The 70,309-nt window shown below is 32.8% G+C and overlaps 9 protein-coding genes and 1 long non-coding RNA gene across 19 annotated transcripts in view; 3 read left to right on the top strand and 7 right to left on the bottom strand.

Annotated features, from left to right (window-relative positions):
* The window catches only part of LOC123207777 (probable beta-1,4-xylosyltransferase IRX9H), a 3,412-nt gene extending 1,692 nt beyond the window's left edge, over window positions 1-1,720 (top strand). The window contains exons 2-4 of one of the 2 annotated variants that reach the window (XM_044625247.1): window positions 493-742; window positions 859-1,069; window positions 1,384-1,720. In XM_044625247.1, the coding sequence (XP_044481182.1) occupies window positions 493-742; window positions 859-1,029 (421 nt within the window). In that variant the 3' untranslated portion in view covers window positions 1,030-1,069; window positions 1,384-1,720. Of the gene's footprint in view, window positions 1-492; window positions 743-858; window positions 1,070-1,357 lie in introns of both variants that reach the window. The other variant, XM_044625246.1, reaches the window with a different exon arrangement.
* Window positions 1,721-1,926: 206 nt separating this feature from the next.
* LOC123207780 lies at window positions 1,927-4,592 on the bottom strand. 5 transcript variants are annotated; one of them, XR_006500507.1, is made up of 4 exons: window positions 3,734-4,025; window positions 3,169-3,256; window positions 2,410-2,502; window positions 1,927-2,210 (listed from the first exon to the last, which is right to left on the bottom strand). XR_006500507.1 is itself a non-coding variant. In XM_044625251.1 (4 exons), exons 1-4 carry the CDS (start codon window positions 4,530-4,532, stop codon window positions 2,151-2,153), a joined length of 309 nt encoding a protein of 102 aa, XP_044481186.1. In that variant the 5' UTR covers window positions 4,533-4,592; the 3' UTR covers window positions 1,927-2,150. The 5 variants fall into 5 exon arrangements, 2 of the variants coding, with proteins under 2 accessions (XP_044481186.1, XP_044481185.1); XR_006500508.1 differs by having other exon boundaries at window positions 3,807-4,025; XR_006500506.1 differs by having other exon boundaries at window positions 3,867-4,017.
* Window positions 4,593-5,847: 1,255 nt separating this feature from the next.
* On the bottom strand, window positions 5,848-6,558 carry LOC123207783 (putative disease resistance protein RGA1). The gene has a single exon (XM_044625253.1). The coding sequence runs from the start codon at window positions 6,556-6,558 to the stop codon at window positions 5,848-5,850; it is 711 nt and encodes a 236-aa protein (XP_044481188.1).
* A 129-nt stretch (window positions 6,559-6,687) lies between these two features.
* On the bottom strand, window positions 6,688-9,339 carry LOC123207778 (putative disease resistance protein RGA3). The gene has a single exon (XM_044625248.1). The coding sequence runs from the start codon at window positions 9,337-9,339 to the stop codon at window positions 6,688-6,690; it is 2,652 nt and encodes an 883-aa protein (XP_044481183.1).
* A 4,151-nt stretch (window positions 9,340-13,490) lies between these two features.
* On the top strand, window positions 13,491-17,762 carry LOC123207788 (glutamyl-tRNA reductase 1, chloroplastic-like). Of its 5 annotated transcripts, none has more exons than XR_006500511.1 (5): window positions 13,491-13,839; window positions 14,590-14,831; window positions 15,086-16,228; window positions 16,662-17,071; window positions 17,167-17,762. XR_006500511.1 is itself a non-coding variant. In XM_044625264.1 (4 exons), the coding sequence occupies exons 1-3, from the start codon at window positions 13,590-13,592 to the stop codon at window positions 16,214-16,216; spliced, it is 1,623 nt and encodes a 540-aa protein (XP_044481199.1). In that variant the 5' UTR covers window positions 13,491-13,589; the 3' UTR covers window positions 16,217-16,228; window positions 16,655-17,762. The 5 variants fall into 5 exon arrangements, 2 of the variants coding, with proteins under 2 accessions (XP_044481199.1, XP_044481198.1); XR_006500510.1 differs by having other exon boundaries at window positions 16,655-16,967; XR_006500509.1 differs by having other exon boundaries at window positions 16,655-17,071.
* A 124-nt stretch (window positions 17,763-17,886) lies between these two features.
* LOC123207787 (E3 ubiquitin-protein ligase WAV3-like) lies at window positions 17,887-20,672 on the bottom strand. The gene is made up of 2 exons (XM_044625262.1): window positions 20,135-20,672; window positions 17,887-20,025 (listed from the first exon to the last, which is right to left on the bottom strand). The coding sequence occupies exons 1-2, from the start codon at window positions 20,507-20,509 to the stop codon at window positions 18,145-18,147; spliced, it is 2,256 nt and encodes a 751-aa protein (XP_044481197.1). The 5' UTR covers window positions 20,510-20,672; the 3' UTR covers window positions 17,887-18,144.
* Window positions 20,673-30,994: 10,322 nt separating this feature from the next.
* Window positions 30,995-36,311, bottom strand: LOC123207790 (auxin-responsive protein IAA8-like). Its single transcript, XM_044625265.1, has 7 exons — window positions 36,110-36,311; window positions 34,421-34,925; window positions 34,115-34,332; window positions 33,808-34,034; window positions 33,524-33,665; window positions 32,371-32,432; window positions 30,995-31,477 (listed from the first exon to the last, which is right to left on the bottom strand). The coding sequence occupies exons 2-7, from the start codon at window positions 34,826-34,828 to the stop codon at window positions 31,440-31,442; spliced, it is 1,095 nt and encodes a 364-aa protein (XP_044481200.1). The 5' UTR covers window positions 34,829-34,925; window positions 36,110-36,311; the 3' UTR covers window positions 30,995-31,439.
* Window positions 36,312-44,478: 8,167 nt separating this feature from the next.
* Window positions 44,479-45,577, bottom strand: LOC123207776. The gene is made up of 3 exons (XR_006500505.1): window positions 45,139-45,577; window positions 44,831-44,886; window positions 44,479-44,697 (listed from the first exon to the last, which is right to left on the bottom strand). It is a non-coding gene; the product is annotated as an uncharacterized LOC123207776 (long non-coding RNA).
* Window positions 45,578-46,087: 510 nt separating this feature from the next.
* On the bottom strand, window positions 46,088-47,597 carry LOC123207782 (transcription factor bHLH93-like). The gene is made up of 4 exons (XM_044625252.1): window positions 46,982-47,597; window positions 46,706-46,873; window positions 46,427-46,594; window positions 46,088-46,331 (listed from the first exon to the last, which is right to left on the bottom strand). The coding sequence occupies exons 1-4, from the start codon at window positions 47,567-47,569 to the stop codon at window positions 46,245-46,247; spliced, it is 1,011 nt and encodes a 336-aa protein (XP_044481187.1). The 5' UTR covers window positions 47,570-47,597; the 3' UTR covers window positions 46,088-46,244.
* Window positions 47,598-56,978: 9,381 nt separating this feature from the next.
* On the top strand, window positions 56,979-61,148 carry LOC123207786 (phosphoglycerate mutase-like protein 1). The gene is made up of 10 exons (XM_044625261.1): window positions 56,979-57,289; window positions 57,555-57,635; window positions 57,727-57,834; window positions 58,160-58,239; window positions 58,336-58,498; window positions 59,260-59,334; window positions 59,486-59,574; window positions 60,148-60,267; window positions 60,648-60,692; window positions 60,798-61,148. Exons 2-10 carry the CDS (start codon window positions 57,576-57,578, stop codon window positions 60,898-60,900), a joined length of 843 nt encoding a protein of 280 aa, XP_044481196.1. The 5' UTR covers window positions 56,979-57,289; window positions 57,555-57,575; the 3' UTR covers window positions 60,901-61,148.
* Window positions 61,149-70,309: the final 9,161 nt, after the last annotated feature.

Raw genomic sequence — 70,309 nt, 5'->3', positions numbered from 1 at the left:
TTCAATAATTTATACATTGTGATTATTTGCGTTTCATGTTGCTCACAAGGATAACAATAGTGTAAATGGAACTTTCTCTGTATTGGTCTCTTACTGTTGTTATTGAAATGATATACTGTGTCATTGTGGTGTTGCTTTTTGTTCTTGATATTACCAAAATACTGGCCTTACTTTGGGTTTGCTTTTCCCATCCACCCTATACTGGTCTGCGTTTAGTTATGTGATCTTTAAGCATTCATATGACTTGTGACATGATTTGCTTGATTTGGGGTTTTAAAACATTGGCGTCTGTACTTAATTATATTAAACTAGTGGTTAGAGTATTTTGGGCACCTAGCAAGCCTTCTGAGGCTTGAATGGATTTGTTGCCTGGTTTATACAAGTTATATTCTTATAAGTCATAGGTCACCCACAATAACTTGAAAATCTGTAAATGCTGCAAATTAATTTGTATTTCTTCAACTTCCTCTTGATGTTTGCCCTTTGGTGCAGCCGATTTGGCACTTGGCCTGTTGGCATGCTTGCGCAAAGCAAAAACAAGGCAATTTTAGAAGGTCCTGTATGCAATGGAAACCAAGTTATTGGGTGGCACACAAATGAGAAGAGCAAAAGGCTTCGTAGGTTTCATGTTGATATGTCCGGATTTGCTTTTAACAGCACTATCTTGTGGGATCCTAAGAGATGGGAGCGCCCTTTTCGAAATCCCATTCGGCAGTTAGACACAGCGAAGGAGGGTTTCCAAGTATAAATCTTTTCATTCTAGTTTATCAAGATTTTTTTAACGGTCTAAATTCTAATTTGTTTAAATTATTACGAGCAATAGTTGAATTTTGTTCACCAACATTGTGTTTTCTACAGGAGACCACATTTATAGAACAAGTGGTGGAAGATGAACGCCAGATGGAAGGTACACCACCGGGTTGTTCAAAAATATTGAGCTGGCACCTTCATTTGAACACGCGCAATCTTGCTTATCCCAGAGGATGGCTGCTTCAGAAACACCTTGATACTGTTCTCCCCATTAATTGATGTGACTGCAATTCTGCAATTTTCATGCAGCCTCAGATGGGTAAGATTTTCTAAGTTGTCCCTCAGCAGCATTTAGAATTTTAACATTCACAAGTTTCAACATTGTCAGTCGGAAAATTTAGCTTCTGAATTTTTTTTTCCAAAAATAAAGCCATTTTGCCATTGTACCTGTTCATTCTCTTTATAGGGGGAGACAAGGAAAAAAAACTAGTAGGAAAAAAATTAGAATGTTTATTTTTTGATAAAAGGGTCATATCTCATACAGACAGGAGACTTTTCGAAAGGATTCTTTAGTCAATTGTTTCTAACTCGTGCCTTTTCATGACAGCCATTGTTTTTTGTTTCTGTGGCCAGTCCTCCTGAGCAATTGTTGCTTCATGTGTGCTACAAATGGGACACAGCCACTCAGCTAGGTAGTAATGACAAAGAAACAGAAATTTATGATTGTACATGTACAATTTTCATAGCTTGATATTCTTTCACAAGTGAGATTTTGTACTAGTCGAGAAGTGCTGGTGTTTAGTTTTGGGGCGTTTTAATTGCTCTATCTCACAAAACTAAACACTGCAACTCTAGAAAATTGAAGGTTTTCTCTCTGAGCAATGTCGTGAAATCAGCCTTTACTCTTAAGTTCAATCAAATCAGGAAAAGCCAACTTGCCGTGCAATTGAAAAAATTTCAGATTCTTACACTTTCTCATCACCAGGATTCTACCCGTTTTTTATCTTTTATTTTTTAAAAAGTGTATTCTATTATAGATATAATGCATAACTTTTTATATGAAAAATTAAGTTTTTGATATATAATACGATGTATAATTCAAACTACTATGATTAGACTATAATGGAAGCAAATCCTGCTCATGGACACGCACTAAGCCCATGATAAACGATCAAGTTAACAAAGAAGGATGATGATTGTATTGTAATGTAAAACTCAAAACTCTGTTCACTGGTAAACAGAAAAATTATGAGTTTAAGGTTCCTTTTCACAGATGATAACTAAACAATTTGACTTAGATGCCATCATATCATGATGTACCAATATTTCAACCTCTCTTTCTCAAGTGTCAGGTGTGAGATTGAAATCGTAATATAAACAGTGGAGTTTTTCTATACAAATCAACATTGGGCTGCTGAGGCTTGAGTTCCAAATGCAGTTTCATTTTCTGGGTCTTTCATCTGCTCAATTTTTCTCAAATAAAGTCCGGTTAGACAAGATAGCATCAAATCAAAAGAATAAAAATCGAGGCAGCAAAGATATTTTTAATCCGTCATAAACTCATCCGGATCTTAGTTTCTAAGGTCAAGATCAAGATTTCTAGATTCCATCATCTCTTGAAGAGGTCTTTCAACAGAAACCAAAAGAGAATGTCCATACCTCCAATGCAATTGAAAAGGCAGCATCCTTAAAGCTAACCGTCCACGTCCAAAGTTCTTCTAGCCACCGCTCTACTTTACGATGCCAATGAAACTATATTTACAAAATAAGCATTAAAATTACACATTTGCTATAAGAATCAAGCAATTTATAAACTACAACCAAAGTAACAGAGAGGAGAAAGATCAATCTATAATATATGAAGCCAAGGTTACTCGATATAGAGCGATAAGCAAAGATGAGTTTGAGGTAGAATTATCCAACCATAGTTTACAAGAAATTTTCAAAGAAGGCAACATATACTCATAATCTCCATCAATCATCCTTCGTGTATTCTACTTTCCCTTAATAACCACTGATATTTTATCAATCTTCCACTTGGTAACACATATATTGTAATACATAGAAAAAGCAGAAGAATTGTAGAAGCTCGATAAGATTGCTCTTCTCACACACACACACACACACACACACACACACACACACAGAGATTCATAGACAAAATGGCCATATAGGAGACCATTCACTTATTATTAAATAACATTTTATTCATTAAATTACTGAATGAAACCAAAATCGGTCCATTATCATTTGGAAATGAAACCCCAAATTATTCAAACTTCAACCATAAAAAATATAAAGAATGGAAAACTTTAATAACTACAATATTTGTTATTCAGAATTATTACAAAATATTTTTTTGTATAGCATGGAAAAAATTATGAAGATAATAACAAGTCTTGAGAAGCAGAGAGAAACCTGTAATGCTGTATCCTCTAGAAAACGGCAAAAGAAATTCGTGCCAGTAACAATAGATTGCTTTGCAACAATAGAGTCGCCACCATCCCTAAAAAATGCTAACAAAACAGGCGTTAGAATATAAGAAAGCTCCATTGCTTTCAACCCAACACCTTCAATTGTCCCGAAACCCATAATAAAGGAAAGCAAAGGACTCTTGAGTTACAAAGGCAAAAACAAGTGACACATAAAAAAGGCAAATAAGATAGTGCCGAAACCATGAAATTTGTCATGCCAATGCTGTATGCTTGCTGGTACACGAATCTACTACAAAGTATAACCCACAAAAATACTATAACAAACTCCATTACATGGGTGAGAAGCAGTCTGTGCAACTGAAAGTAATGCAGAAAATGAAGTTTGAATGTCATCAACAAATAACTCGTAAATTTTCCACTGAGTGAAAAAACTCGTAAATTTCGCAAAGATATTCTCAAAAGCCTCTCTAACCAAACAATTACAACTTGGAATGAACAATATAACCGGACTTTCAACAAATATAAGGTTAGAAACTGTCGAATAGTACGAATTAAGGTTTAGTTAACTCTCTCGATAAGACATTTTGGAACGAGAGTTTCAGGAGAAGATTGAAGCTCGACCAAGTAAGGAAAGAGTTCAGCCGCTAAAGACGGGTCAGCAGACGACAAAATACTTCTGACCTGCTTTAGAGAAGAGAGCTTGAAAGCCAGATCGCCGTGGTTGTTTGCGGCGGCAAGAAGTGAGAGTGCTTGGCGTCTAGAACGTACGGCAATCTTCAATTATGAGATTATTTGGCGGTTGGTGTGATTTAGGTGGGTTAAAAAAAATTGACCACAAAATGGAAAGGATCATTCTGGCCCCCAATCTTCACCATGCAAACTGTGGCGGGAAACTTCTAAAAACAGCAATTTTACCCCCACTTTGCTAATTCGCACGGTGGGAAAACTTTGAAAAATTCAAAACATGTCCCCATCTCCACGGCGTCACCATGTGGATTCGCAAGGTAAACAGTAATTTTACAATGTGACGTTGTTGATTATGTAAGGTGAGATTTCACCTTCCAAACTTTGTTTTTCGAATCCGATTTTATCACAAATCAACTTTATACATATTCTAATACAAAAATCTTAAGAAAATTGATTTAAAACATCGATAAATCAAATAATTTAATCAAATCTTTTAATTCGAAACTCTAACCCAAAAAACTAAAAAACTGCATTCAGTCATCTAAATCTTCACACTAAAATGATAAAACATAATAAGGATTTGTTTACTAACTTTTTGAACCATTTTGGTGGCTGAAAAAAAAGCAAAATCCGCTGAAAATTGCCGCGGTTGGGTTGCATTTTCGTGTGGCTGGGTTTACATAGATTTGGGTAAATTTTCAACTTTCACATCATTTTTACTAAAGGGTAGTTTGGTCTTTTTACATTCGAAGGGCACTTTTGCTTAATATTGATAAAATTGGACATTGTTGCTTTGTGTATTTACATTTCGGGCATTTAATTAATTTTCCAGAATTTAATTACACATTTTTTAATTATTTAAACAATTTAAAACAATTTTTTATATATTTTATGTATTGTAAGGATATAATTAAGAAAAATCATTTTTGTGAAAACACTCTTATATATAAAATCAATAAAATTACGTATATTCACCCCTAAATAATATTTGATATCATAATTATATATATTTTATATATTTATAAAAATATATATATACACATAGCGTTGATTATATAAAATTAGTACCTGGAGGCTTTTTCACTTCAAAGGTCTACCTCTCTTACTCACTCTTCAGCTTTTCAATGATTTCGGCTTTGAGATTTTGGTTTTTCTTCACTTTTTCAATCAAAATCATCTCCAAAATGAGTTTCCAGGTTAGTAATCAGTTTGGTTGTCTTTGTTTTTTCTCATTTTTGCCCTTGATTTCAGTTCGATTCAGATATGCATATTTCGATTTGAATCTACTGTGTTTGAGTTTGAAAATGGTCCTTAGTTTGTGGAAATACTTATTTGTTAGTTTAGGGTGTGATTTGAGAGTAGAAACTATAATTATTGCCAAAAAAAAAAAGGATTTTCTATCAGTGGGTTTAGATTTAGAATTTTGATTGGTGCATGGATGGGTTTTTAAAGATTAAATTGGTTGATAGGTGGAAATATTTTTTTCTGGTTAATTTTTTTGATGCAGAATTCCATGTCCACCTCCTGATGCAGAATTCCAATTAATGAATTAGTATCCCAAATACTTCTAACTACAATATCATGACCCTCTGTTCAACACCATCAATGCATTTCATTTATGTTTAGGCAAACAGAAACTTGACACAAATTTATTACAATTCAGAAAGTGTTCATCTTCATTCAGTAAGGTTACAAAAAGAACTTTCTGAGATGGAAATGTGCAAGAGCAGCAAAACTGTTCTGCTTTTACTATGGCATAATCAACATGGATCATGAGCAGTTTACTAATAAAAGCTTTCTTAGCCCAGAAAAAACTGCTGAGTTGCTCAATTTCAAATGCACATGAATTCATGAAGCTAATGCATCTCTTTCACAGTGTCAAATTCAAATTGTTGCCATGCCAAATAAAAGTAAAAGAAGCAATGAAACCAAAGGCATTTTGCTTACTTGAAAGCAATCAAAGATAGTTCAAGTTTCAATGAGATGAGCTACTGGCGAAGTTCGGTGATCCTATATATACATGTGAAATGTGATTTATTTTCAACCAATCTTCACCTGTATCCTTCTTGCAACGCTCCTCTAGAATTGGACATTCTCGGATAGATAGATGCTGAAGGGAACTTGCGTATTGCAGACCTCCCGGTAGAGAAGTTAGATTATCACAATCTGTTAATGTTAATGATCTGAGTGAGTTAAGGTTTGCTACACAGTCTGGAAAACCCTTCAGACCAGAACAGCCGCGAATTTCCAAATTCTGCAATGTTGTGACATATTTTAGCCCTCCTGGAAGAGATGCGACCCCTGGACAATTCAAAATGGATAAACTCTTGAGAGAGAACAGATGTTGCAAATCCTCCGGCAAAGAAGTCAATTTTGGACAATACATAATAGTTAGATGCTCAAGGGAGGTGAGAAATTGCAAATTATGTGGCAGCGATGTAAGGCTATTGCAGTTCTCAATTGACAAAGTTCGAAGAGAACTCAGAGTCTGTATATCCTCTGGCAGTGTAGCAAGGCTGTCACATTCAATTATTTCCAAAGAGTCCAGAGAGGTGAGGTTTTGCAATTCAGGCAAAGAAGTTAGTTCCTTACTCCATCGAATTGTCAATGATTTTAGATTGATGAGCTTTCCCAAACTGGGAGGTAGAGCACGAAGCTTTGGGCAAGAGCTAATTGTTACAGACATGAGAAGAGCATTATTTTGAAGCAAGTTCTCTAAAAGAGCCAACTCTTCTGTGAATCCATTGATGACAAGGTTGGTTACAGAAGTTAGCTTTGATGCAGACCGCAAGATCACATCGTTGCAATGGTGTAACTACAGATGCTGCAGATAAGGAAACGGAGGAATATTTCTCAACTTAAAACACTTGGTGATGTTCAACTTTAATAGAGAAGGGAATTCTTCTCTCCTGTTAGAACTCCACCAATATTCTAAATGAGGGAAATCCCTAAAGGTTAGCTCTTTTAATAATGGGAATGCTCTTTCTGTGCCCTGGCCATAGAACTCAGGACCAATATTCTTTACTGCATTCATTCCTTGCAGGTAAAGGACCTTGAGGAAGGGAAGTTTGCCCAACGTAGGGAGATACTCACATCTTCTGCAGTTTATCAATACAAGATCAGTTATATTTGGGAGTTTAATAGCGTCAATCCATCGTGGAAAGCACTTTCCTTGGTATCCTCTTATAGACAGCCTTTTTAGGTATCCATGTGGTTGGAGGTATTTGAGAACTTCCTCATGTGTGTCACTATTGTCAATGTTCCTGTTCGAACCATTATCACCATCTCCCCATGAGAGGCTCAATGACAGAAGGTTCCTTTTTCCTATTAAGTCAGCTTCCATTGCGTCTCTTGCAACCCTCACTTTTTCCAGATGACTGATATTAAGCTGACCACCAAGGTTTAGACTTTGCAGCTGGTTAAGCCCTTCATCTACTTCATTTCCCACGATAAACATTGACAGTGTTCGAAGAAATACAAGTTTCCCAATCGAAGGAGGCATTTTGGTTAGTCTACTGCAGCCATCTAGAATTAAATGCCTCAGTTTAGATATAATGGACATCTGATTGGGTAGCTTGATAAGATCAAAGCAATTAGAAAGGTCCATCACTTGTAATCTGCAAAGGCTGCAAACACTATCTGGCAATTCCTTAACTTCTGTGTTAGAGATGTCTAGGTATCTCAAAAATATAAAGGAAGAAATAGACTCGTGCAACCTTTTGATGCCACTACCACTCAGACCAAGGACCCGTAAGTATCTAAAACTTGAAAACGCAGCAGGAGGAACTTCTCCAAGATCACCTTTTGGAAACACTAAGATGAGGGTTCGTAACTTCTTTGCTTCATATAAATTTTCTGGAATTGTGTATAAACTGAAATTACAAATGATTGATGAGTGACGAATGTGGGAGAGATCTTGTTCTATATTACCATGTTCCAGCATAATGTACTCATCTCCCGCAACAGAACGTGCAAGATCATGAACGATATCATGCATTTTGCACTCGGTTATATTGCCATTGTCACTTCCGTATATGTCTTGAAAGAAAAACATCCATACTAAGTCATCAAAATACTCGTTTCCAATAAATTCTAGTGATTTTATTCCTTTCGGCGATTGAATTAAGCCTTCCGCAATCCACAGCTGGATTAATTTATCCTTCTTGATTATGTAGTTTTTAGGAAATATCGAGCAGTATGCAAAACATCGTTTCAAATGTGATGGCATATGACAATAACTCAACCTTAGGGCAGGTAAGATTCCATTTTCACTTTCAGATACATTCCAGAGATCACTCTCCTGGACAAGCAACCACTCTCTCTCATCTCTTTTGAAGCGCATTAGACTTCCCAAACTCTTTGCAGCTAAAGGAACCCCTCCGCACTTCTTGGCTATTTGTTTACCAATTGGGTACAGGTTTGTATGGTCTTCTTCAAGACGAGAGAAAGCACGTTGCTTGAGTAAATTCCAGCAATCTTCATCTGATAGACCTTCCAAATGATGGATGTATTTTGTGTCCATTACCGATGCAACTTTTTCACTCCGAGTGGTAACAATTATTGTGCTTCCCTCCCCACCATTTACCAGTAAAGTTCTTAACTTATCCCACTCTTGATCATCTTCATTCCACAGATCATCTAAAACTAGTAAATATCTCTTCCCAGACAACAACTCATAAAGTCGAAATTGCAGGACATCCATCCCAAACAAGTCACATTTATTCTTGGTTGCAGATTCTATGACTGATGCCATGATTTTTTCCACATCAAAATCATCATTTACACATGCCCATATCTTCATGTCAAAATGTTTTGTTACCCTCTCATCATTGAAAACTAATTGAGCAAGTGTTGTTTTGCCGAGACCACCCAAGCCAACAATGGAGATGACAGAGACTTCTCCACGAGCTTTATCATCTGTTGATAATAAAACCCCTATCACCCTCTCTTTATCTTCTTCTCTTCCAAAAATTTCTGATTCAATAATAAAAGCGCCCGTTCTTCTACTTCTGCTTCTACTTCTACTTGTACTTCCACTAGTATTTACAGCGCCCCCTCTCAAATTAAAATTAAACGTCTCTTCTGCCAACATTTCTAATGTCCCCTTGATTTGCTCTAGTTTAGTTAACATATCACCATATTGTACAACAGAAGGAACAAAAGCTAATACCTGTTGAGTAAACCCTTCACGAGTTCTAGAAAGCAAAACCTCGGGAGAGAAATCATCAAGCAAATCCTCCATCTCAAAAGCTACTTCCTTAAGCTCTTCCAACCAGATTCTCAAAGCTCTATCAGTTAACTGTCGCTCTTCTGCTTCTTCAAGAACAGCTTGGATTACACGTAAGGAACGTCCGACCTTCTTGACCTCCTTCTTCAGTCCGCTTCTTTTAGCGATTTCTTTCAATAAAGGATTTGCCAGCTTTTCTAGAACCACCTCTAAAAGAGGTGATAATACTATTTCTGCCATGTCCGCTAGCTACACTTTTCCTCCGAATCTGATTTTTCAGAGGAAAGTATCAAGGGATTTTGATCAAATCTGTAACCTTGCTAGCACGTGGCTTAGAAAAATGGAAAGCGGAAGACTATGAAATTTCTCCGGGTATTCCTAGCTACTTCCCACTTGGAAAGGCAAATAATAATAATATATTAACTTCTTGTAAAAATTTAGGATGTTACTGTCTCGTCAAATGTCAACATATATATTTTTTTTTTTGGTAACCGAGGTGTCCGGGTCAGCTTACGCGCACCTCGACTAATCCTCGGGGCTCATTGAATACCCGACTAACCCAATGAACCGGGTAAATTTCACCACTTTCGTGAGATCGGTGGCCCCAAGGCTCGAACTCAGGAAGTCAGTGAAGGGAGCACACCTTCCTGACCACCCTGCCAACGCTCGGGGTTTCAAATGTCAACATATTCATGCCAGAGATTTATCAATAAATCAACCTCTGGTCAAAGGACTTTGTCTACCTTTTCTATTATACTTAAAAGAATAAATTCTTTATTTTATTATTAAATTTTAAAATTTTTTATCTTTTTTTTTTAATTTAAAAAATTTATAATTTTTTTATATTAAATTTTAAAAAACAATATTTTCTCTCTTACAATTTTTTTTTTCATCTTCAACGATCGAATGCTCTTCTAATCATTAATCGATGTTTCCACCACCTTCTTTTCTAGCCATCGATATTCACACCGGACCAATTTCATCAAATAAAGACAAATCGTCTTTATCCGATGAAAATAATTCATCTTTATCTAACGAAATCGGTCTAATGAACGTCAATGACTAAAAAAAAAAATAGTGGAAAGGTTGACGATGATAGGAATGGCAATTGGTTACTAGAGATGGAAAACTTATCCCTAAGGAACATAATTTTTTAAAGTTTAATAATAGAGAAAATTGTTAATTTTTTAAATTAAAAAAGTAAATGATATAAATTTTTAGGATTTAGGGATAAAATAATAATTTTATCATATCTTTAATAAAAAAATCTAATAAAAATTAATTTATGAGTAAATATTTAAAATTTTTATTGATCTTAAATATATTTTTGAGATTAAAGATAAAATTTGACCTTTGAAGACTGATCACTGTTACATCTGAAATGAAGTAAATGCGATGAAAGAGTTGGAGTTTGTGGGCAGGTCAACTATATGTGTTCTATGTAAATTTGATTATTTTAAGTAGACTTCCATTTTCATTTTGTAATTTAATATTCGTAGCCAATGCGATGGGGAAAATTCATGGTGGAATGAGTTTAGGATTGTTTTTGTGGTTGCAACTTTGCTATCATAAATATGGAATCAGTAATATAATGTGTAATTATAACGAATACTGAATAGAGTATCAATAATAATAGTATATCATATGTAATTAAATAATTTTCAATAAAAAATAAATTTAATATCTAATTATATAATAATATATCATTATCGATATCTAATTGGATATTTATTATTATAAATATATATAACAATACTCATTTGGAAAATTTAAAAGTGGACTATATAAAAAAAAAAATGCAGAGATAACTTCATTATATCCTTGTATCTCTGTTACTATTCACACTTGATCTTTGATGAAATAATATATTTTTATTTTTGAAATTAAAAAAAAAATCATTTTTTCACTTATATGTTAAATTTATTAATAAAATTAGATAATTTTTCTATAAAGTTGATGAAAAAGCAAAAATTGTACAACAATGTTCACCGTTAACAAAATTTTTATTCACCATTGTTAATAAATATAAAAACAAAAAAATTATTAAAAAGTCGTTAGCAAAACTATTCCTCTCTTGTTGTTGCCAACCTTGTATTGCTACCAACCAAACTTTCAACTTCATACGACAGTGTAATTAGGCTCTCTTATTGTCTTCATATTTTCAACTGTGTGTACAACTTTCCAGTGTCACTTCTCTTGTTTGACGTTAACTTAATCTAGATCTACAAAATCTCACTTAAATTTATTGTTTTTCACCTAGATCTTTTGCTAACAAGCTTCGTTTTGGTTCGATCTTGTTATTTCCACCATCTATGAGTTGTCTTGTTGCATACATGAGTCCCAAGTATGTTCGGATCCATTGACTCCCTCTTGAGTGTTTCAATAATAAAAAATGAGAAAAGATCGAAAAGAAAAAGAAAACAAGAAGACATAGGAAAAGATAAAAATATAAAGTAGTTATAATAAAAATATAATTTAATTGTACCATTTGGAGTGTGAGATGTATTAACCCTATTATATATTGGGTAAAATAATAAAAATATTATTTGATTGTTAAAACATACGTCAAATTTTTAGTATTAGTGGAAAAAATAAATTTTTAAAATTTTAGAAATATCATTCATTAAAATTTGAGAGGAAAATAATCATTTGGCTATCATTATTCAATCCAACGTAACATAACTTTGTAAAATTTTCTTAATAGTCGTTTTTTTATTATTTTATAATTCTCTCTTTAATATGAAAGAAATGATATATCGTATATATTTACGTACATCATATAACTTGTCATATATCTTTCTATAAACTAATAAGCATAGTCAATTAGGATGTGAATACGAGAAAGGAGACACCTAGTATGCATCTATCAATTTAGAACAATTTGAGTTCGCAATGTTAATATTTTTGTCAAATTTACTTAGTAAGTTTAACTCTTAGGCCCTAATAAGCCATTCCAAACAGAAGCTCATTTACGGGGCCAATTCCCTTGTGTAAGACAATGGACTGACGTCGCCAAGTAACTCTGATTCATTGGTCCAATACCTTAGACCAAGTTATTGGGTCACTATGAGGCCTCTGATTGAAATGAATTTCTTATCCAAGTTTTAGTATAATTTTAAAAATATTTCTATAATATTTTATAAATTTAAATATTTATTTATAAATTAACTTTTTTTAGAATTTTCAATTAGAGATAAAAGTAAAATTATTATTTTATTATTAAATCTTAAAACTCTCACCTTTAATTGATATATGAAAAATGATATAAATTTTTTGGGTTTTAAGATTTAGTGATAAAATGATCATTTTATCATTATCTCTAATTAAAAATTTTAACATAAATTAACTTATGAATGAGTATTTAAATTTTTAAAAAACTACGAGTGTGTTTTTGAGACTCAAATTAAATTTGGGTGGGAAATCGTCCTATCCCCCACAAAATAATTATGTTTACCACACACAACGCTGGTGCATTCATAAATAAATATCAACTAGTTTGTCTGTTTTAGTCTGTAGTATTAGCAATAATAAAAAATTTTGCACGTTGCCAACTAGAACTGGTAGAGCACTTGTCTTGGAATGCACCCTAATTCATGTACAAAAAAAGAAAACGAAGCTCCTTTCAAGCCAAATCTTTCCCCAACAAGAACAAGTTTTGGACATGTGTTTCCTCGTAAAACCTAATGCAGACATGTAATTTATAAAAAAAAATGCAAGCATTCTTTGGCAATACATTACTCCAAATCTGAAACAACCAACTCTGCCACTTGCCTTGGCCTTATGTTTGCTTTTCTTGAGAAAGAAGATTAGAATATCTACAATTATTAGTATAATTTATAAAATTTTAACCGTAAATGAAGATCATCCAACCTAATTGTCACCCCCTTCGTCTCTTTTATTTGGTATTGTATATAAAAGAAGAACCGACTCAATATAAATAACCCATTAAATTTTTTTCACAAGTAATTTAGCGAATTATAGAGTGACGCGTTAGTTTTTTTTTTTTTATTACCAATATTAATTAATAAATTGGATGCAGTCAAATTCAAGGCTCATTAGGAACATGGGTAATTCGATACATATTTTTATTTTTGATGTTATCACTGCTAACATCATCTAGTCGGAAAGGAAGTAAAGTAGTGTAATTTATAATTTAAACTTAATTTATAATTATATAATAATAAATATATTTATGATATATTATTATTTTATGATTAAAAATAATTTTAATATTTAATTCAAATAGAAAAAAACTAAATGAATCTAACTAGAGCAGTCCACGTGGTGTGGGACCCAAGGAAGCTAGAATGGATAAAAGGTGAGTTCCACCCGCCAATCGGATTTCAGAAACCAATTTAAAGGGATGATGACAGCCTTCTCACACATTACAAAATTTTGATTAATTTACTAACCAAACGCTCTCATACAACAAAACCCTTTACAGCGTTTTTATTTTAAGGCCAGGGTTTTGTCTGAGCGTAAGAAGAATCATGGTCATGGCCTTCTCCACTGGGTTTTCCACCGCTTTCGCCGGTTTTAAGATGGAAGCTTTCTTGTTGAATTCCGGTTCTTCTTCTTCTTCGCCTTGTTCTTTTGTGAGGGGTCAACAATTACGTGCCCTTTGTAAACCCAGTCGCAATGAGGGAACATTTCAGAGTGGATTTCGATGCCAAGTTACTGCTTCATCTGATGCCTCCATCGTCTCCGCTCTTGAGCAGCTCAAGACCTCCGCGCCTGACCGTAAGTTTTCGATTTTTTTTTTTTGGTTCTTTTAGCCTTTTTCGAATTTTAGGTGTTAAATAAGTAATTTATCTTTAATTGCGCTATTTTGATGAATGCATTGCTTGAAGTTTATGGGTTTTGTGTTTTGATTCTGTAAGAGTTTGAATTAGGAGTAGTAACCATCTTTTTGCTTAATTTTTTTATCCTTGCGCTGTAAAAGGGGAGTCAATAATTTCTATTCTATTACCCTGCGGATAAGATTTTGTATTCTAGTTTTTTTCCTTTTCTTATTTATTTATTTTTCATTGCAATGTAAGCATTCAAAGGCTCAATTAATGTTGGTTTCCGCATAGAAATCTGAGGTATCAATTGCGATGATTTTGTCAGTTGAAACTGGGTAGAGGTTGCTGTTTGATTACAAATATTACCTTTTGAAATAACTATGAAATTGTGCCTCCTCTCATTGTAATTTGAACTATTAATTTGTGTTTGTCTCTTGTTATGAATGATTCATTACACTCCTTAGATTCAATGCTTTCAATGATGGGGAACAAAAATCTATTCCTCGTGTAAATAACAGTTTTTAGTGAGGTTTACCTTGTTGTTATGTTGGAGTCACTAGAATCTTGAGAGTTCTATCACCCTTGCTACAATTAAAGGATATTCAGAGTAGCAGTGATCACCATGAATTTTAGAGAGTTTTTTTATGCTTTTGGCAAGGTATGAAGGTGCTGATTTGCTGAGATTTTTATGTATGATCTCTCTTAGGATATACAAAGGAAAGGAGCAGCATTGTTGTTATTGGGCTTAGTGTTCACACTGCACCTGTTGAGATGCGTGAAAAACTTGCCATACCAGAAGCAGAATGGCCACGGGCCATTGGAGAGTTGTGTAATCTAAATCATATAGAAGAGGCTGCTGTTCTTAGCACCTGCAACCGCATGGAGATATATGTTCTAGCTCTTTCTCAACATCGTGGGGTTAAAGAAGTGACTGAATGGATGTCAAAGGTGAATATATTCTTCTCCTTTATGTTTACCTGTTTATTTGTCTTCCTTGAGAAAATCTTTCTCTTTACAAGTTGTAGATTAATATGATAGTAACCTGGCTCTAAAGGACCTTGATTTATGTGTAAAAAGTTAGTGACATCTTTCTGTATAAGTTAACATCATCTACTTTCTTAAAATTGGTATCCTCGGTTAATTTTATTAAGAGAATTTTCAAATTATTAAAGGTGTTTTACTAATATTGTATCCATTAACAGACAAGTGGTATCCCTGTCTCTGAGCTATGCCAGCACCGGTTTTTGCTGTATAACAATGATGCTACCCATCATCTGTTTGAAGTTTCAGCTGGACTTGACTCTCTTGTGCTAGGAGAAGGACAGATCCTTGCTCAAGTTAAACAAGTTGTCAAAGTTGGGCAAGGAGTTGTTGGATTTGGAAGGAACATCAGTGGACTGTTCAAGCATGCAATCACTGTTGGAAAGCGGGTTAGAGCAGAGACAAACATTGCTGCTGGGGCTGTTTCTGTCAGCTCAGCCGCAGTTGAACTGTCTTTAATGAAGCTTCCTGAATCTTCAAATGCCACTGCCCGCATGTTGGTTGTTGGAGCTGGCAAGATGGGGAAGCTTGTGATAAAACACTTGGTAGCAAAAGGATGCACTAAGATGGTGGTTGTAAACAGATCTGAGGAGAGAGTTGCAGCTATTCGTGAGGAGATGAAGGGTGTTGAGATAATTTACAAACCTCTCTCAGAAGTGCTAGTCTGTGCTGCTGAAGCTGATGTGGTCTTCACCAGCACAGCATCTGAAACTCCATTATTCTTGAAAGAGAATGTCAAGGACCTTCCACCTGTTGATCCTACAGTCGGGGGTTTGAGGCTCTTTATTGACATCTCTGTTCCTCGTAATGTTGGCTCATGTGTTGAAGATGTTGAAACTGCTAGAGTCTACAATGTTGATGACCTTAAGGAAGTTGTGGCTGCTAATAAAGAGGATAGACTCCGCAAAGCTATGGAAGCTCAAGCTATTATCGGTGAGGAATCAAAACAGTTTGAAGCTTGGAGGGATTCGTTGGAGACTGTTCCTACCATCAAGAAACTGAGGGCTTATGCAGAAAGAATCAGAATGGCAGAGCTAGAGAAATGCCTGTCAAAGATGGGTGATGATATCTCAAAGAAATCAAGGAGGGCAGTTGATGATCTAAGCCGCGTTATTGTGAATAAGCTTCTTCATGGTCCAATGCAGCACCTAAGATGTGATGGGAGCGACAGCCGGACTCTGGATGAAACCCTTGAAAATATGCATGCTCTTAACAGAATGTTTGGCCTTGAAACAGATACATCTCTGTTAGAGCAGAAGATCCGAGCCAAGATAGAACAAGCCCAGAAGTAGCTTCAATACAAGGTTTTTCATGACACTTCATTCACTTCCTTAAAATTGAATAAAAGGGAAATGTCCTCACTCTGAGTCTTTACAGTGCTGTAATCTTCATTTGAATTATGCAACGACTTAGATCCTGTCTGGGATCTTTTTAATTCGTTAATTTGTTTATGACAATATTTCCTGAGCGTCATTTGAGTTTGATTTGTGATCATTCAACTTTTTAGGATAGAAGTGAGTTTGATCCTTCTACCGTTTTCTTCTTTAGAATTTATGGTCTAAGGATACTATAAATCCATGTAATTAATCTGCACACTTAATAGACAAGATACTATAAATCCATGTAATTAATCTACACACTTAATAGACAAAGGATCTTTTGTTATAGATTTCTTTATTGAGATTAATTGGTCTATCCCAGAAAACTAACCCCTGTAGTATCATTGCTAGAATACAGTGTATCACCAGGCAGAAGACTGACAGCTACGTCATTAAATCAAACCCAGATTCAAAGATGTAACAGAGGTGTATTCTGGGTTTGCTTCAGCACCATTAATCATTGGGACGCAAGGAAGAAGACCACAATGAGATCATCAGTAAACTGGTCCCTAGTATATTATATTAAATTATATACCCGGGAATCCAAAGACAACAAGTACATAGTACTTTTTTGGGTCTTTGCAGACCACAGCTTGCCTTGTGTTGCGGACGAAATGTGATTATAAAGTAAAAAGAGTCATTGGGTCCGTGATGCCATGCTACGGTATGTTCCTCATTTTGTCCTCTGTTTATCATATCAACCAACTGTTCTGTCCTCGAGGGGGAGGGAGAAGCCTACTCCCCCTAATACAAAGTGATTTTTAGCATGTAAGGGCACTCTCTTCATGGTCAATTTCTCATCCTATTTCATACTTGCTACTAATAATCCAAGCTTTGTAACATGGGATCTCCCCATATTGTAGGACTATGAAGTATAGGAATCTCTTGGGACTAACATAATGACCTGAAACTGAGAATATCAACTTGAAGAAGAAGCGTGTTGCTAAAGTGATGCAAAGGAGAAGTGAGAAATCACAATGTGTGTGTGCATGTGTTGGTATACACCGAGGAGAGGATTGATGGGAATTGGGTGGTCCCTAATCATAATCCCTCACATGATCACATCTACGGTTGTGCAGTTATGTTTGATGCAATCCCCACCGTCGGTGAGTCTGCTCTTCATGGACCATGGACTCCGAGACATGGACCAGACAATGAACTGGTTTCAATTATACAATTCATGCGCGGGCAGTGGGAGAGATGTATGTGTTGTACCCTTACAAACAATTTGCTCAAACAATCTCTCATGCTTACAGCACCAACAAAAAGAGTAATGCAATATGTATAAATAATATACACAATTTTATCTACAAACAATGATATTTTAGTATGTAATTGGGTAATTTTAAATTAGAGATAAAATAACATCTAATTACATAATAATATGTCACTGCCTATGTATATTGTTTACCCCGATAATTTTATTGTTTTATAAAATAAGGGGCATCCTTATCTCAAATTTTCTTTTGGCACTTAGTCCCATCATTGCAGTCTTAAGAGTTGATAATTTTAGGATCAAAGGCAATATGATTCAATCATCATACTCATTCTGTCCCAAATGAAACCATAATTAACAAAAAAGATAAAAGGGCAAATTAAAAACTCCATTGCACTAGCATTTACAGCTCTTTCTAAGATGTTGATGATGATAATAAATCCCTACAAAGAAATGGAGTCTCTCAATACAAGAAACAAGCTTAATGCAACCACCCAATCAACGAAGAGTGGGCCTAATTTTCTCCTCCTAAGGCAGAAAGGCCCGCGCCGTCTGCTGCCAACTTGTCCCTACCGGCGCCAAGTCCAATTTTTTTTCTTTTTAATTTCTTAATAAAATATGATAATTAGAATCTAGCGTTTTCGAAGCCGTGCAAATCGCTGTCTCTATTCATCGACTTCTTCATCATGGCCACTTTAGCCAGCTTCTCAGCCGCTCTCCAAGCCGAAGTCGGAGTAAGCGGCTCTCCGTTTTCATCTGTCACAACCATCGCTTCCCTCTCGCCCGCTCTTCGACGTTGCATCATCATTTGTTGTTGCTCTAACAAATACTGTTTTCTCCGATGCAATTCTGCTAATTCTGCCTCCAATGCTTTCACATAATCGTCAGCTGATTCGGCGCTGGAGTGAATTAAAAGAGCTCGCGCCGACGCTAGCAAATGATGTGCGCTGGTAAAATCGTTGTGCTCAATTAATCTTCGTGACTCGGCTATGGCTCGGGTACTGATGAATAGATTTCTTAACCGTTCGATTTTCGGTGCTGATGATCTAACGGCGTGCGGGCATGGTACCAAAAACGCTTGATCTGCGCCGTACATGACTGCTTGAGTGGCGGGATCTTTGTAAAGACACTTCACTGACATCACGTGATGGGATCTAACCGCCGCCGTAGGGACTCTCAACTCCACCAGTAACTCCCTTTCTTCTTCGGCGTATAAATCTCCAAGCCGTGCCGAGACTGAGCTGAGGATAGTCGGCTTTCCATTGCATGAATAGACAGCTGCAATCTCAGCAGGTGCGGCGAAATTGAGCTGGATTCGTAAATCTTGTACAACTACACTTAATAACCCGCCAACGCATTTAGCAAAAGCGTCCGCGCCTGGCTCTTGGCTGTAGCCGCCGCTTTGGCCAAAACCAAATGAATGAACCGGGATCTCAATGTGAGCGAAGCGCGTGGAGGACGCGTGGCTTCCTCGTCGCCGTTGATTTGCGGCATTAACCTGTGTTCTCTCATCCTGACCGTCGGAAAATAACATGATACTTGCAACTGGATTTCTTTCTCTCCGATCTTCAAGCACTTTAGTGGCTTTCCTTAAAGCATCAGCCAAGCTATTACCTTGACTACACACAAGACGGTCAACAATGCGCAGAGCAGCGCGCTGACCCTGAGCCGTCATTCTCCTCAAAGGCAACAATCTCTTAGAACTTGCAGAAAAAGCCACAATAGAAAGCCGATCAGCCGAGCCGAAAGAGGAAATAACCAAACGCATGGCGCGTTTTAACATTTGCAACTTGGCTCCAGTCATGCTGCCACTAACATCAAGTACGGTCACCAAATCGATAGGCGCACGATGCGACGCCGTGTTGTTGCTTTTAACGACTGGTGACGGAGGCGGTGCTTTCACCCTCAATGCTACTGCATACGTCTCATAATTCCTACCAACAGATATAACAGCAGATTCTGGTAACAGTCTAATCTGAACATGCCGTGAATCTCCGTCGTAAAAATGAACTTGATCGGATTTGAGAGAAGATGAAGATTTTGAATTGACGAAAAAGCCTTGAAACTCTTCAACATCATCTTCCTCTTCTTCGACATTTTCATCTGCCTCAGGTATGGGAATGAAACGACCAGCTCCAGCAGTCGGAGATATCAATGGCTCGTCGTCATCGTAGGATCTTGATTCTGGCCTTGGTTCTTGTTTGAAGGATTTAACAAGTCTGGGGGAAGATTCAATCATCTTCCTTTCTTCTATTTTAGTCTTGATGATTTTGTTGTGTGAGTCGATGTGGTTTTGATGGGGGTTTTCCGCAGCGCCCATATTTTTGTGGACGGAGAGTAAAGGAACGTCTGTCCAGGTGGCGTTGCAGACGGGGCAGACGAGGCTGCGATGCTTGCTTACGTGGGAGGCTATGCAGTGGAAGTGAAAGGCGTGTGAGCATTCTGCTGTGTAGATGGCTGTGCCCTGACCTGTCTTCACGCTGTTCAAACAGATTCCGCAGCTACTCTGTAAACAATAACAAAGAAGTCAAACTTCAATATTATTAATCTATCCGATCTACGAACCTCACCACTAAGATTAAATGTCAAAGCTTTTTGTTGTTAAATTTACTTACTCTGAACTTGAAGCTGTTCTTGAAGAGAGATAACTTGAGAGGGGATCGAGGAGAGTTTGGGTTAGAACCCTGTAATGTTTTAGGACTCTTGGTTGATTTGGGTGTGCTTTTGCATTGGACTCTGCAACTCTCATTTGTGGAAGCTGTTTCGAGAGTTGTATTCCGGCAAGGCGAGCTGGGGCTTGAGACTGGTTGAGACTGCAAGCGAGGAGTAGAAGGATTGCTACTAGCCGTAAAAAACCCTAGCTTTGTGCAACTTCTGGGGCCTGGACTATTACTAGGACTAGCAAAGTGTTGTTGCTTATCTGAAGGTGTGGTGATTTCTGAATCTCGGGGTATCGTTGTGCAGAAGGCTCTTCTCCAACCAGTGCCCATATTCAAAAACCAGAAGATAATAACCAAAGCTTACTCTTCTCAATATGTATATATCCAAATACAACCCAAACTTAATTTGCTTTATCTTATGGTAGACATGATGACGATGAAGAAGATAAGGGGAAAAAAGAAAGAAAAAGAAGTTTTGTTTTGATCGTTCTAATACTCAAAGAATGAAATGAATTGAAATGCCGAAATACAACAGAGGATAATAATACAAATTGGAAAGAGTACATTACCATTTCATATTAGATTAATCAAATAAGGGAAGATAATCATACCACCACTAGATTAATCACTAAAAGGAACGTTTGATTTGAACAATGTTTTATTATTAAAATAGAAAGATTGCTTTGAAGATAGATTACTTAAAATATTACTAGGTATAAATGATTACTATGTTTGATAAAATTTGATAGGTATAAATAATTATTGTGTTTGGTTAAAGGTAATAAAAGATTACTAATAAATTATTTTACTTAAATGTTCTTGAATATAATTATTTTTAAATGTTTTTCATATTATTTGTTATATTAATTAAAAATAAATTTATTTTTGTCTTAAAAAATTAATAAATACTAATATAATTATAATAAAATCAAGATTACCTTGATAATCTTTAAATACCTAAGGTGAAGGTGGTAATCAGATTATCACTTATATTACCTGTCATATCAGTATAGGTAATAGAAGATTACTGTAATCTTTTATTACTGACAAACCAAACAAGAGAATAAAATATAGATTACCAAGATAATTTTTAAAACTCATAACCAAACAACCCCAAAGAGTTATGTTACTTTCACCCAAAATAAGTGTCAATTTAGGTATTATACATCATTATTGATATTTAAACTGACATTCATGATAAGAGTATACCATTTTATTATCACTTAAATTTAGATAATTATATCCATTTATTATCGTTTAAATTAAGACAATCATGTATCTCAATTATTAGCATGTTATAAAAAATTTTATTGTAAGCAATTTAAATGACATTTTGATTATTACAAAAAAAAATTTCAGTACTGGATTGATGAACAACACCCATATATCTTGAAGAAGCCATTGTTACCAGAGAGGTTTGGCCGTGACATTGACAAGGGTCTTATATTTTGCCTTTATGTTGGACAAGACACAATTGTTGAATCTTTATTTCACCAAGAGATAAGAGATGACCAATGAAAAAGCAATAACCAGTTGTAAATTGTTGATTTGCTAGATATCCTGTCTAGTCTGCATCACAACAACAAACGAGATCCAAAGGAGTATTAATTTAGCAATGCATGTAGGCCATGAAACATATATAGGCTTTTCGACATATAATAGAATTTGAAGTACAATAGCAAAGTGTATGGATCTTGTAGTAGAAAGAAATTGACTAACAATATGCATTGCAAAGCAATATTTGGGTGAGTTGTCAAATATACAAGATTCCTGATTAGAGTGTAATGAAATGTCAAGTCTAAAAGTAGAACATTATGAAAAACTAAGTTTCACATTTTATTCAAGAAGAGAGGAGACAATCTTACTATCAGTCAAATTTATCGAGGCAATGTTTAATACATTTTATTTGAAAAAGGTGAAGCCAATGTGAGTTTGTATGAACTTCTAAACCTAAAAATTAATGACATAGAGGATTAAGTAACTACATTTCAACCTGAGAATGAAGATAAGTTTGAAGCTTACAAATGCTTTTATAGAAATGTCAAGTGAGTTAACTTGCCTTGCTTGATTTTGGTGCGACTTATAATTTTGTCGATCATGCTAGACCCATGGGCTAGTGGGTTGTATTGGGGGCCTTAAGGTATAGCCCATGGGTGTGTCTACAAGCCCAACACAATCCACAACAAAATTAAAATATAAATAAATATATAATATAACGGGTTGATCTATTAAAGACCCACAAAAGGTCTTATCATGTTGTGGGTAAGCACAACCATTAAGACCCCACCATTTTGCAGGCCATAGCTTGTGGGCACAATAAGCCATGCCTAATACAGTCCCACACGACTTATTGTTGTGTTTAACCCTTAATATCATTATTAGTAACAATCATATCATCAATAAAAACTAGAAGAAGAGAAGTTATGACTAGTTGTTTAAGTAAAAAAGAGCAAAATCATATATATTAGATTTAAAATCAAGTTAACCAACGGTGGTGTTAAATTTTAAATATCATACATGAGGTGCTTGCTTTAGGCCATACAACACATGTTGATGCTAACAAACCATATATGATGATATCCAAAAGCCATGAAGAGGTTTAATGTAGACTTCTTTAGTAAGGCCACCATTGAGGAAATCATTTTTTACATTCATTTGGTAAATGAGCCAATTAACTACTATAAGAAAATAATGAATCAATTTGTAGTTGATGTCATTTTCTTCTATAAAATTGTGGGCAACAAGACAAGCTTTATAATTGATCCATGAATGAGTCTTAATCTTATAAATTCATTTACAATCAATGATAGGTCTTTTAGGAGTTTAGTCAACCAAATCTCAAGTGTAACTTTTCTCTAGAGTTTTAATTCTTTTTCTATGGCCTTTTTCCACAAAGAATCAAACTAAGCTTTATGAAAATTGTGAGGTTCATGTAATGTAGCCGAGGCATAATAAAAGCGGTAATTACAAAGTTGAGTATTAGATACACAAACACAATTAGACTCTTAGCCATGAGTGGCAAATAATGAGAAGGGGGAGGAAACAATGACAAAGAAGGCTCAAGAGGTGCAACAATTTCATTATTAGAACTCTCAATTGATGTCAAACGTTGTGAAGAGTCGTCAAATAGGTCATTGTTTGAGCTTGAAGGTCCTACAATGGCTTCTACAACAACAAGAAGCCACTATAAGATTCTTAGTGATAGAAACGTTATCAACAAGTTGGTCAAGACATTTCCTTTTCATATGATATATGGCTTGCAGTATAAGATGGTTTGGTTGTATATAATGAAAAGAACTCTTCTTGTTAATGCAGTGTTGATTAATTTTTGTGAAGTTGTTGCAACAAGAGAATCAATACGTTGAATCAGAGACATGATTATTCAAGTTTTTTCATACAAAAATTCTTCAAGAGCATTATCCATCGTAGGGAGAGGTTGGTGGCACAAGAGAGAAGAATTGAAATCACTTGTTGGGTCTCTATAAAAGTGTTATTGGATTTCTCTCACCTCAAAAATTAGTTCAAAGGATAAGACTTTTTTCTCACACTTATATACCCACAACCAACTTAATTCCCAGCTGAGATACTTCAACAATTCTTTTCTTATATAAGATTTTGAGTCATCAATCCAACATCAGTCATAACAAATCTTATATCAACAGGTCTCCGAGGATGAAATTTTACAAAATTGAAACTTGAATCATATAAACCGATATCTCTTAATAAAAAAATTGTTCTAAACCCTGGGCTTTGATATTGTAAAAATAATCGAAATATGAAATAAAAAATTCTACTTATGTATATTTTAGATATACAAAAGATATCATTTATATAAGCATAATAATACACAATACAATATAGAAAAGAATTACAAAATAGGAAGAAGCATAACAACATATCATTATTAGGTTGATCAACTAACATAAAATAATAATAATATCACAATTTGATTAATCATTGAAGGTAAGACGATCATTCAATAACAGCAAACAAAATGGTGAGATTGAGTTGAGCAACACGGGATCAAATGAAATAAAGCGAAGAGACAAAGACAAAGTAATATGATTATTAAGATAGAACTAAAACTTGAGACTCATGTCATCTTCTAGCTCTATGGCTCTCATTCCCTTTTTCTAATTATCACTTTGAATATTGCCCTGACAAGTCTACTTAGCCCCGAAAAGATCTCTAAAACCGAAACTCTTTTTGATCTACTGCTGCTCTGGCTTTATATTTATTTATATTTGTTGGTGAACTTAATTCAGAAATTGAACCGAGTCACCGGCACGCGTTGGTTTGTATGACTTTTACATCACCGGTCAAGGGCCGGGGCTCTGTCTGTATACATTCAGCAAAGCACGTTACGGCCACCGACCAATGGCGATGATCATTGGCACGTGTTCATCACCCTAATACGTTCCAACCGGATTCGGAGATAGCCTTGTTGGACTCCTCTGCTATTCATGCATGAGCAATCGTCCGATACAGCGCAACGTAAGATGCCTTCCTTGCTTAAGTTATAAACAGCCGTGGATTATGTTCAGTCACGGAAATAACGTTAAAATGGATCTAGATTTATGATTGGCAGGAACCTAGGACGCAGGGTATAAAAGTAGTACGTAGAAACATATTAAAAACCGGCCAGAGGACTATTTCCCATCTACGTTCTTTCAAGTCACACCTAAGTTATCATATGTTTACAAAATTATATTGATAAAATTTGATAATTTTAAAATTTTACCCACAAACCAATTATTATAAAAAAAATTTATTAGAGTTAAAAGTAAAATTTAATAATAATATTAAAAAATATATAAAATTTATTATTATTTTTTTAAAATTTTAAAAATAAATAATTTCATCTTTTCTTGAAGTTTTTTAATTTTAAAAAATTATATATTTTTTTTAAAACTAAAATTTTTTCTTCTCTCCTTTGGCAATCATCTCTAATGCCAATATCTTTAGCACGACGACCTCCTCTCTTCAGATCTCTTCATCGAGACAAAGAGATCTAAAAAGAGAAAGTTATCGTGTTTTCTAATTTGTTGATCAACTTTTTAAGGTAGAGAAAGGAGGTTGTCGATATTGAAGATGATGGTCGGAAGGATGAAAATAAATCTTCAAGTTTGAAAAAAAATTATAATTTTTTAAAGTTAAAAACTTTTAGATAATAATGAACTTGTTAATTTTTAAAACTTAAAAAAAAACATTTAATGAATTTTATATTTTTTTAATATTATTAATAAAATAATAATTTTATCTTTATTTTAAAAAAAATTAATAATAATTAATTCATAAACAAAATTTTAAGCGTTTTAAATTTTATAAGTGTGATTTTATGGGAATAAATCTTTTTGGCCTCAAAAACTTGATGTCAGGTTACAGCTTTGCATATCTTGGATATTAATTACCGTATCACTGTACACATTGAAAACTTTAATGTCTCGAACAAGGACACTCCCCCCCTCAGGCTCAGCTCATCCAGGCTCGGACACCCACAAACAAGTTGCCTCCCTCTAAAGGAGTGTCAGTAGATTGGAGACCGTTTTATACGCAATACATCGAAACTGCTTTCGCGTCTGGTGTATTTTGTCCTACCATTTGTGTTTTCCATCCACGTCAAAATCTCACCTTGGGTCCTTCTGCCACTTCCTTTTACATTATGTACGGCACATTTCATCAATTTTCACTACTCAAGTAAACAGGATTCAATTATTCACCTCCTGCACCAGCTACCTAAATCATTTCCTGTGGCATTACTGTGCTTTAATATGTTGCCCAGAAAGCCTCCAAAAATAAATATAAGTTATCAAAGTTAGCATAGTAAATTTGGTACCTTCCCGAAAAGAGAGGGCAAGTGACTCGACAGCCAAGAGGAGTTGACGTGTGGAAGTGGAAAGAAAACTATGAGGTAGGTTTCAACTTTTGAGATGGGCTAGAAGGTCAGGGTAAAGTACTTTGCTTATGTTTCTGGGGATAAAACTCAAACTCCTTAAACACTACAGCACCAACTGCTGTTTATGGTTGATTCTATGTACATTATTTATGTATGGATGTTATAACTTGAATTTATAATAGAAAAAAAAGATAATTTTTCATCTAAATTTTGTTGAAATAACAAAAATATATTTATAACAGATAAAAAATTTAAATATTTATCTAAAGTTTATTCTATTAGAACACACCTATATATTTTCTATTAGGATTAAGGGATAAATTCATCATTTTATCAATAATATTAAAATAATTAAAATTTTCTCTCATTGAATGACTCTTCATCGTCCAGATCTGGATGATCCTTGTCATCTAGAATGGATGAAGAACGTCATCCAGAGAATGGACAACACTCTATCGTTCAGTGAAGGATGACGAACGTCATCCAAATCTAGATATTGTTTGTGGTTTAACTTCTAATCACGTTGGTTATTGATGGCCGGAGGAGGAGTGAAGAAAAAATTAGGGATTTAAAGAGAAAAGTCATTTTTCAAAATTCAGATATCAGAGTTAAATGTTAATTTTTAAAATTTAAGAAAAAATAAGATAAAATGATATGTTTTCTAATATTATTGTCAAATAAGATTTTACTCTTATATTTAACAAAAAATTTAATATCAGTTTAAAAAAAATGAGATTGAACTAAAATTTAGCTGAAAAATAGTCCTTTGCCCTTAATAATATTTATTAGACACTTTTTGCATGCTTTTTGATAAATATTATTTCATGTTTATTTATTAGAAATATTTTTATTTTCACTAAATTAAAAAAAAAAAAAAACTTGTTTTAAAAAAATTAAGTGAACACGTTTCTTCATGAGAGTTAGGGCTAGATTCGAGCCGAGCCAAGCTCGGCTCGCAATCAGCTCGGGCTCGGCTCGGCTTTTTAATGGCCAACTCGAGCTCAACTCTAGTTCGGCTCATTTTCAGTTCGGCTCATTTTTTATATTAAAACGATACCGTTTTGTATATATATATAGATCAAAATGACATCGTTTTGTATAAAAATTTTTTTTAAAAAATATACCGAGTCAATCCGAGCCAGCTCAAGCTCGGCTCGAGCTCGATCGAGCCAAACTAAGTTTGGCTCATTTCAGACTCAAACCGAGCCAAGCCAAACTCGAGCTCAAACTGACTCGATTTGAATCCAACCCTAATGACAGTCGTCCCGAAGGCAATATGCATGTATTGGAAATGAGATAGCAACAGAGGTCTGATCAAAGCTTTAACTACATTAATTATTGCGTAGGTCAAGGGACCAAACGCAATTGGAGATTTTTGTCTTCTTAAATCACCGAATTTGACTGTTCCAAAATCTTGTGGACTAGAGCAATTAAAAAGTGGGCCAAAATGATGGCCTAAAAATTGGCATGGAGACAGCTAAGTCATGTCTGATTGAAGTATAATTTTCTTAAATGGCCAAAAGATTGTGTCCCACCCAAGGTATGTTTTATTTTAAATTCCCCTCGTTAACTTTGAAAATCCAATCCACCTACCCATAGATTGTTAAAAAAAATAGTTCAAGAACAAAAATATTATTTTATCTGTAATATTAAAAATAAACTTAAATTAAATGATATGGCTAACGGACTCAGTTAATTTTAACGATCTATAGGTGGGTAAATTAGATTTTCAAAATTAACCAAACGAATTTGAAAAAAAAGCATACCTTAGGTGGAAAATAGTCCTTTGGCCTTCTTAAATTATCCAATAGAAATCAGCATCCTAAAACAAAGATGCTTTTCAGCTAAATTCTTACTTTTGCTGGCATGCAACACAATCGAAATCTCTTCATATCACCAATTTTTCACTTAATTTATGCATCTTTTTCTTTTTCTTTCCATGTCTCTCTTCAATCTACTAACCAACTAGACACCTTCTTTGTTCACGTTCAAGACTTAAATTTGTCCAACGTAGGCTGCATCGACTGGAAAACCAAGTCATGTGGAATGTTTCAGTTGACTGATTAATTTGTATTTTAAAGAGACATTTTACTTCAGAGAGCTAGTGACGATGAAATGCAAGGCAGATTCATGTACTCAAGTCAGTTGGAGCAGTAAAAAGTAAGGTTGAGCTTATTTCTAGGTTCCTGCTGGCGAAGTTGTCAACCGGCCTTATGGTGGCCTTTGGCGCTATGCCTTGTATTATTAGGAGAAAGATACAGGTTACTATCGATGGAAAAGAGCATTAATTTTTTTCATATTATAATTAGGCCAAAAGACATATTCCCACCCAAGGTTTACTCCGTTTTCAAATCCCATCTCAAGGTTTCAAAAACCTAAATGTTTATCCATCATTCAACTTTTATTTAATTTTTTTGTTAGTTGTACAAATAAAATCGTCATTTTATCACTAATATTAAAATAAATAAAATTATCTCATTTTCTCCTCTAGTTTGAAAAAACAACAATTTCCCTTTATCTAAAAGTTTAAAAAGTTTTATTTTCCCCCTCACTAGAGTTTACTTTCTTTCTCTTCGTTCTCCAACAATAGATTCCAACTAAGACTGTTGTCGTCTCATCCTTCTCCCTCTACCACCGCCAACACTAGACGAAGACCAGTGAGTGAAGCCTGAAAATGAAGAGGCTTCATTGAATTGGCTCCAGCCAACAAGAATTTATCACGGTTTCTATTGATTTGGCTTTGAACAAAGACGAAAGCTTCATTTGGAGAAACACAATGGATCTGAAGAAGATGGCATCTTTGTCTTCCAACTTCATTGGATTTCTTCGTGTTAGGGCTTCATCCGTTGTCGTCAGTGATGGCAAAGAGAGAAGATGAGATAATGACAGTTTTAGTCAAACTGCGATCATTAGAGAATCAAGGGAAAAAATATAAACCCTAATAAGAAAAAAAATACAATTTTTCAAATTTTTTGATGAAAAAAATTATTATTTTTTAAATTGGAGGGTAAATAAAATATATTTTTATTTATTTTAATAATAGAATGACGATTTTAACTTTATTATAAATAAAAAAATTTAATAAAAATTAAATCATAGATGAATATATAGGTTTTCAAAACCTTGTAAACGAGATTTTGGACGTGGGGTAAACTTTGGATGGGGGAATAAGCCTTTTGGCCTTATAATAATGTCTTACTAGGTCAAAGCATCGAGGTAGTCAAGATTTAACAGTCTCGATTTGATCTGACCTAACATGGTTAAATAATAACTCCCAACCCTCTTCTAATTAATTTATTATATGATACCGAATTATTCACACTATCAATGTTTTTTAGTTGAGTACTTGTTGAAGTTCTGATACCAGTACTCCAGAGCTGAGAGATGAAATTTTCTATATATTCTTCTTGTTGACTTGCTCCCCAACACCAAATAAGGAAACTTTTTAACTTTCCCACACATTGCTTGCCATCTTCGTTGAAAGTAGCCAGAGGATTCATTATTCTCCTTTTACCGAGAATTCGTCAGAAGGAATGGGCACTGATTGGAGGCAGATCATGGGTTTTAATCCCTGTTGATATTTTTATAAAAACGGTGTCAGTAGGTCAGTTGTGCCATGTTAAGTTAATCCCGGTGTAGCCCACTTGGCTTATATGTCGAGACAGGCTGAGGCCTACTATTTTGTGGACCTTTGTGCAAAACCAGCTCGGCAAAAACCCAGACCCAATGCCCTTAGAGCCATATTCTATGGACGCTTTTGCACACCAACTCATGAAATTATCATTTTTTTTAATTTTAATTAAAAAATAATTAGTTTTTTAAATGTTTTTAACGAATTGTAACGGCCAGTTCACAAGTCTTACCTCTCGATCCAGGACAGGATCTTCCTTCTTCCAAACCAGGCCAACGCAGGCTGTGCCAAAATCATTGGCCCCCTTTCACACCTATTGGATGAAGATGCCAAAAGCACCTCAGCGCGTTCTGCTTTATCAATTTGATTCACAATAAAAGTGACTGAAGCAAGAGAATATGCATGTCATCATGATATGATTAAGATAAATATAAATAAAAGGCAAGCTTGATTACTCGGGTAAGAGCTGAGACTTAGTAGCAGTGCTAGTATAAACCTTAGTAACTTTACTGGTAAATCAGGTCAACGGAAAAAGAAAGTCAAAAGGATAGTAATATCCAATGATTGAAGTGAAACCCCAAAATGCCGCTTTATTTCGAAACATATATTATAATTTTGTTGGGTAAAACATATGGACAGAATTAATCCAAAATGACAGGCCAGATAAGAGTCTAAATCTTTGAAAATTCTTGGAAATTTTCACAGCATTCATAAAATTGCTCTGGCTTAGTGCCCCGAAGGTAACAGTCCTTTTTGAAGGATGCCATGGGATGGGTCCTAACAAATGAGATATATCATGCAGACAAGTTTCATTTGGCTTATTGCACATATAGCAGACATATTTTCTGCCTTTCTCCATTCCATCATTTTTAATCCTTCCAAAATTAAAGAGATCACTTTCTCTCTGATTCTGACGACTTCATACCAGCTAATAAATGGCTTAAAGCCTACATGTCATTTTCCTGTACAGAGTACAATTTGCCAGCTTCACCCTCTAAGGCTATAAGCTTAAAAATTTCCTGAGCCAGTGCATGACATGATGCAGCCTTACCCCCAAAGAATACGTAAATTATTCAGAGCAAAGCACATCAATAATGCAGCCTAAAATCTGTGGCATCACATGAATACTATCCGACAGCCATATCTAGACGGCTGGCAATATCTAAATATTTAACCCCTACTCTTCAAACCAACTACATTATTACACTCAATTATCTACAAGTTCACCTCATCTTTAGTTTTCTTTGCCAACATAAATTTTGCCAATTATGATTGCAGATCACCCATGTAATAACCAAACACATTCAATTATGTTTATTGACGAGATACAAAATTACATGCCCACATACAGAAAGTTAACATAGATGAGTTACAATAAATGTCATTCAGCATACAAACACACAAAATAGGAGTTCGACAACCAATGCAATTTACAAACTAAGGTACCTGTGTGATAGCAGGAACTTGTTCCATTAGGTACTGCCAAATACAAGGCCTAGGAGTTTTATAATTTTAATAGATTAGAAACATGACGTAGAGAACATAAATACCTCAGATCGAGAACATAAACATAGTGACATAATGAAGGAAGATGTTCATGATCCCCTACCCAGTCGAACATACTTCCATTCTCAAACCTCCAAGAGGAATTTGGTTCATGTGCTTTAATATCTTCTCCCGGAATCCATCACAAGGACAGCTGGATGGATAGTGAAAATGATGTCTAACACTGGCTAGTTTCTGTTTCTGCATTTCTCCATGGCCCTTGGTGCTACACAAAATATCCAAATAACCTCAACCAATTGAATGTCACAAAAAATGATCTGGTGCATACATAAAATTAACATGACGACTGTGCATTGCATTAACGTGGTTCAGAAAAAGATGATCTCTGACACTTGAGTACTTACTAATAGAGATATAGCATTATATCACTATAGAAGAATACCATATAAAAACTGAAATATAAATTATAACATCAATATGTTAATATCAATATTTGCATAATCCTACCATAAAATGTTAAAAAATACTCTGAGCAAAGAAGTAAGATTTTCACAAAGTAAAATAGAATAATCCATATGGGTCCATTTAGTGTGATAATCTCAATCGAAGCAACAAACCTGATAAAAAAAAACTGGATTGGTAACTGTTATATTCTCACCACTCAAACTAAAAACAAAAATTGCACTAACTTGACATTCAAAAGACACAAAGTCATAAGCAATACATGGATAGATGAATAACATTCAACCACATCAACCAGTTGTTATTATCGGCGGGAAAGAGTTTTAACAGCCAAGTAAAATGTGTTACTTCTGAGATGGATAGAGGGAGCAGTTATAATTGGAATATAATTCCATCTACCTGTGAGTTTTACTTTTCAGAGTAGTTAAATGTCAACTTAGACAATCTGCATGTTTAATGACTTGTACAAAAATGCTTAAGTGATGCCTTAGACATCCAATTTATGAAGTTGGGATATCCCATTAAGTTGTCCTTAGTGTGAGGATTCTCAAGAAGGGGTATGATTGAAAAGTTAATAATCTTACTTGTCATGCACGTTGAGGACATAAATAAAAGAGAGATTTCACTTTTGTTGCTTCGATTCTTCAATAGCTTTACGATGTGTTTTAGTGGATAACGACCATGTAACATACATACCTAGGCCAATGGCATCAGAGCTCTTCATGATCCTCAGTCTCTTGCATGTATTGATAAACATCCTGAAAAAAGTCCATAGATTGAATTAGACTACAGTGCAAGCTGAAAGATCATTCCAGCAAATCTATAATAATAAGTTCAAAACCATTAGTTTGAATACAATTATGCACGGCCACAAAAAAGGTGCATAAGTTAGAATGGCCTGTCAAACAAATATTAACTACAGTCTTTTCACCGTAAGTCAAAGCTATTTTATCATAAGTACAAAACCAATAGCTTCTAGCCAATACAGTAACTGTGTCTCCACTGATCCAGCTCATACTGCATTACATAAATGTAACAAATACAAAACATGCATCCATGTACAAGATCTCCAAAATATTGGAGTCCAAAATAGCATCTGAGGCAACTCGAGTTTGGTTTGTTTAATAGGAACTATGGTTATATTTGTGCTTCCTTCCTAATGCAAGTTGATGGTCTACATTGAATAACAGCTATAAAACTACAGGATGATCAGTTAAAATTATGTCAATCACCATACATAGAGCTTTTTACACATCTTAACCAAGGGTTAAACTATTAATGATCTACTTTCATCTCCCTGAACCTTGATTTGCAGGTCCTTAAAACAAGTTTTTCACTTTACAGACAACTAAAACAAACTGTATATTATGGCTGCAGTTGTGTGGTGTAGAAAATTTCATGCTTCTGCATCACCCAGGCATAATCCACTGCCAAGCTTGACACTCTTTTGGTGTATTCATATATTTAATTCATTGCAATTCTTCTATATGGTAGTATGAGTAGTGTTATATGCACAACTTTGAACACATACAATGACATGTCACTGTGTGATTGGGCAAATTTAAATTAGAGATAAAGTAATATCCGATCACATGAGGACATGTCATTGTTTCTGCACAAAGTTATGCACATAGTTTTATTAATGGTAGTATATGCCACTACTTTCAGCTTTACATTTACCATCAAACTTAAAACTCTCCCATACTACAATATCACCTTTGCTTAAATGCACCCAACATAATAACTACAGATCTCACATACAATCAATGTCAATTCCAAGTTGAATTATTCAATTAGCTGGGTAGAAGAAATCAAGGACAAACAAAACAATGAAGGAATTAGAACTTACTCCCATGGGACATCACCCACAAGCATCCAATCACCATCCTTGTCTTCATATGTAAGAACATATTCTGAGCCGTGGAGCAGATCCTTCAGCTTGCTCTCACTCAGCATCTCCCTACCAAGAGCTCCATGAGATCCATATTGGCCTAACATCGAACAAAAATAGCAGTAACTGGATCCGTGCAAACCAGAATATGCATCTTGACAGAAATATCAGCTTAGCATGTATTAACCTATATTATTCCCTTGATAAAAGTCCAATTGAGATAGAATGGCCCCAAAACTCACCAATGGTAAAACAGCTGAACATCTTCTCAAGGGCAGAAGACAATTCCTGGTATTTTGAGTAATTTTTCAAGTCTACTTTTCTCAAATAAGGAGCACCATCCATGCTGACTTTTACAAACAAAGTGCCAGGCCCTGCTTTCCCATCTACTTCATCAGTGTTCTTCGAAGGGGTAGCCAATGAGTTCTTCCTAAACGATCTAATTGGAGGCCAACCCACAACTTGTGCCCTGCCAAAGAACAGGATTGCAGATTGTTATTATGTCAAAATTAAGTCTCAACTAGTCAAAAAATTCTAGTTTTCACTTACTTGGGAGCAGGTGCGCTGCTATTATTGTTTGTAGAGCCATTATGGTTTATTCTAGTTTCACTGGCAACATGGAGTCTTTCCTGCGCTGCTTTCTGGGTTGCTATCTCTTTTGCTTTGGCTGGTTGAGCCCTAAGGTTCTCTGGTATAGAACCTGGCTTTAGTCCCAAGTTTTGAGCAGGCCTGGGTGACAATACCTCAGAATTAGAAAGATATTTCCCCTGCACCAAAGATTGAATAATTCTAAAGTCAGAAATCACAAGGAAAAACTTTGAATCCCTTCCTGAAAATGCTCGTTTTATTTTTTACCTCTGAGAACCCATCCATAGCATCAGAGAATCCTCTTTTGTTGCCAGAAACAACATTCTTCTGTGATGGATAGTGACTATCATTTGTAGGATGTAAAGGGAAAAGAGGCTTCTCATCAAGTTGTGTAGAACTTAATAGACAAAGTTCTGGATCTCTCTCTGGAGACTGAGACCCAGGAAGTCCAAGCCTCAGCTCTGTAGCCTTCAGATTCAGCCTCGTTTTGCTCTCATCAGAGAAACTAGAGACCACTGAGCTGTCCACTGAAGAACAATCTGATAATCCCATGTAATTACGCTCTTTCAATTTTGGGCCGTTCTGGCATATGCTTTCCATGGAGGCCGAAGAAGGTAGTAGAGTGACATTTCCTGGACCTCCCTCCTTGCCAACACCACGTAGTGGTGGAGACATCAAAGTTTGAAACCAGAAATGGCCAAATTTTTTGTAGCCTGTTTAATCTAAGAATAACAATGTTCTTCAGGAAACAAAAACCCCACCAAAATTCACCCTACACAGTTGCATAACTAAGGAAGTTATATCCAACAGGAAAAAGAGCTTAAATTGTACAACATAGAAATAAAGAGAAACACATTCCTTTCCTCTTTTGTTGATGGAAAAGACTTGAATCTAAAAGCAATACAATTCAATAACAGCAACCTATCCTTGTGAAGCAAACAATTTAACTGACATTAAATATACTAGAACATTCCTTAGATCACAAATTATGCTGTGTTGTTTCCAAAGAAAATGTCTAAAAGCAAAAAACTCAAAAGTGATACTATGTTGCAACGTTAATAGATCCGTGGATTCAAACAGTACCTCAAGTGTATCCTAAGTTAAAACTTTAACTATTTCTACTTTCTTTTAAAAACAAAAATTTTACAAAAAATAAATTTCTGTTTGTATAAAGGAAAAAAAGATAGTACTTAATTTTAGAAAGCTAATGAATCAGTTTGCAGTAATTGTACCAAAATAAAAGTAAGAAAATCATAAGATATTAATGCAAATATAGACTGTGAAGCTTTGCACGTCAAACAGTAGCTTAAAAATGGCGTCAAGGACAAAGTTAAGCAGCATACGTGCTTAGTGCTTACAATTCATGAAATCCAAATCCCTTTGCCTAATCAAATCTTTGCACAAATACTCATAAAATAACCCGAAATGAAAGTACAAAATAATTAATAAAGAATAAACAGCCTTCAAGAATACAAACAGGATTCAACTAAAAGCCATTACAACCAGTATTGCTAAAACTAAATAATTCCAGAAAAAGTACATCAACAAACTCATATCCACCAAAGAAAAACACGTACTAAGTGTAGGTGTGGTCGGTAGCTGGAAAGTTTTGAAAAAAATTAAAAAAAAAAAAGTGTAACCGTAGTAAGTCAAAATTATTATTTAGAGGACAACGAAGTAGAAAAACTTTACTCATACCGTCGTATTGTTCAGTCAAGCTTAACTGAACTAAACCTTTTATTCACTGCACGGAAACCAACAACCCCAGCATAAATCCATAACATCCACACATTTTATTTCTATTATGTTTCCCCCAACGACACAAAGCATGAAGTGAAAAAACAAGAAATAAGCAACAACAGAATCACTAAATATAATAATAATAAGCGCAAACCACTCAGAGAGCAACGAATCTTGAAAGCAAGAAGCTAAAAGAATAAAAAGAAAAACATTTACCTGGTTAAATCTTAAGGATCAGTAGCAGAAGAATCAGTCGCGGAAGAAGAGAATCGATGACGACGTCGCAGAGGAGAGAAAGTTGAGAAAGAGAGAGAGAGAGAGAGTGTGTGCGTGTGTGTGAAAGAAGCTAAGGACCCTCCATTTGGCACAAAGTAACGAAAGCTATTTTGCAGTTGGATGTGAAACTCTATGCATTAAAATATACCACTTTAAAAAAATGTGTGTTTTTTTTATAAAAACTCCCTCACTTTTTTGTATTTGTTAAATATTCCGCCGAACAAAATACACTAAACAACGGGATTTGGTTAGTACACTAAACAACGGGATTTGGTTAGTACACTAAACAACGGGATTTGGTTAGTCTAATGCAGGCCGTTGGATCATCAGAAAGTTTGATGAAACGGCATTCATAATGTCCCAAACTCACAACCAAATAAAATGTCGTATCGTTGAGAAACTTTTCAGTTTCCATGTCGTTTCAATAAGCCCAACTTAACTACCTTCTCTTTATTTTTCAAAAGTAGATATACTTCAATTCATGTGAAATGTATGTCTAACTGACAATTCACAAAATTAGAAACAAATATTTGAAATTTAAATTAAGAAAATAAAAAAAATTGATGTTATTATTTATCATGTTCCATGTATGTACCAACATAATGATGTGTAATGTATGTGGTCCACCACGGGCATACAGTGGCAATATTGTCTTTGCACTATGACGTGTCCAAATCACGACCCTTGAAAACTTCAATTTCCTGAAGATAAGTTGATAAAGGTTCGTGAGATGTCCCATGCATTTAACCCGTAATTAGGCTTGCTCTGGGTTTGACTTAACTACAAAAAAAAATATATCATCATACATCTCACATAATCATGATGCTACCCATTTCGTAAATTTTATTATTTCTAAAGATAGAATCGTAATTATGATAAAAAACAAGTCTTGTTTAGCCCAATAAAACAATTTCAACGGCTCCACTCATTACCCTTCTATTTCAACAGTAAGATTCCTTCTTACATATGCCCCCATCTTTCTTGCAAATGGACTAATTTTAATTCCCTAAACACCCTCCATTCACATGAATCTTCCTCCTATGGATCCCGTCAACAGCATTCACATGGGCTGAAGGTCCACAGAAGGGCATCTTAGTAACTTTATCTCAGGTATTTTCGTCCAAACAGTAACATTATTTAATACTTAATAAAAGGGTTTTTATTATTTTTTTAAAGAAAGAGAGAGAGAAGGAAAATAATTAAGGGAGAGAGAGAAGAAAGAGTGTGAGTTACGCAGAAAGCGCATTAAGTTTGGGTGTGGTTGAGAGGAGACAAAGAAAAACAGCGTGAAGAGATCTGACGCGTTGGGGGACAGGAAAGAGGCTTTTAATTTTGGATTGCCGGCAACAAAACGCGACACATAACCTCCTTCACTATCACCTTTTCTCACGCGACCCATTAATTCTTGTACTCCACTGCCCTCTCACTTGCGATTTTTAAACAAATTATTCCATTTTTAGATAGATAAGGTAAGATTTCATTTTAATTTTCTACTGTTGATATCCGATTTTTTCTAATTTTTCACGATCTTGAATATAGAGGAGACTGGGTCCCATTTTTATAAATGGAGTAATGATGGTGATAAGAAATTTTAACGCACGCGCGTTGATGCCGTGTGTGGGTGAGGATTTAATTGAAATATTTATATGTTTTTTTTTCGATAAAATTATGTGTATCCACTTTGGATATATAAATGTATACATATTTATATATATTATTATATTATTAGATGATTTTGAATTAAAAATAAAATAATAATTAATCATATGATGACATATATAAGTATATATACATTTGTGTACTCAAATAAGTACACCTCTGTTTTTTTTAAGCAAGGCTGGAGATTTATTAACCATCATTAACTGCCGCCACCATCGCACGCTTTGGCTTTGGCTTTGGCTTTGCCCTGAATCCATGCATTGCAGACGTGTTGATGTAGTCATTCAGCATCACGTAAATAATTCCATTTTCTGCCTGGTAAAATTCCTTAAAAAAAAAATATTTTGAATTAATTTAAGAAAGGTTATGTTAATTCAAAAATATTTTGGTTAATTTAGATCAAATCAATTAAGTCAACATGATATAGTTTTGGTTAATTCCGATTTAAATCATATCAACTAATATTATAAAAACATGATCTGATGACAAAAATTGTCACGTTTACCATTTTCACGGTCATATTTCCTCCTCCTAATTTCATGGGTCAGTGACATCTCATCACTTATTTTAATTTGAGCCCTGTTGAATCAATGGGCCGAGGCCCAGGCCTGTTATAGAGATGGACATGAATGGCAAAAAGGTGAAAAAAGCAAGTCATTAGTAACGTTAAAATCAACATCATGGACGTTGCACACGGGTGAATTATGAACAAAACCAAAGCTGTTGGGCAATGATTTTTAATTAAAAATTTTCAAAAGCACATAGATTGGGTGATTTATAATTTCCAGTCTAAGGTTTGACTCTTAGAGTATTTTTTAATCATAATCATTCTAACTCAAACCCATCAAAACTATCAGTAGTTCGCTAGTCTTACTCAAATCAATTAAAAATCTAAATATAATAATTTAATTGTTTTATAGTTTCAAAACTTTTAGCAGTCACAATTATCATTCATTTAAACCGAAATTCATTATAATTGTCATCCACCCAAGTCTAAACTTTTCAAAACCACTATCTTCTCAAACTCAGACTCATAATAAAAACAGTAAAATATGATAGTTTAACCTCTTAAATGTGTTTTAAAATATAATTCAATCTCTATATATTCTAGTTTATATAAATCTAATTATCATAGTTGTTACTCATCTAAGCTCAAACCTATCACAAATTTAATGGAATCAACACAATATATAATAGGGTAAAAGTGAGCAGAAAATAAGAGTGTCAATGATAAATATGATGTGCAAAGAAATATTTTAAAATTTTGCTAATTTTTGGTATTATGATTATTTTATAATATAGTAATTTAAATTCTCAACACGGTATTCGGAATTGGGATACTTCTTTTTCATTGGTTAAGGGGGTAAGATTTTGGAAAAATGACATGGTTTATACGTTTAGTAAGCCAAAAGTGTTTACGGTCAAAAATCAGGAAGACAATTTCAATCACTCCCGTATAGTTTTATGACATAGTCAAATAGTGGCCCAGATAAAGGGTGCTGGGTTCAAGTATTGTGTGGGTCTTTTTTACTGTAAGTAGACCTAGCCTAGCTATCGCAAGTTTGACATCCCAAGCCAGGGCAATTTTCACAGCGTACGTAATGTTTAATTTCAATAATGCTGACCACATCACGTTTTCAAAAGGCCAAAGTACTATGTCCCACCCAAGCTATGTTGCAATATCAATTATCCCTTTTTATCTATAAAAATACTAAATATCTACTCATCAGCAGTTAAAATTAACAGAACCATAACCCTTTAAAATTTTATCTTATTTTATCCCTCTAAACTTAAAAAACTAAAAATTTCTCTCAGCCTAAGTTTTAAAAAATAGCAGTTTCACCTCAGAGTTTGGTTTTAAGATCTTCGACGTTATCTTCGACTCTATTGTTGGCGGTCTCTCTCTTCCGAAGCATCCTCTCCCTCCAACGGTCTCTTTCCTCCCATTGGATGCCCGATTGGCATCGAAAGAGTGATGAAAGACGAAACTCTTTGTCCTCCCAAACGAAGACGGAGCTGTCATCTTCCCAGAAGAAGACCTCTGGGAAGACAACAGTTCCGTCTTCGTCTGGGAAGATGAAGATCAGATGTCTGACACCGATCAGGCCTCCAAATGGAAGGAAAGACACCGTCGGAGGTAGAGGATGTCTCAGGAGGGAGAGACCGTCAGCAATGGAGCCGAAGATTTCAAAACGAAACCCTATGATGAAACTACTATTTTTTAAAATTTAGGTCAAGGAAAACTTTTAGTTTTTAAAGTTTAGGGGGATAAAAAAATTGTATTTTAGTTTATTTTTAATATTATAGAAAAAATGATGATTTTACCCTCACTAAGTTTAATTTTAACTGTTGATGGATAGACATTTGATATTTTTAGAGATAAAAGAAGGACACTTAACATTATAACATACTTTAGGTGGGAAATAGTCGTTTGGCCTTTTCAAAACCAAAAATGTCTAGAATACGACCTACCTCACCCTTATTCTAAGCGATAAGGTTTTGAATTGTGAATCAGAGTCGTTGTCACAAGCTGCTGGTTAGTTGAAACATGCACACGGACGAATAATGAAGGAGTGAAAGCTCCACTCCACCAGTCAGAGAAAAGGATAGCCATGTTTCCTTAATAACTTTGAGAATCCTCCTTCTTCCTCATACAACAATTTCATGCATGTATGATGTATCCCTCTTTCCAAATTTAATAAAATTATATATTATATAATTTAAGTATATTGATAATATATAATCATGTGATTAGATAATTTTAAATTAATGATTAAATAATATATAATCTTATAATAATTTATTATCTAGATATATAAAAAATATATATATATATAATATTGTTTAATTTGTAATTTTATATAAGTTGAGAGGAAGGTCCATCGACCTTTTTCTATTTTGGACCAATGGACATGAATGGGGAAAAGTTGGCTACCTAGGCTTTTCACGAGGACTAAAAAGTATAAAATAACAAAAATAATGGATTTAGTGTTAGAGCAAGATAAAATTATTTATTTATTTAATTTAATAGTTGTTAAACTAATAATTAAATTTAGAGTTTTACTTGTTAGATATAATCAATCAGACCCTAATCTAAACAAACCAATTTCAATGAGTTTTTTCGTTAAAAAAAGAAATAACATGACTAAAGACGAAAGCTAACTAATAGAAAAAATAATCTAAATACAACTTTGGTGGATTCACGGGTAAAAGAAGGAAATTTCAAATATAAGAGTATCAATTTGAGATTTATTTTGTTTTACCACTTAAAACACATATTTTTAAATTGATGTAATGGGAGCCTTCTTGTTTTTTTGTTGTTTTAATGGACATAAATTGCAGAGGAAAACAAGTAAATCTGTAAGGTGAATAACTGTAAAAAAATTTAAAAGAAAAGAAAAGCTTTTAAACAAAATTTTGATACAAGCCAAGTAGAAATGGCAATGGTTTGAGTTAGGCTAGTTTTGGTCTTAGTCCACTTGGTTTTTGGGTTGGGCTAGGCCTAAGATTTATACAATAGTAGGCTTTACACATTGGGCCAACTCATAAAAAGTATTAGATCCACAATCCGACCCTATATATATAAGAGCAGACTGAATTATATAGTAATGGTCAATCCATTAATTCAAATAAAAATATTTTTATATTATAATTAATTTTAATAATTATGAAAATAGTAATGGGTCTTGTGTTTAAGCCTATGGGTCTGGCCCCGCCTCTACAGTAATACGCTGAGGTATTATTTTGTTCTTTTCGTTGACTTAGACATGTCAATTAAGCCGGATCAAATGGAAGTATGATCTAGAACAAGAATTTGAAGTCTGACCCAATTTGGCATTGTAACATGTCGGGCCTGGCTTAAAGGTCTTTTGGACCGAATCATGACTTTAATATCAAGCCCTTAGGCTAGGCCAGCCATTACCATTTAAAAAATAAATTTTTTAAAACAACATCAGAGCAGATGGCAGAAGCCTTCAACAATTATTGGTTTATTGTTTAATTTTTAAAATTTATTTATTTATTTATTTATTTCTATATAAACCAATCCAATTTTTTTTCAATTTCAATTTTTTAATTATATTTTTAATCTCATTTTCTCTTATCAACTCTCTTTCGGAAACTATATAAATTCACAAATAATAATTCTTTGTGTTTATAATTTCATTTTTATTTCAATTTTATCATTACAACATATTATAATTGGATCCAATATAAAAAAAAATTAGAGATTTGAATGTTGAAAATGAGTAGATAAATGATATAGTATATATATTTTATTTATATTTATAATTTATACAATATGTAAATTAATTAATGTATATTATATTATAAACTTATAATATTTTTCATTATGTAATCATAGTATGCCTCCGTTATAAGTGAGAGATTATAAATAAAATGTTCGAGATAGTTATTGATTTTAATAATTGAAAAATAATTTATATTTAAAAATTTTAATTAAATTTAAAAAAATGGGCCAACACATTTAAGGCCCAGCGTAGCCCAATATATAAGACCAAACTTTGAGCATTCAAAAATGTATAAGCCGGCCCAGTCTATTGCCGTGTCTAAGTCGACTCAACTCTTTTAACACCTCGAACGCCAACTAACTTTTACCACTTGGTAGCTATAAACTATAATATACACGAGAAGTAATCATCTTCAACTCAGGATGTCGTTTTAAGCTGAGTTATTATCGAGAATTTACAAGTGATTTTGTGGGACGTTCTCTATACCATTTCATGGAAAATCAAAGTTGGAGATGGTGCGGTCTGTATTGGACTTGTGTACAACTAATACAAGTTTTGAATTAAATGAATTGATCCCAGAAATCTTATCAGGTCCTGGTCACTTCAATTCTCAATTATCCATCAATTCGGCTTCTTCTAATTCCAATTTCAAAACTAGTGGAAAACATTATGATTTCATACCTACTGAAAGCAACGAAAATGCGTTGCCATGTGGAAAGTTTGTTTTCACACACAAGGTTGTTTTCTCACAAATCCAAAAAAAATCAAACGCTCCCAATTTGGCACAAATTGATTGCTTTCCAATTGTAGATTAAGACATGGAAAGTGATTTTATTATAATAGCAAACTATGATTGTATTTTGAAGATATCTTAGAGAAAGATCAGAAATATTAAAAATTTTTTTTTCCTACTTTCTAGATAAAAGATCTTTTGTTCGTATTTTGTCATGCATTGGTGTGTAGACGATGTAATTGATCTTTACGTACAATTCGTATAACTTATCGTTATGTATTGACCAATCACTTTTTTGTTGTTAATTCTGCAAGTTTAATTAAGGAAAAGTTTTACCTCATTATGTACTTATTTCCCAAATTAGAAATTAATAATACCTGGTCATGCGTGCTTTTGCTTGTGTCCATTGTTGTAAAATAGACACTTTTCATCTATTAAGCTCCAATGGCTTATATTATATGGTTTGGTTGGTGGGTTGAGGTCCATATTCCCTTTAGGCTAAAGTTTATGTGGGCTGAACGACTCATATTTCTTAGCTCTTCATATCTATTTGTTACAAGTAGTGTTACAAAAATACTCGTATTTTAAGAACAAAAAGAAATAATAAATAAAGAATCCCAGTGTTAAGCCAACTCCAAATGGAAAATTACCCATCAATTCGGTTTTTAATTGTTCATTCCAGTAATCAATTTAGAGGATCTAACTAAGTTAGTTGAGAACGGATTTAAATTGGATGGCACTGAGTTGATCGGAATTGGGCTACTATAGAAGTTCCTTTAGAGTTGAGTTTGAGTAATCATAACTTAATGGACTTTCAATGACAATGACGAGATGCAGACTTCTTAATTGTCTGAATGGGCCCAATCAGCTACCGACTGAGAGCTCCGTTGATGGATTATTCTTACATGCTGATTAATGGGGTGACAACATAATGTCACTGTGAGTGACGTGTGCCAAAATTCCGAAGATGTCAGATTGAATTTCTTAATTAGTACATTTGTTTGAGATTGAGTTGGATACTAATGTTATATTTTAAGTACAAATTAATATTATTTTTTAAACACAACCGTTGGATCCTCCAAATCAAATTTCCCAAAAAAGTAAATTTAAATGTTGAACTAGTAGATCCCTTTGTAGAAGTGTCAAACCTAGTAAAAAAAAATCGGATACCATAAGATTCAATCTGCTATTGTGGTGGTTGAATTTAAAGGATTGGGTTATGGGTCTAGATAATAGATCCGTGAATCAATCTAACCTGATTCATTATTGTTATTACGAATATATAATTTTTAAATCTATCTTTTTATTATAGAACAACTTATGTGGCTGAAGTCATTGTTTATTTATTTATTTATTTTTCTTATTACTATTATTATATAAACTCAATAATCCCCCCCTTCCCTTTTACAAATTCATTATTCTTTCTCAAATCTCAATCTCTTAATCTTTCATTATTCTCAATCTAATTTTCTTTCATCAATTCTCACTCTGAAACTGTTTGAATTCACAAACAATAATTTTGTATTGATAATTTTATTATTTAATAAGATATAAATTAATTTATTTATAATATGTTATAATATTTTTCATGATATAATCATGATATTATTTCATCACAAGTGAGATATTATCAATAAAATATTTGGGGCATTATCATCAGTTTTAATAATTAGATAATGATTTAAAAACATAATTTAAACAAATTTTTGGAAAGACCTAATCTTACATATATCGGATTGGGCTATGTATCTTATACTTCATATGGGTTGACCTAACCTATAAGACTCATTATTGTGCAAGTCTTAGGTTCAATCCGATCCATGGGTCCAGTGAGCTTGACTGAACCAGCGTGGTCCATTGCCACTTCTATCCCCATGTGAAGGTAGCTGCAAAGGTGGAGGGGCCTTAAAATGTTATCATGTGCTGGGTTGGACGAAAATATTGACTTAGAAAAATTGTTCCAACAATGAACAAAGAGATGAAGGAGTCATTGACGTGCAAGATTAGAGAAGCTTGTACCTTTTATTGTTGTTGAAGGTGTTGGAGTTGGTCTTTTAAATTCACGAGATTGTGTTCTGTCATCCATGATGGTAAAGATCGATTAAAGCACCAAAATTTTAATAAAGAGTATGAAAGAAGAAGAAGCCCGGAAAAACAAAGCGCAGGGCAAGAGGAAAGAAAAGAGAGAAAGTTTTGGAGAAATGTAATTAAATTCCTTTCTTTTATTCACTAGTTTCAGTCTAACTAAGCCAATAAAATACGAAAAATATTTAAATGTCTAATTGTTGAATTGAGACTAAACAAATTGGATAATCAAATAAACCTACCCTAGGGACGTGAGAGCCATTGATTCATAAATACTAAGTAAACTGTCACTTCTGCCAATTGGTTGCTTCTCAAGGAGACGCCCTTTAAGAACACTACCGTACAACAAGCATCTTCTTCGTGGCAAGTGCGTGGAAATGTCTCAGCTTCTTCGTGGTGTTGGGAGCTTTATGAAGCCCTGGTGCATGTTTTGTTGTTTCCCAAAAAGTTATGCCCCTTCTTGGGTCATATCATAAGTGTCTCTACGATGATGCAAAGTGAATTCGGTACTATGTCAATGTCAAGCGATCAAAAAGCATTGAAAGAACAAAACAGACTGATTTAACAATTTGATCAAAGGACCGCAAGTCCATATAATATCAATCAATTGCTTTTGTTTTGTTTTGTTTATATGTTTGGATGCCATGGTACATCAACAAACTTTGTGGCTCCTACAGCTTTGTATTTTACGTAGGAGTGTGCCTTTGGCCTAGTATGCGTGTAAAGTTTTTGATTCCTTACCAAAATAATAAGCCCCAGTTCGTCCCTATGGACATGTTTGTTATGGAGACATTATGATTTTGGCCCAGGCCATCCATTTGCTCTTACAAGCTTCCATTATTTCAGGGATCTAGCTGTTCACTGGTAGAAAATTTTATGAGGTGGATTAACATTAATTATGATTTTGATATAATAAAACTTGTTATTTGAATAGTCCAGTTATAATTTACTAATGAATTTAAGTCTAATATAAAGTTAAGATTTAGGTAAACAAAATTAGCGTAAGTCTAACGGTTATTGAATATTTGATGAGAGTCCAATAATATACTATTGATTGAGTCATCTTTTTGAAACCTTTGTCATATAGTTTTATTTATTGAAAACTTTTATTTAAAGAAGTTTTAGGAGCAGAAAATCAATCACTCTAATACAAATAATTTTAGCAATATTTTAGGAGCAGAAGATTTTACATTGCTATGAGAAGTACAAGCCTTTTATTAAACCAAAAACAAAAATCATTACAACCTTTCAGTGTAAAAGCTTAATGAAATTACAGAGATGAGGGAACCTGCCACTGAAAATTTCACCATAAGGTTGCTTTGCTCTTGATTTCCTACTCTCTTCATTCCTACAGACATCTTCCTCCATAGCCTGCATTTCTAAATAATGCCTGCTTTATGTCCTCAGAGCTTATAAGCCTTCTATGCTTCATTTCCTATCAGCATCACCATAATCATAAAAAGTAAACACTGCTCTGCTCTCAATAGATTAAATAAATTAACTACAGCAAATTAAGATGTGAATTTGTACCTCTGAGCAGGAAGCTTGGACTGAAAAGTCATTAAAGCAGCTGATAACACATTGTTCAATCTCAAGGCCTAATGCTTCCAGGGTTGTTACTGTTGATAACAACAATCCTGACTTCGCTGGACAGCAAATCTCAATTCTGGTATCCATATTTCTTCTTTCCACGCCAAACTGCAGCCCATAAAAAGTAGAATATCGAAATTTAGGAACTTTTTTTTTTTCCCAATAATTTCAGTTTGTCTCAGTTGAAGTTCTTACTTAATAGTATTTCAGAGTCTATACCTTTGGTGCATTTCTTACTAAACTCTCATTTGGCTTCACATCCTTACAAATGCCCAGCTTCTCGATATGACTTGAATCTGCTTCAATTTCTTGTTGCAAGTTGTTGATTTTCTCTATGAGCTCTTTCACGTAGTCTATGGTATCTCCAAGTATAGAAGTCCTGTCCATCTATCAGAAGACCAAAGGGAATTAATTAAAATCGAACAAGCTCTACACATACATATAAAATATACTTTAATTAATCTGTGCAACCAGCAATGGAGTTTGTTTACTTACCTTGCTTATTTTAGGAACTATGGATCTCAGCATTGAGAGGCGGTCATTTAAGCGCTTCCTTCGCCTTCTCTCGGCCATTAGATTTTTTGATGGCTGCCTCTCCACCTTCTTACTTCTGTTCATTCGTTCGGGACAAGTTCCCATTTTGAAAACTGGGATTTCAGGAGACTCGTGAATTGGCTCAACTTTGCAAGATGAAGATTGCATCTCGAGATTTTGGAAATCATCCGCAAGTAGATTATTAGCTTCTTCATCGCCCATCATGGCCAACGGAAAGTCTTCTTGAATTGGAAATGGCGGTGTTGGTGTATCAAGTGTATTCATTGATGAATCAGTAAGCTGAGGTGCTGACAATTCATCAACAAATGGACAATAGACTTCACTGAAGTCGTAGTTGAAATCTTGTTCAAATGGTGCAGAAAAAGGCTGATAATAAGAATTTGGAAGAATGGGAGGTGGGTTTTGATCATAGCAACCATAACTCCAATCACTAGAGAAGAGTCCATCCATTTCTGTAGGGATGGTCTCCCAAGTGTCTCTTCTTAGAGGCAAGAATTCCTCCGAGAAACCATTTTCACTGAGCTCCATAACTTCTCTCACCAAATCCCTGGAGATGAAGTTGCTCCCAGTGGGAGAATATATAGGTACACCAATGGAAAGGTTGTTAATTAATTAAATTAATTAATTCATAATATGCAATTATGTTGTACTTCAAATATACATATAGCACTTTGTGCCTTAATTAGATTTAAAAGGAACAAATTTTATTAATTTACATTCACATATCTGCCTCTAGAATTTGGCTTCACGATTTCAAATGAGTTGGTGGACCTCTTTTTTGTTCTTTACTAAACTTTCAATAATGCATCTGCCCAATTCTGGTTTTGATTTAATTTACTATTAATTCTATTAACTAAATTAACTGTGCAGCCTAATTTTTGTATCCTTTTACAATTAATTATGAAAATAGGACAGTCTTATTCTTATCTCTCCCCTGGACATGTTGACAATACGACATGTATAGATCAAATTCATCCATAGACTATTGCAATTATTCTCTTTTCTTATTAGCCTAATTTGGCTTATGTATTTGTTCTTTACTGTAACGTGAATATGCAAATACTTTTCATGGCTGCATGAGGATAATTCTATCCACCCATTTTATAGCTAGGCTTTTATATTCTATTTCCAATTGCAGTGCTGCACTTTCTTAATTATCCTATGAGACGACAAGTTGATTTAGCTCCAACAGAATTAATAAAACTGCAATTTGATGGCGGTGAGTGGCGACATACTGCACAGCCCCATCAAAATCGGAGTACAGATTGACTCTTCAGTTCATTATTCGTGACTTTCATGTTGCATTAATTGGCAATGACCACAGGCCACACTTCTTCTGTCAAATTTGTCTGTGAGAGTAGATGTAAATAGTGTTGTCTTCTCCTGACAATAACAAAAATAAATAAATAATTTGTATAGGATAAGGATGGGTTATAAAAAAATAATTTGACTCAAATGAAATTGCTTGTTATAAAAAAAAAAGAAAAAATCTGAACCACACGTATAAACACAGTTGAACAAGTATAAGATAGAAAAATTCTAAACACGTGACTTTACTCTACCTCCCTAGTGTCATGATGCTGAATTTAACGCAACTACAGTTTAAGGTGAAAATCAAACGCAAAGAAGAAAAAAAGTACCGAAAATCTTAAAGTGGCAATGATTTGATGCAATTTTCAAACATAAAGTTAGGAAATTTGTAAAAGGGAAATAATCTGGTGAAAACTTCAAACATAAAGGTTTCGAAATTCCACTATCTTGTTCTATAATATGATTACCATCGTTTCCTAGCAGCCGATTTGGGGCCAATTTCATGTACGAAATGATTAAGCATGAACAATGATGGTGATCATTTAATTTAAAAATAATCATTTATCACATTAGTAATAATCATACAGCAGAAAATTATAACACCCTCTTGAAAAATATGTTAAAAAATCGTTAGACTTTGAGCTAAATGACATAAAGTTGGATACATGTCAAAAGGTAATAAGTAAAAGAAAACTTTTTATTTATTTATTTATTTTCCTATGGATGTAAATTTATTTGGTGAGCCTTCCAAGTAGGGTTTTGAATGGAGAAGTGGCATCCCTTCCACAAGAAAAACACAGGAAAGATCAAAAGAAAATAAGAAAAAGGAAGACATTTCGGAGTAGGTGGAGACTAGGAATGTGGAGGAGAAAAAAGCATCAACCGTCCTTCAGCATGTGAATTTCTTATCAGTTTACGTGGTTTTCTTAGAGCTTTTTTCTTAGTATAATTAGGAGCTGTCAGTCACCAGTATACATAGAATAATAGCCTTTGTTTTATTTTCAAAGTTTAGATATGTTTTCTATGGATAGCTATATATTCCTACGTTTCATGGAAGCAGCAAGTTTCCTCTTCTCTGTGAAAAGAGGAAGCATTTACGCAGTTTAACTCGTATGTTCATGTTTGCACTCTTCACTTGCAATACTAGCTCTGATGCCATAATTAAACTTTTTGACTTGAGATTAAAATCTTGATCATCAGATAATTTATACTCAATTGATTGACTGTTTTTACTTGCTCTAGGCCCGCAAGGCTTAATGATTTGCTTGTCAAATAATCTCTTGACGATCAGATTTGTCATTCATGACTTAATTTATCATTTTTCATTTTCTTACTATGGGATTTAATCCCGTTAAAATTATATTATCAAATAATATATATAATTTTATATATAAATAATAATATATTATTATATAATGGTATATTGTTTCATCTTTAATTTTTAACTATTCAATTATATGATGACACGTCATTATTTATATATAAAATTATGCACATAACCCTCCTTATTATATATACAAATGAATAAAAAGTACTATTATGTATATCTATTTTGAATACATAAATATGTACATATTTATATATGTCATCATATGAGTGAATGTTATTTTATTCTTAATTCAAAATTACCTAATCATATGATGACGTGTATAAATGTGTAAATATTTATGTATTTAAATTAGGTATACATAGTTTTATTGTCATCAATATATATATATATAAAGAGAAATACTATGTGTATCAATTTTGAATATACAAACAGATACATATTTAGATATATTATTATGTGATTAAATATTACTTTATTTTTAATTTAAAATTATTAAATTAAATGATAATACATATCAAATATATACTAACTTATATCCTTAAAATAGATACATATAATTTTATATATTAACAGTAAACTTCACATTTTAATTTAATATGTGGCTTATCGGTTATATCATTTCAATGGATATGCTGAAATTTCAGACCTAAACATATAAATTACCTATTTGCAATCGACATTATTAAAAATCTTATTGAAATTGACATTCAGTTTATGCAATTCATTATGTTCTAATTTATATTTAATATATATACTATCATCGTGTTAGATCCAATTAATTTTTATTAAAATTATATTTAGCATCTACCTAAGTTTATATTAATATATAATTATATTTACTAATCAATTCTAACGGTTCTATCTTAACCAAAGTTATCATATAGTACTGATACATCTAACTAGCCAAAAAAAAACACGCACAGTTGGATGAATGGCAAGTGAAAATTAATTAATAAATTTTGCATTTAGAAGGAAGATTGAAGGAGATATAAAAAGACAATTGAAAAAACAAATAATTTTTATATGACAATGACACAACACAACCACCACGATAAGCACAGGCGAAGTAGGGCTAATGGTGGTGTGAGAAAACCGCGGGCTGTTTCTCCCTACCACCCCGACACAAAGCGGTTTTGCGAACCCTACTTTCACAGTTTCTCTTTCATACCCACAATATCTTATTAGGGTTTGAAGGTCTCACTCAAAGCCACTATCTCTAATTTTGTCTTCTAATGCTTTGTTTGCTTGTGCCATCAACAAGATTAGAGGGCTAATAGATAAAGAGTTATGGTATCCAAACAGCAGCTTTTATTGTTGGATTGGATCGTCTTTGTAAGAAAGAAAGAAAAAGAAAGTAGAAGTGCTATTTTCTTCTAATTCTGATTCCATAAAGGCCGGTAATTATAATTTGGTGTTGGCATTTTGTATACGCCTTTAGTTGCAGTAAAAAGTTAACCATTATTAGAGGCTTAAAAAGGGATTTCCTTCACGAGTCTTTTCTTCAAGCAAGAAAATGAGGGCAACCCCACAAATCACAACCACTCATCACAAGATGTGGTAAAATCAATCCTGCTCTTCAGTATGGTCAATGTCAAAACACGAGTAAATAAAATTAGTTTGTGTCAAAGTTGCTAACGTATGCTTGCCGTTCATCTTCTAGCAACTTCATTAGCTACTTGCTGTATCTTGAAAGGTCTGAGTAACAATTTATACAAATGCCCCAAGTGAATTATCATGTTGACAATCAGATTTGCATGTTAACTAAACTTCAGGTTGAAAAAATGTAGTACAACGATGAATTTATCATGGACAAGATTTGGGTTTTTGTTTTTATTTTTTTGGCAGTCTGTCACTTGATGACAAATTTAAATACAAGTAAGAGGTCCATTAATTATTTGTTGTCATTTCACACGGATTAAATTGGAGTACTTCCCTGTCATCTAGGGCAGTTTCTGGGTTAGTAAGGTTTCATATTTTTCCTAGAAATCTCTACTTGTGGGGGCAGAGTCGGCAGACTAATGCTGAAAAAATGCAACAGATGAAAGCAGTGGAATCTAGCTATTAAGGGTGGGGGCATGATGATGTAGAAATTAAAACAGCATTCTAGGCCCCAAATGTGGATACTATAAATACATATATAAGAAAGAGCTCTTCCTGAATAGACATTATGGCTTGATTTTAATTAAATTTTGGTCTGTACCTAATGCTGGAAAAGCCATTATTGTTTCAAAGCATGAACACGATGAACAATAATAACATATAATGGAAAGTTAATAAAGTAACTGTGTGACCAAAAACACGGTTGATCTCTACCTCACTTATCACCCTCAATATTTTCATTATTCTTTGGCACCAGTAACACTGATGGGTTTGTTTGAGAACAATCTTGTTGACTACAGATTTACAATCTGTTTAAGCTCAACAATGGTGTACCTAACTTTGAATGTGTCTCGCTTGATCATCAACAGCCATAATCTGCCCATAATGCTATAATTAATATATATATATTTTATGACTGGAAACGCCACCCGACTTCACCAGATAAATAAATCTTCGAGTACAATACTAAATAATTCAAAATTTTACTAATTATAAGATTAATATAGTTTAAACCTAAACTCTTTTTGTTAACTTTAAGTTAATAATATAAATAAATAATATTGTTAGCCCCTAAATGTTTATCTTTGCTCAACTCGGAATATATATTATGTTAAAGCAAAATATACACAGTTAATTCATAATACACATATCTTTGGTCCAGCATTGGATAGTATTTTCGTAACAAAACAACCAAATCATCTTCCAATACCAAGCAACTAGTGGCCATTTAAGTACTTCAATAGAAATTCGGTGGATATTTAGATAATTACATTTTTCCAGAACCTAAGATTCTGAGAAGACCAGTCTTCTCATATATAAAAAGACCACAAACAACCATATTTGCAAACTCAAATTATAATATAACTTAAGGATCTTCTCATGAAAATTTGTACAAAATTGAGCGACTTCGTGTTTGGTAGTCACACTACAATCTCATCCAACGTTTTGTCCTATTGAAGATTGAGAATGCTAATGATTTTCAGAAATCATGAAATGGGATCTTTATATTACCATTAAATAATGAAGTTAAAGATTTGTTGTTTCTTCATCCTTCTACAATTATACAACAACAGAATTATTTTGTTTCATATTCAACTTCAAAAAAAGAAATAAGAGCCGTCGCCAGCTTTTATATTTTGTACGTTGATATCACTGAATTCCGGTCAAATAAGGGTAGGGACCTTTATATATATTTGAAAGATAGACCTAGAAGTTGAATCATTGAATGTGATGCATATTTTAGATTTTGGAAGCATTGAATTTAATATGCATGGCTAAAACTGCTTATTCTGCTGACCCAGTTTAACTTGCAGACAAAAAACCTGATAGCCTTTAAACTTTAATCAACCATGGCGTGTTCAAACTTGTTTTGCCAAATGATTCTTGTGTTTAAGATTTGTTTTCTCGATTCTCCTAATTAGTAGGAAAGTATCAAGTTGCAGTTGACAGGAAATTATAGGCTGGAGGATTTTGTTTACCTGCAGAAGACAATGAAGATTTGCAGGATCTTTCTACTTGCTATTACATTTCAAACATCTTAACCAACCTTGATAATGGCAAATTGGCGAATCAAATCTCTCAACTTGAATTTTTTTCTTGTAATTAATACGCTGACTTCTCCTCGGAAGGGTGTGTACAGTGGTTGTTTGGATATACAAATATGAATACACTTATATGTGTTATTATATAATTGAGTAATTTTAAATTAAAGATAAAATAATATTTGATTATATGATGACACGTATAAGTATGTATATATATGTGTATTTAAAATTGATACACATAATTTTACTCAACAAATAAACAGTTTAAAAAAATTTCAAACAAAATCAAACTATTTTAAGTTTAAAACCAAACTAAAAAATACATTGTAATTTGAATTGAATTACGGTTTAAATATTTTAAAATTATTTACTTATAAATATATATTATTTAATAAAATTAATTAAAATTTTGTTTTCTATAATATAATGTAAACATAAAAAATAAATATAAAAAATATATACAATATATATAAAGAAAATAATAAAACAAATTATAAAACAAATTACTTATTGAAAAATTCTATCAAATATAATTATATACATGTAGTTTAGAAAAATATAATTTATGATTTGATTCGGTTTGAAAATCGGTTAAACTGTAATCCAAATTAAAAACTATTTTTTAAAAATTTATCAATTCAAACCAAACTATCTTATAAATCAAACTATTTAATGTAATTTTTAAGCGGTTTAATTTAATTTTACAATTTGAACTGAATTTACATACTTATATCTCCTCCTATTATTTTGTTTTAGCTTTCGTATTTCTGTTATTTAAAACATTATTTATCCCTTCAAGTAATATTTACCTAAGATTCATATTAGAAGATTTTGTCCATATTAACTAACCCTCAAGGGGCTGTTTGATTCTAAAAATTTAAAAATTATTTTGATAATTTATCTTTTATTACTTACATTATTTTGTTTAGTTTATCATTAACAAAATATTACAGTAATTTTTTGTTATCAATGCTGACGTGACAGATAATATATATGGTAATCTAATTACTACCTTAATTTTAGATATTAAAAGATTACTAAAGTAATCTTGATTTTATTATAATTAATTTTTTTAAGATAAAAATAAATTTATTTTTAATAAATATAATAAATAATATAAAAATATTTAAAAATAATTATATTTAAATATATTTAAGTAAAATAATTTAATAATATTTTTTTATTATTTTTAACTAAATATAATAATTACTTATATTTATTAAATTTTATCAAACATAATAATTATTTATATCAATAACTTTTTAAATAATTTACCTTTAAAATAAGCTCCCTATTTTAAGTAATTACCCAAACCAAACGGAAGGCCTTCCAAGTGTGATTTGCTTTTTATTTTCATTTCGCTTTCAGGGAGAGTGAAGAAGATGGGGAGGCTGATAAAGTTTTGTGCGTCCATTGTACATGTTTGTTTAAGTTTAATTGAAAAATGTAGAAAATTAAGCTGTTTCAACGTTAAGCATTAATTACATTCTCATGTACAATGTATCACTGTTCATTCCCCTGAGGTACAAGTAAGTAGACAGACAGATGGGTCATTTATTAATTAGTGACAATTACAAAGCTATCTTATCATTCCTGAGACTCACAGAAACAAGAGGCGCGCACACAGATATATACAACCTTTTTACAGCTACCTACTTCTGTTTATTTATTAATTGAAGACCGTAAACATCATACACAATGATCAAAGAAGACAAACCAATTGAATTATTATTTAAAAAAACAAAAATAGAAATCACAACTGCTCATTGGGTTACCTTCAGAAGCCAAGCCAGGCCAAGTTGGAACACATTTAAACTTGTGTTTAATTTGATTTAAATAAAATTGAATTAAAATTTAAGTTCGGTTCAAAGTTATTTTAGTATTATTCATCCAATAAAAGTTGAGATTGAGTTTGAGTTTGATCTAAGCTCAAAATTTGGTTTGATATTATAATTAAAAAAATAATATCGTTTTTGTTAATTTATATCAAAATCTCTCAGACTCGCTAGCTTGGTGAGCTTGAAAATATTTAATTTTTATATTTTTTTAAGCATAAAAAACTTCAGTTGGAATCAAATTCTAGTTGCATGACAAGAACCACAGCCACCACGAAAGGCAGACGGCCCGCCCACCCACTACGTCTGTTTTCCTTTCTATCTTTCAAGATATTGGGCTAGAGGAGGCCTATGCCGTAAAAAACCCCTGTATATTCCATAGGGGCCTGCCTTACGCAGCACACTGCACTGTCAAACTAAAATGCATAAGGTTGACTAGTGATACTCAAATAATTTTCGGTTTACTTAGCAATATTTTGTTATGGCCCAGACTAGGGCATTCCAGGCTGCGGAATTGACATCCTTTATTTTGCTTGGGCTTGGGTCCTGAATGACATCCATGATTCCAACATGATTCCGCGGATAAACCTAGGCACGATTGCGTTTGCGCTTGCGTCAGAAATCAATGAATCTGCAAGCTTAAATATCTCACTGTACATATACTCAATTTTTAACATTCCTCATTCGTGCATGGCTTGTAAAAGTATAATTTAATAATATATTATTATAAAAAATCAAACATTACTATAAATATTTATTAATTAAAATATTACTAAATATATATTTTTATCATATTTGTTGATATGTAAAATAATTATTATTTGACTGATATATATTTTTATATAATTATTGTGTATAAATTAGTATAGTATTTTATAGAACCAACATGTTTATTTTAAATATTTATTTTGTGTATTTTTAAAAATATTCTAAATGTTGATAATATATTATGTTTTCAAATTATAAAATTAATTAATTAAATTATAAAATGTTATTCATATTATTTATTATTTTAATTAAAAATTAATGATATTTTTGTTTGATATATAATAATAATAATAAAAAATTCAAGCAAAATTAAAATTATTTTATTTTAAAGTGAGAATATTTTATTACCGAATAAATTAATAAAGGATATATTAATAATAAAACATAAATACTAATCAATCTTTCATGTTATTGATTAAAATAGCTATTTTTATTATCTTTTATACATGATAATCATCTTTTTTTTATTATAAAAATGTAATTATTTTTTAAATTGATTTTATTTTTAAAATAAGAAAATTATGAGATTTAGAGTTGATTCAATGAGTTATCTAATCGATTGATCAAACACTTAATCAATCAATTTTTAAAAATAAATTGATTAGCTACATCGTTAGTCGATCGGTTAACCACTGTCCAACTTTCTTTTTATATTTATATTTTAATTGAGTAAATAAACGTGTTTTATATCTTGACTCAATGAATTTATAATTAACTAGATGAGTTTTAATTGAATAAATGTAAAAACTAAGAATATTTTAAATGTTTTACGTTTTATATTATATATAATTAAAAAAAAAAAAGTTAATTATGCATATATACAACGTTAAAAGATAAGGTATTTTAACAAGTTACCCTAGTCTTTCGTTCTTCCTTTTCAGCGTTTGAAAGTTAGAACGTGGAAGTCAAATTCAAATATTAAGAAAGTAGCAAAAGTTAGGGAAGCAACTGAGAGTATGCCAAGTGGGCGTGATTGTCTGGTCTAAATCGTTGACCGGGCGCAGGCGGCCCCCTTCATGTGCACGCAAATTAGTGGTCGAATATTTTTTGGCATATCCCAGCCCAAGGAAACCATTGAAGCAGAAAAAGGTGGAACCAGAAGCGGAACTCTTCACGAATTCCCGGGGGCTGAATTGTGAGAAGGAGACTTCCACTCCCCAACCCCTCGTGAATCATCAGGATATTTACTTTTCCTTAATTGTTTTCATTCCTCTTCTTCTACCTTTTCACCTCCTCAAAACTTCACCCCTTCTTCTCCCTCTTAACTGCAACAAAACCAGAGCTTCTCTTGTTTTATAATTACACCTTTCTCCTTTTTTTCATATTTGGTTTCCTGTTCTTTGTTTGTCATCTCTCCAAGGTACAACTTTCTTATCCAGTCGCATATTTTTCTTTTTTGGATGTATGAATTGCATGCTTTATAGCTACTCCCATCTGGTTTATTTCTCGTTATTTGGTGCTTTTATTAGAATCATGAAATGTGATGATTTTGGTTAGGCCAGATTTTTCAAGTGGTGATTGTTGTATTTGCATTGATCTGAGTTCCGTGGTCCAGATGGGATCTAGTTGTTCGTACACTTTCTGCTATTATTTTAGTTGTTTTGGTTTTCAATCTTGAATTTCAGTTACATTCGGGTGCAGGCGATATGGATTCCATCACTGGCACAAGTTTGTACCCATCTCACCGATGTAAAACTATTCACCTGGTTGGTGCCAAGATTTATTTATTTTTTATCCATCAAATATGGTTGAGATTTTCATTTTGAGAGGATTGTATGGTTAAAATTTTGCATGTAGGTGAGGCATGCTCAGGGTATTCACAATGTAGCAGGGGAAAAGGACTATGATGCTTACAATTCTTACGATTATTTTGATGCACACCTTACTTCACTCGGCTGGCAGCAGGTTTTCACCACTTAATATTTTGTTTCATTATCCATTTAGATCCGATGATCTTGCCATGTGTTTTTCATCTAATAAAGACTTGAAAGTTTTTCAACGTAATGTTCTGTTAGGGCTATGATAATTCTGCATTTCTATTGTTTCAGCAGTGAGAGAATCTTCCGTTTGAATTTTTTCTGAATCTAAGAATGATTACAATCATCCTCTAAATTGGTGCTAGATGACATTGGTTTTTACCGCAACGTTTATGTTATGTTGTTCTGTATATTATACAGTGCTTTTTGAGGATACGACAATGATTTTAGAATGATTCATGGTTCAATACCAGGTGGATAATTTGCACAAGCATGTTCATGTAACTGGACTTTCTAAGAGAATTGAGTTGGTCATCACTTCCCCTTTATTAAGGTATTATGTGTAAAAGAATTAGATTCCTGTTAACTGTTCATAATTGTTTATGCATTCTTGAATTTTAGGTTATGACTCCCGCCATTTGAATTGCAGGACCATGCAAACAGCAGTAGGAGTCTTTGGTGGTCAAGGGTACGCAGATGGGATAGATGCACCTCCATTGATGGTGGAAAAAGCAGGGAACAGTGATCGTCCTGCAATCTCAAGTCTAAATTGCCCACCATTTATTGCATTTGAGCTTTGCCGAGAACATTTGGTATGTACATAACGAAGGCTAGTTGGAGAGAATACAACTTCCTTTTCAAACATGTTTATATTCTATTGGCCTGAGGAAAAATAAAGAAAACTGAATAAAAAAGAGAAATGAAAAAACCAACTCTTGATTTGGTAGTAGAAATTTTAGAGTAAAGTAATCACAACTAAAAAGATGAATTTCATGAATTTGTGCCATTATGCATTCTGCCAATAAATTAGGCTTTGGCTTAGCAGTTATAATATTAATATTTCAATGATTTGGCAGTCTTTCTATTAAGTTGTTATATTATCTTATTTATTATATTCTGAATTCATGATCGCTCCCAAATCTAGATTGGTATGCCCAATAACATATTGTGTGATCAAGGGAGACTGGACCAAATTTCTAATTCATTCCAAAATTTTGTCAAGGTTTTGTTATAACATAGAATTGGATTAAATCATTCAGGGTGTGGCCTTAGTCCTTTGTTTAGAAAGCAAATAAAGGAGGATACCTAGATCCATACTCTACTTGATGTGATTATTGGGTGGTTTTCTAAGATATGTGGAGCACTGTTAGCTTCCAGTGCTCTTTGATTTCAAATCTAAATTGACCAGGGCATGTTTTCCAAATTTTACAAGAATGAGCTTTATTTGTTTATGAGAACGAATTTGGATATTAGGGTTCTAATTTTTGTGGATAGAGAAGTTCTTTTTCGTAAATTAAATTTTTTTCTTCTAAATTTATGTGTTCTGCTTTCATGTTTTTTTCTTTCACCTCAGGGAGTTCATCCATGTGATAAGAGAAGAAGTATCAGCGAGTACCAAACTCTTTTTCCTGCTATTGATTTTTCACTGGCAAGTAATTCATTGTGATTGGTTTTTGTTTTGGGGATTAGCTGTTATTAATATGATACTTTTGAACTGTTGGTCATGGGTTTGAGTCAAAATTTTACTTATTGCGAATTACAGTTATTTCTTACATTTTTTTTTTTATGGTTTTATTCAGATAGAAGCCGATGAGGATATTTTGTGGACGGCTGACACCAGAGAGACGAATGAACATGTTGCAAAGAGGGGAATGGAGTTTATGAACTGGTGACTTACTATTTATCTCCATTCATTTATTTATTTATTTTTATCTGCACAAGTACATAACAATGATAGACAGTTTAGACAATGACTATGGAATGGTGTGATTGCAGCTCCTAGGATGCCATCTTTTTAGTGAGGTCTGTCGTAGGGTTTAAACTTTTCATGCTCTTGTCTATGGTTTTACAAAGATGGGAGGCTTTGAGTCGTTTTTTGGAGTAGTAGTCATGTTGTAATCCATGTAAATGATGATTTCCACTGAGTTTTAGATTCCACACATGGCCTTTGAAGTGTGCACTTATGGTTCATCTTCATTTTGAATTGAACTGTAGCAATGAAGAAACTTGATCTTATAATAATCACTTGTGCCATTAGTTTCATTATGAAAAAAGGAGTTTGATGACTTCATTCTACCATTGGAACTGTAAATGCTCCCCTTTAAATTGATCCATGCTCAAAATGTTTCTTGAATTTTACCTTAGTATTTGTTTCAACTTTGAATAAGATGCATATGGACATGTAATTCTATAGCACAAGTAGCATCAATTTAATCCTGACTACTTCCTTTTGTTTTTCCAGGCTGTGGACACGGAAAGAGAAAGAGATTGCAGTTGTTACTCACAGTGGATTCTTATATCATACCCTAAGTGCTTTTGGAAACGATTGCCATCCATCTATAAAGAGTGAAATATGTAAACAGTAAGTGTTGCCTCATAAATTTCATTCTCAATCGTTGGTGTATAGAAATTAAAGATATATAGAGATAGATGGTAGAGATTTGTCTTCACAGCTTCAAATTCTACTTCTTTTTGCCATTCTGAATATTCTTTGTATTGTTTGATCAATGACTACAAGCTGAAAACTGTTTTCTCTACATTAATTCTTTACCTGGTCTGGATGCCTCAATAATTATTTATTTCTGTGTAAATCTGAGTCCTGTATACAAAAAAGTGATAATTCAATTATTACCCAAGACTTCTAATTTCTCCCTTAAATTATTGACAGTGGGTAGTAAATAACTATAAATTGGATTCAACATGGATAAAAAGGCTCATATGCTCTGCATTTTGTTGTTGCAGCTTTGCAAATTGTGAGCTTCGCTCAATGGTTATTGTTGATAGAAGGTGAGCATGATTACAATATAACTTGACAGACAACCCTGTTTTTAAGCTTAGCCATAACTAGTGACTCTTTTTTCAATTGATTATCTCTTTCTCTTTGTGCTGCAGTATGTTGGGTTCAGATTCTGCTACAACTAATTTCCGTGGAAAGATTCCCAGTGGTCTTGATCTACCAAGTGATGTTGCCGCTGAGAAGCATCTGGTAAATTAAGGCGTAATGAATTATAGCCAGGGGTCCATGATCGAGCAGGAATCCTGATATGGCATAAAATAATTGCAGAAGTGATTAACTGAGAGAGTTTACCTTAGTGCAAAATTATAGGTACAAAAAAAATACTCATGAGCTGGCTGTTCTTGTAGACAATGTTCATAATTCATTTTAAGGTGAAATTATGAACGAAATTGATTCATATTGTTAAACTCAAGAATGTTGGAAACTTTCGAGATTGTTGCATGAAACTTGCAGTCTTAATTGAACAATGAGTCATCTCAACTTGCATCGAATTGAAATGCAAAATTTTAATTATAACATTTCGGCTTAGCGGCAAACTTGTCGATATAATATAAATAAGTCAAAATTAAATAAAAATAAAAATATAAATAATCAATTAAGAAATAATAAAATATAAAATATACTAAATTAGTCTTTTTTTTTTTTTTTAAGACTAGAGGGCTGTTGAATTATTCATTATTCAAAATTTTCAAATCCAAGAGAGGTCCAATGACTCTTTTCGACCCTTTGGATCTGTAGTGTATTTAGCAACTAATAATGTCTAGTGCTGAAACCGGAAACTTCTCACTAAATTTATCTTATAATGGCAGACACTAACTTAGAAATTACAATTTATTAAAATAAAAAGAAAAATAAATATGAACCCCTCATCAGAAAAAAGGATAAAGAAAATGAAATTGCTTAGTCAAGTCCAGTGTTTTTGAAGAGGTTGACAGTATTATGAATAAGTTTTTAGGGTTTTTCCGGAAAACGATAACACTGGGTATAGCATGTATATTTGGTTTCTAATGAAACAAACACAAATTTTAATAAGACAGAAATTATAATCATTTTGCATGCATGTTCTATATAACTGCCTTCTTTTCCTTTCTATTTCACGTAAATTTCATGGTGAGAATAAAGCAAAGGCATGATTGGTGAAGATGTAACCCATTGAAAATTTCAAATCAAAAGGATGACTTTGAATTCATGATATTAAAATGATCAATGATATGTGTATCTTAGGGTTTTCTTATACGATTAAATTTTTGAATTATTTGATGTACTGATTATGATGTTAATCTATAAAAACAAGTTTAATCTATTCATTTTTTCTATATTGGTCAAGTTCAAAGTCATAAGGAGTGTCATGCAAGAAGTATTAATCAAATGGAAATTTCTTTTATTATTCCATTCAACTAACAAGACTGTGAACAGAAACTAAGCTTTAATTATAATATTATGCATGTAATTTAACAACGTGGGATTGAGATGTTCTGCATCAAGGAAAACTACACACGGTTTCAAAGCTATGTTCTCAGAATTTCGATCCTTAGGATACGTTAGATGAATAAAATAATCAAATCAACAACATTAATTACTACGGTAAGAATCAAAGTAAACCCACCGTCAGATTCAAGGCTTGAATGAGTTTTTCTTTTAATAGGAAACTACGCTCCACTTTGTCCGATAAATAAATGTTGAAATGTAATAATTAGACTTATAATTAATGTATCGGATAATTTAAAATTTTGTTTTATTATGATATCTTACTATTCGGTTTTAAGTAATCCAAAAAGAATCATGTTAATCAAATATTAATATTTTTCAATAGAATCCTTTCACTCGAACATATTACCTATATATATATATATATATATATATATATATATATATATATATATATATATATATATATATATTTCTTGAATCCTGAATCGAAAAAGACACACAAATATTTATTTTTACATTTTTTTTCTTTTTTAAAGAACATGGTGTTTTCTACTTCCTTTTTTGTTTAACTGCAAGATAGAGGAACCCTTCTCTTTAGTTTGTCATTATGGTCCAGTTAAACTGAACTAATTATGCTAATGAAATCTGATTAATACTTGACAATGGTTATTTGGTTGCAATTCTTCTTTCCTACTTGGCGTCAGTTTAAAATCCATAATATTTTTCCATGTATTTACAGAAATGGTTACCGCTACAGCCCAATTTCTGTACTCCCCAAACCACTGCAGATTTCTTCATCTGGTTTGTATACATCTCTAACCTTATTCCTTTAAGTCACTTCCCTTTGGTTGCGATTCATTGTTTCGCTGAAATGAAGCTCGGATAGTTGCATAAATTTACATACCAGGTGAGGCATAGGCAAGGGATGCACAATTTAGAAGCAGAGAAGAGTCTTGAGGCTTTATTGTCTCCTAAATTGTTTGATACTCCAATCTCCCTCTTGGCTGGCAGCAGGTGACTGAATAATTAATCCCCATATAACTATCTCTTTGATTTTGTTTTAGTTAATTGTAATTACTTCGATGTGTTTATAACAGGCGGCTGATCTGCGCAAGCACTTTCTGGCAATTGATGATTATGAATGTTGCATTGATTAAATTAACAATTGCATGTGTGCTTAAGGGCCATGCAAACAGCAGTTGGAGTTTTTGGCTGTGAACGCCAAGTGTATGAATATGGATTAGACACATGTACACCTCCAGTTATGGTGGCAAATGATCAGTGCAATGCAACGCCGGCTCTCAGTTGCCCACCAATATTAGCATTTGAGAAGTGTCGACACTGTATGTTGCATTTAGATACCATTTTTCTTCTGATGCATGCCCTAATTTACTTCAGGGAATTCGTCCATCTAATAACAGAAGAAGTGTCTGCAAAAGAGATCATATGTGCAATTTTTTTTTTGTTTGAACTACTAAAACTTATCTCTGATACAAAACTTTATTCAGTTCTTTTATATTTTTGTTCATAAATACTATATATATTAAGTAAAAAATCTTGAATATATTTAATAGAATTAACATTACTATTAATTGATAAATTTTCATTAATAATATAAAATAAATTTTATAATCCATTAGTTTTTGTCTTAGAGACTAAAATAGTAACTGTAGAATAAAACAAAAAAAATTTAAAATTTTTGTTCTATTTGCCTGCTTGGACATATTCTGGAAAGTATGATAAGAGTCATAAAACTTATGTTCTTTAAAAATATCACTTATTTCTACCATACTATATATTAATGAACAAGTTATTAGATAATACACATCTGAATAATGGTCTACGACTGCTTTCAATGGCTCTAACATGTTCGTTAGACTCATAGCTATCTCTCAATCTTAATCTGTCAAAAAAGGATTTGTCGAATCTTTTGGTTGGGTATCAAAGTATCGTATTATAGGAACTTCATTCTTTTCGCACGCTTTCAACATAAGGTATGTTAAATTCCACCTAGTTTTAGTATCTACTTTGAATTTTTTTTTCTCTTAATCCCATTGATTTACATAATAGATGATATGTTTATACCCGTAATGAAGATGATGAAATGTATACAATGGTATGTCTAATTACTTGTAAATGCTTTTTAGTCAAGCTCAAGCCTTCTTGAGTTATTAAATTAATAACATGACATGCACACCTCATATGAAATAATTTTAGATTAAATGGAGGAGATAAATGATAAAACATATATTCAATAATTTTATCATTATTTTTGGTATTATCAAAAGTAATTAAAAAAATATTCCTAAAAAATATTTGCTAATATATAATAAATTGTAAGATTATCATGCGGATATTCTAAATTTCTAAATGCAATAATTTTTAGGCCAAACGACTATTTCCCACCCAAGGTTTAGTGTTTTCTCAAATGTCCCCCCTTTAACTATGGAAACACCAAACACTCACCCATGACTGGTTAGATTTAACAAAACCCTAACGTCTATAAGGGTAAAATCGTCATTTTCGCTATAATATTAAAAATAAACTAAAATAGAATATAATTTTGCCCCCCTAAACTTTAAAAACTAAAATTTTTCCCCAGCCTAAGTTTTAAAAAATCGCAGTTTCACCCTAGGGTTTGGTTTTGAAATCTCCGACGGCCTCTCTGGCTTCGTTGCCAACGACCTCTCCCTCTCGAAGCAACCTCTCCTTCCGGCAATCTCTTTCCTCCCATTTGGAGGTCTGATCGACGTCGGAGACCCATTGGGAGACGAAAAACTTCGTCGGGGAAGACGAAGTTCTTCATCTTCCCAAACGAAGACAACGGCTTCGTCTTTGGGGAAGACGAAGTTCTTCGTCTTCCCAGATGAAGATGACGGCTTCGTCTTCATCTGGGAGATGAAGAACTTCGTCTCCCAAGTAGTCTCTGGTGTCGATCGGACCTCCAAATGGGAGGAAAGAGATCGTCGGAAGGAGAGGTTGCTTCAGGAGGGAGAGGCCGTCGGTAACGGAGCCGAAGAGACCACCAGAGATTTCAAAACCAAACCCTAGGGTGAAACTGCGATTTTTTAAAACTTAGGCTGAGGAAAAATGTTAGTTTTTAAAGTTTAGGGGGGCAAAAAGAGATAAAATTTTTAGGCGTTAGGGTTCTGTTAAATTTAACCGGTCATGTGTGGGTGTTTAGTATTTTCATAGTTAAAAGGGGGACATTTGAGAAAACGCTAAACCTTGGGTGGGAAATAGTCGTTTGACCTATTTTTTATACATAACTGTTAATTAGAATTAATATAATGCGCAATTGCATAAAGATACTTTATGTGTTGATTTGTAGCAGTTCATAAATTAGAAGTTATTAAAATTACCTCATTAAAATTAATTAATTCTCTAATAGCTTTTAGTTTTATTAATTCATAATTTCTCAATCACTTAAGAGTTAACCTAAAAATTCTTCTAAATGCTAGTTGAACACTATTTTACATCATCAAATCTAAAATTTCTTCTGCATAACTAAAAAGTTGATTAGAAGAAACTACGCACCTGGTCATGTAGTCTTACATCTTTATTTGATCGTATGTGAAAGTTGACATTTCTCTCATGTCAACTGACGCCAAGACTAACTGACCGCGATTAGGTGAATGCAATTTGTTTCATTCCTCTGAGCTCATGTGGAATTTTTTACATTAATCAGTAACGTGTTGAAGAAGGTGTCTTGTCTCACATGTACTTACTTATGTCAAACAAGAACCACAATGTTTACATACTACTCAACGAGTTAATTTTCTTTTTATCATTTCCTCTATTCAATTGAAGTGCTCTTACACCATTGACATTTGTTTTTTTTTCTCTCCATCGAATAATGCAAACTTGTACCTGTACCATTTTGACCTATTGATGCTCCATTTATTCCACCTTGTGCATTATAAAAAAATATCATCAGTATCAACATGATAATATTTAAATGGATTAAATTCATTTAATATTAAATTTATTTGTAATATTTTGTAATGATAAAATAAAAATAAAAATAAAATTATAAACACAAAGAATTATTATTTGTGAATTCAGATAATTTTTCAAAAAGAGTTAATAAGAAAAAATGAGATTGAGAATATAATGAAGAAATTGAGATTGAAATATTTATAAATAAAATTGAAAATGAACAAAAACTGAATTGTATATAGAAAAAAATAAATAAATTAATTAATTTAAAAAATTAAACAACGGCTATTGGCTAAAGGTCTGTAGCCATTGAAGATGGCTTTTGCATTTGTGGCAAAAACTTGTGGCAAGAGCCTTAGTTGCTTTGGTCTAAGCAAATAAATTTTTTTAATTTTTATTTTTTTAATAGTATCATATCAAACCAGATTAATCCATATATTTTACATTAAAGCTTATAACCCAATTCGATAGGCTCATGGGTTTGACCTTATATGTTATAGTGTTGGACCAAGTCTTTTTAGACCGAATTTTAATTTTGTATTTTGAGACAAACCTTTATTTAATTAGACCCAATTGAGGTGTCTAATATGAGGGATGACGCAAAAGAGTGCAGATGGAATTATGGATAGATAAAATTCTAATCATGGAATTTGTGTCTCAACTGTAAGCCTGATGTAACAGCAGACTTTGCAATATTATATTAATAATAAAATAATCTGATAAGTTACAGCTAGGATGGTGGAGTTTATGCGAGGTTGAATGTTATATTTTTTCTGCAGCAATGCAATATAATTGGGTATTTAATTGAAGTATCATTTTATAATTGGATATTTGATAAAAATATATTATTTTGATACTCAAAATTAAATATATATAATTTTATGTTTTTTTCATAAAAAAAAAAAGAATATTGTGAAATTCTGACCACAAACACACAAGTCTAAATATCCATCTTCTCAAAGTCATTTCAAGCGGCTCCTTTAAACACTAAAGTAGTGGCATTGGAATCAAATATCGCTTTCCAATAGATATACCCATTTACAATATAAAGGCTGTGGACACGAGCAGAAAAGGAGACTGCGACTGTGAGCCATGGTGTAGTCTTGTAGCAGGCACTTTATTTTCTGGAAACTGACGCATACCCATCAATCAAAGTTCAATTAACCAAGCGCTTTAGCCGTCCTTTTTTGTATTGGTTTATGACCAAATCTTTCTATTTTTCTTTCAACCACATAATATCTCACTTGTAGTTTCATTTCAATTGCATTTTTGACTAACCAAAAGGCTTTTGTGATCTGGGTTTTTAGGTTTGGTAATTGTGAACTTCGTTCGGTGGTTGTCGTCAACAAAAGGTGACAAAAACAATCACTAATGTGTTCTCTATTTATCTTAATTCAAATACTTATTGATTGTTTTGCTATTTACAACTTTAATTCATCAAAGATCCCGTAACCATGATTAATCATCTCCCACGGCCGACCTTCCCAGACTCCTCTTTTTCAATCGAAGCATACCAATCTTTGGTCAAAATCATCGGACAAAAATGAATCATCTTTATTCACTTGAAGAGATAAAGAAGATGACATTTTCATCTCTTCGTTAGATGAAGACGATTCGTTTGTCTTTGTCCAATAAAAATACATATCATTGTTCAAATTTTCAGTAAAAGAAAAATTGTTAAATTTTTAAACATAAAGAGAAATATGATAAGTTTTTATTTTTTGAACTAGTTTTACTAAATAACATTTTTATCTCTTATTCTATTAGTGAATTTTAATAAATGGATGAGTATTTAGATTTTTTAAATTAACGCGTCAGAATTTGTTATTTCACTAAACCTTGAATGGAAAATAGTCTTTTGACCTTGTTAAAATAAGGATTAACAACATATTATATTCTTTATATCCATGATAGTTGAATTGTATATTAAAAACCTAATTTTTTATTAAATATCATATTATATAATATAATTTTTAAAAACTAAAATATTAAAGTATTAATAAAATAATAAAAAATCTAATTAATTAACATATTATTGTTTTAAAATTTTAAGATTTCTTATTTATACCTTTATTATACCATTATTTTTTTCTAAAAAAATATATCACTTTATATAAATAATATATATTATATCATAAAATATACATTATATTATATAATTTATTTATTTATTATATCATATTAATTCAATATATCTCCTCTCACATATTATTTATTAATTTTTATCATATGGTATCCTGTCAGTTTTAACACCTATTAATCTCTAATCGTATCCATTTACACGTGGTTGGAATCAGTCACAAGAGAAAATAATATTTTAAGAACTCTGAGAAAGACACATCAAATAAAATACTTCTGATTGTCTTTTATTAAGTCAATGCTCAAAAGGCCAAAAAAGAATTTGGCAAAGCTCACCAGTTCCACAAGGAAATTGCAAGATCGTTTCCTGTAATTGTGGGTACAAAAAGAGGAGAGACGACCATTCATTTGGTTAAGTCAGCTGCCTTGGTTATACTTTTCCATGAACATTTATAGCTGGATTGAATGTTTATCCTTTTCATCTTACTTTCAATTTAAAAAAAAAAAAATATGCGCACATTAATTTCCATTGCCGCCATATAAGCCACGGAACTAAATTTGCCCCAAATTAATTCTTATGCCTAAGAACAAATTATAAAAAATTATTCTGTCTTGACTTACATTGGATTGTACAAAAAAAAAAAAACTCAATTTCTATGTAATTATTTTTTTATCAAGGAAAAACCTCCAAGATTAAGAAAGCATTAAATGAATAAAGGCCAAAAGACTATTTCTCAGATGAAATACTAAATATATATTTATAATTAATAAAAAATTTAAATATCCATTTAAATTTTAGTTTATTAAAATATACTCATAAATTTTTTATTTAGATTAGAAAGTAAAATTATTATTTTATTAATAATATTAAAATAATTAAAATTATATCTTATTTTTTCTTGTGATTTGAAAAACTAATAATTTTTCTCCTGTATTAAGTTTTAAAAAATTTTATTTTCTCTCTATAATATCAAACTTGAAATCTAATTACTTTTTTCGACAAATGATAGTTTAACAATAGATGAATAAGACGGAGTTATTTAGAAGATGATCATTAGATAATAAGCATTGTCTTCACTAGATGATGAACGTTGTCTTCACTATACGATGCTTCGTCATCTAGTAATATTTTATGCCAATTGCTAGTAGCCAAAGGGATGGATGAAGAAAAAATTTAAAAATTTGAGAGAAAAAAAATCAATTTTTAAAGTTTAGGTATAAAGGTAAAATATTAATTTTAATATCGGAAGAAAAAATAAAATAAAATAATAATTTTTTTAATGTTATTATTAAATAATAATTTTATCTTTATATTTAATAATAATTTTTGGATAGATAAATATTTTAATTTTTTATTTATTATAAGTGTTGAGTTAAAATTTGGGTAGCAAATTGACATTTGGCCATGGATAAAATTTCATTGACCCCATCATATTCTATCGTGTCAATTCACGTTATTCTGCAACAGATTACGACAAAATATGTTTTATAACAGATTAAAATTTTCGATTATAATATTAAAATTAATCAAATATTTTATTGTAAAGAACAGGGAGTATCAGCCTCTTTTCCCACTGTCTGACTTGCAAAAGGATAAGTGTTTGAGATAAGTAGAAATATTATATGTATAAATAATATGCATAATAGTATATATAAGTATTAAATGATCTTTATTTGAGATGAACATAAGGAGTTTTTATTTGAGATATCTTTATCCCAGATGATGATTGTTCATCTTCATTTTGATCAAAAATGGCTAACGAGGAAAAAGAGAGACTAGAAGAAGAGCAAGGTGAGAGAGAGGATAACTGACAATCAAAGACTACAAATCCATATCGAAGAGTAGAGGAATAAACTCTAAAGGGTATATGTCAGTTTTTAAACTTTGGGTTAGAAGGAAATTATAATTTTTTCAAACTTAGGGAGGAAAATGTGATAAAACTTTAATTTTTTTAGTAAATAACAATTTTACTCCTAATTATAACTAATTTTTTTAATAAAAATTTGTTTATGGATGAGTGTTTGAGTTTTTAAAAATTGGAAGATGAAAGTTTTAGATTTTATTATACCTTAGGTGGGAACAAGTCTTTGGGTCTAATTATAATAAAATAAAAGCGGTCAACTTTTAATATGATCCATACGGTATAATTAAAAAAAA

The sequence above is a fragment of the Mangifera indica genome, unplaced genomic scaffold (assembly GCF_011075055.1).
Source record: "Mangifera indica cultivar Alphonso unplaced genomic scaffold, CATAS_Mindica_2.1 Un_0104, whole genome shotgun sequence".
Classification (NCBI taxonomy): domain Eukaryota; kingdom Viridiplantae; phylum Streptophyta; class Magnoliopsida; order Sapindales; family Anacardiaceae; genus Mangifera; species Mangifera indica.
This window is presented reverse-complemented; position numbering and strand designations above follow the sequence as displayed.

Bases quoted from the DNA above. Each gene is read 5' to 3' on its own strand.
- LOC123207780 (XM_044625250.1), bottom strand. From the start codon at position 3,342: ATGGGTTTCGGGACAATTGAAGGTGTTGGGTTGAAAGCAATGGAGCTT. The intron at 2,503-3,168 runs GTTTCTCTCTGC...TTGTAAATATAG, and splicing joins TAGAGGATACAGCATTACAG to TTTCATTGGCATCGTAAAGT. The intron at 2,211-2,409 runs GTATGGACATTC...AAAATTGAGCAG, and splicing joins CCTTTTCAATTGCATTGGAG to ATGAAAGACCCAGAAAATGA.
- LOC123207783 (XM_044625253.1), bottom strand. From the start codon at position 6,558: ATGTCTGTAACAATTAGCTCTTGCCCAAAGCTTCGTGCTCTACCTCCC.
- LOC123207778 (XM_044625248.1), bottom strand. From the start codon at position 9,339: ATGGCAGAAATAGTATTATCACCTCTTTTAGAGGTGGTTCTAGAAAAG.
- LOC123207788 (XM_044625264.1), top strand. From the start codon at position 13,590: ATGGTCATGGCCTTCTCCACTGGGTTTTCCACCGCTTTCGCCGGTTTT. The intron at 13,840-14,589 runs GTAAGTTTTCGA...GATCTCTCTTAG, and splicing joins CAAGACCTCCGCGCCTGACC to GATATACAAAGGAAAGGAGC. The intron at 14,832-15,085 runs GTGAATATATTC...ATCCATTAACAG, and splicing joins TGACTGAATGGATGTCAAAG to ACAAGTGGTATCCCTGTCTC.
- LOC123207787 (XM_044625262.1), bottom strand. From the start codon at position 20,509: ATGGGCACTGGTTGGAGAAGAGCCTTCTGCACAACGATACCCCGAGAT. The intron at 20,026-20,134 runs GTAAGTAAATTT...TATTGTTTACAG, and splicing joins AGAACAGCTTCAAGTTCAGA to AGTAGCTGCGGAATCTGTTT.
- LOC123207790 (XM_044625265.1), bottom strand. From the start codon at position 34,828: ATGTCTCCACCACTACGTGGTGTTGGCAAGGAGGGAGGTCCAGGAAAT. The intron at 34,035-34,114 runs GTAAGTGAAAAC...GTTCTTTGGCAG, and splicing joins AGCAGCGCACCTGCTCCCAA to GGCACAAGTTGTGGGTTGGC. The intron at 32,433-33,523 runs GTAAGTTCTAAT...GACTTTTTTCAG, and splicing joins GTGGGTGATGTCCCATGGGA to GATGTTTATCAATACATGCA.
- LOC123207782 (XM_044625252.1), bottom strand. From the start codon at position 47,569: ATGGAGCTCAGTGAAAATGGTTTCTCGGAGGAATTCTTGCCTCTAAGA. The intron at 46,874-46,981 runs GTAAGTAAACAA...GTCTTCTGATAG, and splicing joins TAGTTCCTAAAATAAGCAAG to ATGGACAGGACTTCTATACT. The intron at 46,332-46,426 runs GTACAAATTCAC...TGATGCTGATAG, and splicing joins TCCAAGCTTCCTGCTCAGAG to GAAATGAAGCATAGAAGGCT.
- LOC123207786 (XM_044625261.1), top strand. From the start codon at position 57,576: ATGGATTCCATCACTGGCACAAGTTTGTACCCATCTCACCGATGTAAA. The intron at 57,636-57,726 runs GTTGGTGCCAAG...TTTTGCATGTAG, and splicing joins GATGTAAAACTATTCACCTG to GTGAGGCATGCTCAGGGTAT. The intron at 58,499-59,259 runs GTATGTACATAA...CTTTCACCTCAG, and splicing joins AGCTTTGCCGAGAACATTTG to GGAGTTCATCCATGTGATAA.